At 41.0% G+C, this 72,089-nt stretch overlaps 1 protein-coding gene across 1 annotated transcript; it reads right to left on the bottom strand.

Moving 5' to 3' along the window:
• Positions 1-33,021: 33,021 nt before the first annotated feature.
• LOC142597174 (interleukin-5 receptor subunit alpha-like) lies at positions 33,022-52,974 on the bottom strand. The gene is made up of 10 exons (XM_075727849.1): positions 52,872-52,974; positions 52,428-52,582; positions 52,155-52,302; positions 51,468-51,576; positions 51,195-51,382; positions 46,387-46,523; positions 41,250-41,394; positions 37,175-37,262; positions 35,504-35,594; positions 33,022-33,144 (listed from the first exon to the last, which is right to left on the bottom strand). The coding sequence occupies exons 1-10, from the start codon at positions 52,972-52,974 to the stop codon at positions 33,022-33,024; spliced, it is 1,287 nt and encodes a 428-aa protein (XP_075583964.1).
• Positions 52,975-72,089: the final 19,115 nt, after the last annotated feature.

Here is a 72,089-nt window from a genome sequence, read left to right as displayed (position 1 = left end):
CTGAACAGTTCATTCTAGTTTTCATAACAGATTAAATCTCTCATGAACCAACTGAACTTGCTACTCCTGAAAACTCCCACATTCCACCATTGTTGCTGACACTGTCCTAAAAATATTCCAGGCTGCAATTATTATTTGAATGTATTTTAGTGCTCTCAAGTTTGAAGCTTGCACAAAATCTGGTAGCATCAAAGATATTTTGAACAGTTTTCCCTTGACCTTGAAGTCAGGTACTGAGTTAATTTAAATTAAGATTAAAATCAACAAAGAATTTAGGTCAGTTACAGGGCAGTGCAGGAATTGGAATACGAGCGCAGGGGACCGTGAAGGGGAAACATGGAGGGAACAGAATCTCCTTATGCTGATGTTGCTACCTGGAGTAAAATACATCTCAGTCACAGTGGTGGATTTGTACTTCTCACTGAGTCAAGGAAATACAAACAGATCCTTTCATGCAAATAGCGCCTGCACTGCACTAGTAGCATTTGCTACACATAGCAATAGTCCTTAATTTTCCAGGACTTTGAACACTAATGGGTTTTGCTAGAGTATAATCTTTAGGAAGAGGAATTGAACCATACTTAAACCAATTCTGTTATAAGCATCAGCTATTTTGAATGTACCCTCCAGAATAGACATATTTCCACTTTAACTTAACCTGCATTTAACGAAGGGTGATTTCGATCTGACTAACAAGTACTTTTCACACGAACCTGCTGTGATTCTTAAAACAACGAGGCACCCTAGCAAGTACCCAGCTCTCTGAAACATTGCTTGAGGCTGTCCAAGGAGGAGCAGAGACTCTTCTATAGGAGCAGGCTGGCGTGAGAGCTGTGATTGCAGGGATCAAGAGAAATCATGTCTTCCAAAGATAAGCAATAGCCAGGCAAGACTCCAGCATTGGCAAGCTAAATGGAAGCATGTTTGGACTCTGATAAGTCTCAAAAGGGTTTTAATAAATGAGAACTGAAAATTTGGTTCACAAGCCAGCCAGGTTTGCTCTAAACTAACTAAAATGTCAAGAGTAAGAGTTGCTAATTTTCACAAAAGAAACATGTAAATTAAACACTTTTTGTAACTTACCCCAAGAAATTGTGTCCCCCATATGTTAAAAATGGGACATTTTAAGGCATCCCAAACTGCACACAAATCATTCCACATTGTCAGGGACAGGGCAGTTTTTCAATTGCAAACACACAAAATAAAGTTATTTATGTCTTGCAGTAAGCACAAAATGAAGAACAAGTCGATGGTATTGTTTGGCTATGGTCTGTGTTCCTGCCCAGCCTGTTTCTTGAGTTTTCAGATTTGCTCTTCCACATGTGCCTGTCTCTCTGCAGTAATAAGCACCAGCAAAGATGGGTGCTAGATGACCTAAACATGTGAAAATAAGGGCAAGGTGCAAGAACTTAAACTTTCTTCTGGTTTTTCCACCTGATGTTCTTGACAGAACCAGAAAAGAAACTGCCAGAGTGTCAGCAGCAGCCAGAGAGCACTGCTGGCTTTTTCCTCCTGCACAGTGAAACCGCTCCACGTTTTGCCACTTTCCACATAAGCAGCTTCTTCTGGTTATGGGTCAGCATTTTGACCAGTGCTTCATTAGATTCGTGTTTAAGGAAAAAGAGCATGCACATGATCAGCAGCCCTAAAAACAACTGCACCACTTTTAATACTAGAATAATATATTCTGGACTCTGAGTCAGATTGTACCATCAGAATACCTGGGTGCCCAAATGGAGCCAAGTGAGAATCAGCTGGGATAAACAATAAATATTCTTTAAATGTATAAGGCATATTAAATGAAGAACTCTGGCTTTTGAACCTGAGATCAAAGAGCAGGAACTTGAGTTTCCATGACACTAAAGTAACAGATATGTAGTCTTGAATTTTTCAGCTAAAATGTTTTTGCTCAAAAGAATAATGGATGTGGTTAGAAAACTAGATAAAATTCAGTAAAAATAATTCAAAGGAGCTCCGTAATAGCAGTTAGAGCAGTAAGGAGAACATGCCTTTATATTTGGAAGTTTTCTCACTGCTTCTCCTTTTAAGTCTTATCTTTCTACATTATTCACATTTGTAAAGTAACTCTGTAATGCTATTGATATCATTCTCTCCATCTTTTTTATCTGCAGAGTAGATATATTTTCTTGTTTTCTCCCCATTTAGTTGCAGTCCCAAATTGCAGTGCTCCATTACTCACTTTGGAACTTACTCAACACAGGAGAAAATCAATCGTTAAAAACCATTTAATGACACGAAATGCAGCAATTTACACCCTGAAGGTGTCTCTAGACTGGGACAACAGCTGTTCAGTATGAGCATGCAGCTGCATCTGACTCCTCCAGCCATGCATAGCCCTGAAGATCATACAATGAACATGTGACTCCCATATTGGTAAATACATGTTCCACTGTTAACTTGGCTTTTCTGTTTGAGGTGATAGGAGAGCTCATGCTGAGGTTTTTAGCCAGCTTCCTAAAACCTGCCGCTAACTTGCTGTCATAATAAACTGGAAGACTCCCTAGTCTACACTTTAAGAATTGTAATCCATCCTGAACTCCTGTGTATGGCAATAGGAAGCTCCATTTTTGTGGGCAATGACCTGTTTGGTTCTGAACACCTTCAGCCCAGAGCAGTATGAAAGTCAGCTGCTGACAGAACAAATCACTCTCTAATAATGGATCACTGTGGGAAATAAAGTATGCCAAAGCTGCTACCCAGTAGTGGGAAGCTTCCATATCACGCTCTGCAGCTCTGTCACAGGCAAGGAGGAAAAAAGGTGCATTATGTATCACACTAACTGCAAAGACCTTTAATGCTCTCCTGGTGTTTTTATGCTCTTGAGCATGTGTGCATGTGTGTGTGCATGTGTGCGCACATGCATCTGTATGTATAGATTCTATATAAATACATACATAAATACATGCGTATTCATATTCCATAACAAATTATTGCTATACATACATATGAACTTATATGTACTCGTACATATTTTATTATTTTACCCTGGGGTGAATCAGACACTTGTATTTCTAGATCCAATGAAATCAGATTTTAAAAGCGACTTCAGTGCACCCCTCAAAACATTGCATAATCAATACCCTCTACTGTCCTGGAAGACTAACCTAGCAGTTAGTCTGCTTTCCTTGCTCACTCCCACTTGTCGGGGTTATTTTATATCATGTAAATTATACACAGACAGAAAATGAGAGAACTCACAGAGCAGGTGGAATTTCTGTCTACACAGAGGTGCCTTCAGATGATTGACTCCATACCTTAAGCATCACAGATTGAGCCCAGAACTGACATTTTTTTCCTTAGGTTTAACCAGACGGTTAGCGCTAGCTGGTAAGTTTCCTGACTTGCTGACTGAACCAGTCCCAGCCTCTTGGGGAGCTTCCAGGGAAGCATCGCTGTCCATCAGCACCAGCCTGTGCCCAGTGGTCCTCAGGTCCCCATCCAGTGTGGGTCCGGGAGCAGCTCTGGGAGGGTGAGAGCTCCAGCTCTGTGCTCAGGCTTCGAACAGCCTCTTCTGCAGCAGGACACAGCCATCTGAACACGCATCTTTGAGTGTGAGAATGGGGATGAACTCTGCGGGGATAAAGTCCTGCACAGACTTCTTAGGAGAAAATAGCATCTATTTAAGTTAATACTCTGCTGTCACTAGTTAAGATGTTGGACTAACGAGCAGCAGCTTCATGGATCTCAGGCAGGAATATTTCAGGGAATACAGGGAAATAAAATGGCTTTGCATGCCTGAGTAACTGAAAAGTTGAAAAGCAACTAAATCTTAAAACTGGACATTTAAGTTCATGCAGAGCTGAGCTGAGAAGTGTGATACAGCCAGGTGCAGGCATTGAAAAAGCTGAATCAGCTCCAGCTCTCGCATCCTGGACACTCCAGCAAGGCTACAGTTACCTGTGTTTCACCTTGTTAAATTATTCTGATGCTCTGCTTTCCCCTGTTATTACGCTCCACAATGAAAAATGCAGCACAGCTTCCTTTACCTTGTTCCATCAATAAGGGGTTGAGTCTTTTTTGTTTTTTTTAAAAAAAAAGTAATATATTTGTTCAATTAGAAAAAAACAGGAAAATTAAAAACATTATTTAAACATATATCTATTGAAATTATTAAAGTATTTAAATCACCAACTGTAAAGCTTTCAGAAGTGAAAATTGTAATTTCTCCAAAGTTCCAATTTCGTTAAATGAAAAATTAAATTATAGTTGCAATAACATATTTAAATGGTTTTTAATTAAAAAATAGCAATAAGAATGTTGATAAGTGGGAGGGCCAAATACATAGTCATCGATAATATCAACTATTTTTAGAGAAAACTTTCCTTTTCAGAAGGTAGCCATGCCTGGATGAAAACACCTCAGCTTTTGCTTATTGAAAATTTTAGGCCTCTTTGAACACACACGAAAGAACATAAGCACCATTTAGCTGACACAAGCAGACACAGGAGCCCTATCCCTCTCGTGAGACTAGTTGTTCACAATCTTCTACAGACCTGATTACAGGACAGTGACCTAAGGAAAGTAAAAATAAACAAACACACACAAGTAAATGCACAAAAATGAAAACAATCACTGTGGAAGTAAAATATCTTTAAAGGGAGAGGAAAAGATGATAGATTTAGAAACTTATGTTGTGTCTCTGTTTGGCATTTGGGTTTCAAATGTCTTCCAAAATACACTCGTGATTTCATGCATAATCAGTGTGACATGAAATTACAGTGACTGCTGATGCAAATGAGGTAATTGTGCATGCCAATTATGTGTTACATGCCTGTTGCATTGTTTGAATAAGCAATTACTGAATTTATAGAGACAAGCATGTTAACTAGGAATGCGTATTAGGCTCATATTTACCACCACTTAATTCAGAAAATCAGGCAAAATAGAATTTAGCTGGGGGAATGGTTATGAATCTTGGCATTTTTCCTAGGCATAAAATTCTAGTTTCATTATATGAATTTCTTGCATTTATACCAGCTTACCGCCCAAAGCGATTCAGAAAATTAAATAAGCTCAGTAAAATCAGACACGTGCCTATGTAAGCATATGAAAGGTCATTTTGATTACTTTGTCACTGCTCAAGTTTTGCGTGCAAATCTTGTGGGAGCAGAGTTATCTGCGGAGAGCTCTTAATTTTCTACTGAATTTTGGTTGCCCCACTGGCAGACTAAACAGTCCCACATACTGTAGGGCAGAGGCAGGAGTGAAGAGCCAACACACTGAAACCAAAAGTTCAGCCAGAGCGATGCCTGATGCTTTCTACCTTCAGATGCTTGGCAGCCTTAGATCGCTGGGTATTTTTATGCCCAATCTGAGAAGTGCTGTCAAGTGGTGCCACAACACCACCTGCACAGTGGTGATAACTGCTGGATCATTCAGAGTCTTTTGAAGTGCTTTGACCACTGGCTGGTCTGAATGGACTCGTCAGCAATTTGTAAGCCTCAAAATGGCATGCATATGTAAAATCTCAATTTTGTTATAGCATTTGCTGCAAATGAAGCCATAATATGCATTTGTCAACTTGAAAAGCAAAAGCTTGTATTTAATTGTTCCTGGTGGTGGCTTTGTCTGTAGTCCCAATGCTAATTAGGTATTGATAATTCTTAAACAGAAATGTCAATATAAAGAGAAGATCCAGACCAACTTATTTTATAACTTTATAACCTATATATGTAACATAGTTTATAAAATAGTTACTTTATAGTTATTTCAAATTATAAACTAGATATTTTATAAACATATATAGCTATTCCAAGTGATAAAATCAATAATTTAGTACTCTTTAAAGAACTCTCAAATGAAGGCCAACTAACTGGCAAGATATCTCTTCCAGACCGAATCTCACAAATTTGTTTTTTCCCAGTAAGGATAACCATTCATTTCAATTGAACTGCTTACATGTGTAAGGCTATATGTGCAAGTCATGAGGGTCAGTCATGTATTTAGGAAATTGCCTGGAGGTCCTGATTATAGCTGAATTATTTGGGCTATTAGAAGTCTATATTTTTCAATATTTAAAACCAAGAGAATATGTTGGCAAAAACTAACTCCCTGGAATATCTAACAGGGTGGAAGGATTTGGTATCAATCCTTTAGCTCCCATGGAAAGCTCAGCAGGGAGGCCTGAAGCATATTGCCTAAGTTGTCCTCCTTTCTGCCCCAGGTGTTGACAATATACACTCCAGCATTTCACCACTTGAGATTCATGTTGCATAATTATATTTGGAATGCTGGTGGGCTCCCAAAGTTGTGGAAACAATCTAGTTATCTTTTTAAAAGCAAAGCAAAGCAAAGCAAAGCAAAGCAAAGCAAAGCAAAGCAAAGCAAAGCAAAGCAAAGCAAAGACCCCCCAAACACTCCACCTTCCCCTCTTCTTTCCTCTTCTCTCCCCACCCCTATTGCCAAAGAAAAACACATTGGGTCTGATTAGCTCAAATCCTAATTTCAGCTGTATGTAAATTAAAGGAAACAACAAATCACTCTGGCTTACCATGGTTTCAGAAAAGAGTAGTCATCTATTTTGAGTTTCTTCAACAGTCAATCTGTTTTACTCATTCAAGTTCATATTTTACATCAGTTCCCTCTCTTTATGACAAGGTTTAAGACCTTATCACTTCCTCCTGTGGTACATCTCTTTTCACTACAACTTTCTGATGAACGTACTTACATTAAGCCCACAGCAATTGTTTGCAACCTCTGTGCAGCCTTAGGATTGCTGCGTCCACTTCAGACTTGTAAAAGGTTTGTGTGCTTAAAAGCTTCTTTGTGTTTTTTCCAGGTCTGTGAGTTGCTTTCATGAAAGACAATGTCTTTCTTGACAAACCTTGTGTCACTGCATATTCCTGCACAGACCTAATGAACTGTCTTTAATATTAAAATGTTCCTATTAAAAATTGGAGTATGACAGAAATAATTTTTTTCATGGGTAACTGCTATTTCTCTTACTTTTCTTGTAGAAAAAATGACAAATGAAATCTAAAAATATTTTTTTCTTTTTTGACAACATTTTGCAGTGGTGCGTTTTTTACAAAGACAATTGTTTTAAATGGGAAAGATCTCATTGCAGGTAAATCTTCTGAAAATTTGTAGAGTGCCACTTTGGTAAGTGTATATATACAGTATGTAGTTTTTGGTTTTGTCATTTGGCAGCTTTTCCAGACTAGGTTATGGTTAGAGAAGTTCAGGCATCTATGTTTACCCAGCAGTGCTGTCTTCATAAAAATATGTAAGGATTACACGTAAACATCTGTGTCTTGCTTGATTAAGATCTCTGGTTAGTGCTGTCTATTTATTTGTAGTCATATATTTTAACTAGTTCTAAATTGTTAAAAAGTACTATTTCAGGTAATAGAGAAAGCAGCAAAAATTGAAGTGCTTAATGAAACTTACTTTTTTCAGTTTCTTGAGGTTTCACAAAACCCAGACTTCTCTTTTACATACTACCGGTTGATGCAGAACTATGTTGATTCATGTCAGCCTTGTGGTGTTTTACAGCTTCTTTCATCTGTTCTCAAGTGAACCCATATATGTAAAAGTTTATGAATATAAAATTGCAAAGGAAAGTTAACTTTGCTCATTCAGTCTTTTTTTTCTGGTTTGAGTTTTGAACAAAAATACCCAACCAACTGTAACCTGAACTATTTGCCTGTTTGTTTCAGCCCAAGATAGTATAATTGAACTTTTTCAAAAGAAGAAAAATATGACGAAAATTTAACACCAGAATTTTTTCCTTACGTGCATTTTTTGTTTCCATTGTAATAAAAAGTGATAGTAATCCTACCTTTTTTTTTAAAGCCTACATTGGAATTAAATATTTGTATTTTATGCCTCATGTTTTAATTATTTCAATTATTTTTCCACATACTTTATTTAATAAGATTTTGTTTCTTTGCTTTCTTTCCCTTGTGGATTAGAGGTGAATTTCTAGTATAGTGGAAACTAACATCTAGCCACCATGATTTACTAAGAACTCCCACATCATGTTCATCCATCTGAAATTTTGGGGTGTCCCTAAGAGTGATGCTGTCTCAATACTCAACAGACAGTGCTGAACACCTTGTGAGAGATTTTTATCCTGCCTTCCATTAGCTTAGTCCAGTGTACCAGAATGGGCTATAATGGCCTGGGGAGAGCTTGGGCTCTTTGCAACTGTGGAAGACTTTGTAGTGGCAAAGAAGGCAGGGAGGTGAATGGACATTTAATGATACTCTCTTGCAATGACCAAATGGCTGCCCATCATACAACTGGCTAAAGATGTTTCTGCTCCTTCAGGCCCCAATTTACCTTTTATTTCTGAAAATTATATCAGAATCTCAAATTTCAGAAGGTAGTTGTTCTGTTTGTTATTTGTGCTTCAAGTAGTACTGAAGCTTTAAAGCAGGTCTTGAGGGAAGAGCTGCTCATGTGTGGAGGGGAGAGTTAAGAGACTTATTTATATTATTTATTTATATCTGTAGATGGTCTTCCTTCAGTAAAGGGGACAGAAATGCAGTTCTAGACTCTGGAGATCTGGTAATTCTCTGCCTTTAGGGAAGAGGATTTTGCATCGGGGAATGTGGTTCATGTTCATCTTTTGTTGAGCTATTAATAATAAAATGTTCTTGTGCCTTTTAATGACTAATTACAGTGAAGATTCCCTGTATCTAGAAGAGCAATCGTACAAAAAGAGGACCGTATGGTCAAAGCAGTGTGTTATCTTAGGTCGCTGTGTCTGGGTAGAGTTTTGACCTTTGTCTATTTTTTCACAAATACCAGTTATTTTTGGGCTGGGGGGACTCTTCAACCAGGACATCTTCTTGCTTTGTTACTGTATGATCCATCTGCAGTTACTGGAAGTGAGGTATGCACAAGATAATATTCTTAGATAGGTAAATCTGCTTAAAGAAAGAAGGGGAAAGCCAGCCTCTAGAGACAGTCTCTTGCACCAGCAGCAGCTTGTTTCTTTTCTTGCCAGTCCGCATTTTGTTTTCTCTGTGAATTGTTTTAAAAAGGAAGCAGGGGCCCTTCTCAGTATTGCAGTAAATGTAATTGAATTTCAAATGTTGTTTTCAAACAAACAAACCATAGAAAAGTTGAGGATGGGGAAATATAAGTAAAGTTTTCTAAAATGCCATTGTACAGGCAAACACATGTTTTGAGTTAAGTTCAGCTCATTTGTGGTAACAGTATTAACTTTGTGATGGCCATGACCAGCAGCCATATGGGGAATGGAGGGTGGCAGTTTTTATCAAATTAGATCTAAAGGGGAAGAACGTGTATTTAAGGTCTTTTTTTTCTTACTGTTTTTAGAAGGCAATCTGGAAAGGGCAAGTAGAAGCTGGGAGGGCTCATAGAAAGACCATATTATTTTGGGGCTGGAAAGGAGTACTCTGCTTTTTCAAGATGACCTTTTCTCTTTATTTCAGTGTAAATTCTGGTACTGTTACAGAAAATCATGCTGAAAAGTTATATCTGCTTTCCCTGAAAGTTTTCTCCTTTGACTTGGTGTTTGGGTATGATAGAGCCGCTGTGTATATGAACGTAAGCAAAGTAGTTTTTATGCTACATTGACATTTCATAGCTAGATAGTTATATTCCATGCTTTTATTTTCTGAAATCCACTCAGCTGCAGAGAATTTCAGCAATCCACGGATAATTGCAGTGAAATAATGTTTCAGCCAACCTCTTGCCCAATCTCAGCTACATCCTTACAATAGAAGGTGCTTCAGTGATATGGAGTAGTCATAAAAACTAGTCTTGGAGAGCCTAAGTAAAAAGGGCTTCCTGGGATCATGCACTCACAAGAGGTTGGTATTTCATATCTCTATCAATTTAGATTCCTGATGAAAAGCACTTCTAAAGGGAATAATTTCTCTTTCCTACCTCCACTCTTTCTCCTTTGCACTGCCCCTCTCCCATATAAACCCATTTATGTTGTTTTAACTGAGTAGCTCTCAGAGCAGAAGCTTTCTTGGTTCACTTATGTGACAAGAGGACTAAACTGGGACACCTTCATTCATAGGTGAGGAAGGGTCAGCCTGAATGCTCAGTGCCTTGTAATGCATGCATTAATTCACCACTTTTCTGCATGGGTGTAGAACAACACTAAAACAGAATGTCTCAGTTTTATCTTGCTTTTGCCTGGTGTAAATTGCTGCCTTCAGTGCAAGCCTGCAAAGTAGAATTTTTCAGTTTTTCCCCCCATGTATCAGTTTTCCACCATGAAACTATGAAAGACAAGATTTTCTTCACACTTTCACTAAAGAAAGCAGTCCACCTTATGCTGTAAGGAGAGCTGCAGGCTGGCAGCTGTGCCAGAGGAGCCAGCCCAGGCTGCTGCCCATCTCTGCCATCCCTCTCACCATGGGAAGTGGCTCACACTCTGTCCCAGTTCTGTGTTGAAATACAAACCTAAATGAGGGATGAATAAATTCAGATTAGTAGGGGTGACAAACTGGACAAATGGCGAAAGTGACTAATAATTTCTGCTGAAGTCAATGTCACATTAAGCAAGAGAAACAAAGTTTAGTGACACCTAACACACAGTACTTACAGGGAAAAAACAAACAGATCAAGATAGGCCTATTTTCTTTTTTCTCTTATCTCCAATTTCATTATCTCCTTTATCAAGCAGCAAAGCAGAGATAGCAGAACACACTGAGCAAGTTTAAATTTTTGTTTTGAACAAAACGGATTCTTTCTGCTCCACATCCATGCTCAAGCGCCATCTTTGGACATGCATTTTTCTTTCCAAGGAAGGAGGAAGAAGATGGAGGAGGAAGTAAAAACTTGAAATGTGTCCACGAGTTGTAGATTACACACTTCTGCATGGCATGTGCCCTCATGCAGAAATGAGAGCTGCCATAGCCAGTGCTCTGCCTACACCCACAACCCAGCGGCAAAGGCCCTGCAAGTATGGCATTAAAAAGGGCCCCCGGAAGGTCATGTGCCCCTGCCCAAAATCGTGGGTGGCTGTTCTGTAGGACTTTGTTACTCTGCCAGGTTATATTCTAACCTTTTTAGGAACTTTCTATAGCCTTTTACTGAACAGATTCCAGGAAGAAGATATGGGCCACACCTGCTGATACCTTTATCAAAAGTGATGAGCTTATCTACACTTCAAAGACTATATATTTTCTTCCCCTTGCCAAGAGGTGCACAAAAAAAGAAGAGGCAGGAGCTAAGCTCTAAAACTCCTCTTTATTCCCTCCCAGGGAGGGCATTGCTTGGTCTCCCAACAGCCCACTGTCCCCAGGCAGACAAGGCAGCCCATTAACCCCACCGTATCCAGTATGGAGGACTTCATGCCAAGGATGAGATCCCAGGGCAGGTGGGGAGGGCACCTGGCACTGCCAACCCAACTGCTCCTCCAGCTGGCATACCACGACAGGCCAAGGGAAGGATGTAAGAAGGGGACAAGTGTTGCATGCAGCCTCCCCCTGTCTGGCTGTCTGTAGCTCGGGGGCTTCCTGAGTCACAGAAGTGTGCTTAATAGTTCTTGATGAATCAAGTGTTACTGTATGAGATTTTTTTTAATCAACTTTTGAGCCCACATTGACCATCAGCATCCACAGCACTCCTTGGCAAAGATTTTTCCAGCTTAACAATGCATATTGTTGGAAGAGATGTATCTGACTCATTTAGTATATAGCAAGTTATTTAGTTTATAGTCAGTATAACTATCCTTCATCTTAACTACCTCTGTTTCAGGCTGAAGGATCCTAGACCACCTAGTTTCTTCTCAGGTGCAAGCAATTTCACACCTTTCACCACTGATGTTGTTCGCTTTCTAGATTTACTGTATTCTTTTTAGGTTGGAAAACCAGACCTGCATGAAGTTTTTGAGTCATTAATGCACCCTGAATTTTTACAATGTTGTTATATTTTCTGGTTTGGTCTTTATTATCTTATTATTAATTCCAAACATTCATGAAACCAATAAATAAATAGGTAAAAAGCACAGCCACACACTACATAGGAAAAAACTAGATAGACCATCAGTTTGTCTTGACAGGATGTTTGTGTTATGATCCAAAAGATCAAATTGCTGCTTTATATCAAGTATCATCTAGCTTTGGCAAAAAAATGAAACAAAACAGAAACAAAATAAACTCCAAGACAACAAACCCCTGCCAGCCAAACAAAACTAATATATTTCCATCTTGTCTCCTATGTGATTTTTGTAATATTGAAATAATATTTTTTTCAGGAACTTCAAATTTGTTATGAAATAGTACCTGCTTGTCCAATTATACTGTTTTTTTAAGCCAAGGAAAATATATCTTCATCCTGATGTGATACTCAGGTGGCATCTACCTCTCCCTCCTTCTATGGATGACACTGGATTCTGCAATCAGTCTCTACCTTGCTGTATTGAACAGATAGGCTTTTTGCAAGAATTGTGCGCACTTCCCAGTGTTTCAATGGAATAAAGAGATTCCATATACTCAGTGAGAACTTTGCTATTAATTTCTTTGGGAGCAAGATTGATATGCCCTCATGAAGTTTACATGATGGTTTGATTCGCATTCATAAGTGCAAAAATTGTATTTTAATGACAGAGACAGCTGAACACATCTTTAGGGTGTGTGCAACCACAATAATGACTTGTATACATTTTAAATCAGATATTTAATAAACCCATATTATTTCCGAACAACGCAGTGTTTATCTCACTTGGTTTCTTTGGCAAATAATATCATGCTTTTACATGCATTGTAAAACAACGGATTTTTTTCAGAAAGCCCTTTCACTCAGCTTCACTTAAGAAACGATCTTTTACAGAGGCAAAAAAACTTTCAACATTTTGAGTCTTTGAATTCTTTTACTCCTTATTGATTAGAAAAATAGAATTTAGTCTTCAAAGTTGTTATTATTAAGTATGAACCACACCAATCAGCTCATTTGCTGAAGTTTTCTAAGTATGTGTGAGACTAATTTAATTGAATTCAATAAATTTATCTAACCTCATTAAAGGTCAAATCTTATACATGGTGTATTAGTATTTTGATAATTTCACTTTTCAGAGTAGTAGTCTGTCTTCAAGAACTTTGAGCCTGCTTGATTAGGTAAATGAGGTTGGACCGATCACGCTGCGTGTGTATATGGACCTATGTCTCTCAGTCACCTCTTCTTTTTTCCTTTTAATCCTGCTAGCCAGCTTTAGCCAGAGTTTGAATGAAGGTAGAAGACTGATAAATATTCAGTGTTCACAAACATTAAAGAAGTAGTCATCAAGGGAAAGGGCAGAGTCTGTGTCAGGCCAATTCATTCAACCTTCATAGGCATGAAAGGATGCCCACAGGCGAAGGACATAGAGTTCTTTTGTTACAGTGCTCTTTTGTTTTACTTCAACAGTAAACCACCAAATTCAGCTTCATATAGCCAGTTTGGAACAAAAGGCCCACATGATAATTTGGAAGGATATAATTTTTTGCTTATGGCTGTATCTCACAGATCAAATCAGCTTAGTATCACATGCTTCATGTTCTGAGCTCTGGTTCTGAGTGAGGCAAAGACAGGACTCATGACACCAGGTCAGTCTTAGGCTTCAAGCAGACAATGAGTCCAAAATTCATCCCACTTTTCTGAACTGACTTTAGAAGGAGTCATAAATGGCTATTTCAAGCAATCAGGGTGAGATTTTTGGTGATGGTTATCAGTCTTGCATCTGCTGAAAAGAAGAATTATGAAAATGGCAGAACTTTCAAATTAGCAGGTATATGTGGTGAAGACAGGGCACCTTCTGATGACAGGTCTGAGGACACAGGGCACCTGAGAGCCATTTTCTTATTCACCACTAAACCGCTTTCCCCCATCTTTCTATTTTCTACCTTTTAACTGCATTTTCTATTTGTGCTGCTACATCTTTGATATAGGTGATGTTTTTCCCTTATTTCTTTTCGACTAACTCTATGTGCTGAACTAGAGCTCTTGCAGAAAGAGGGAGTGTGAGAGGGAGCTCTTACAATTCCAGGGAGAAAAGTAGAAGCAAATAGACATCCTCAGGTGGAATGAACCATCCTTTGGAGGTGTCTGTTTTTCTCTATGGGCTACAGAGAAGTTCTGGTTTTCTAAAAGAGGCACCTCACTTAAGTCGGATGAATCTGGGTATAGGTGTTTGCATATTGCTCCACACAAGGCTGCCTTTGTCTTGGTAGAAGGCTTGCTGTACAAATATGTCTATTTTTTATTGATTTGAGGGTCTGTCATGGCCATCATGATGATGTGCAGTTGTAAAACTATGCTGAATTAAAGGGAACAAGAAAGGATGGCCAAGTGATCACAGCAGGAAGACAGGTACATAGATGAGGAACTAATTCACTGCTGTTTCTTCCCATCACCAGGAAAAAAAAAGTACTAAAGCCCTGATGTGAGATCAAACAAACTAAATAATATAAAAAAGACCCAAACACAGTGATCGTCTAGACATCAAAGGGACTGGTTCTCCAGTCCCCTCGCCTTCTGCAGTGACCTATGCTCAGGCAGGATGAGTGAAGAGTGGGTGGAAATGCAACTGCTCTCACGGGGTAGCCCTGCACATGGCTGTATTCTGCTTCACAAAGTACAGAGCGGTGAAAAATCCAGGTCTGTTCTTTTAGCATGAAATCTATTACCTGCCTCTTCTGACAACATGTTCTGGGTGGTCTTTTATCCTGTGGACTGACACATGGAGATTGCTGCACTAACCCAACCTCTGGTACCCCAGGATCAGATAGTTGAGAGCAGCATAAGCATCCTGGGATCTCACAGGATGGCTGAAAAAAAAGTGTATGCTGTGGTGTCAACATGTCATAAAAGACATTTCTCCTCAGAGTCTCACAGCAGAGATGCAGTAATTTTAAATATATGTGTAAAAAAGTAGAGATCAGAATTGTAAAATACATTTCTTCATACACTCTAGAGTAAGTTTCCCTTTTGAGCTACACAGTGGCACCGTCTTAAAAGTAGTTGAGTGTTTGAAATGATACACATGTATGGTTCCAGGAAAGAATGACAGTCTGAACGTGTTTCAAGAACAGGTACAGATTTTTGGAGGATTATTGAGATTTCTGAATCAAAATGCAGCTGAAGAGAGTAATAAAGAGCTCTGGATCTACAAAGCCAAATCTCAGACACTGGTTAGATGACCCAGAGGATGTATGTGCCCTGACACCTAGTGGAGCTGTGAGCATTTGAGACAGGTCCATGATGCAATCCAAAGCGAAAGCTGAGTGCCCAAGTCACAAGGCAGAGAGGCAGCAGGATGCCATCCTACATATCCACGCTGGGAGCTCAGTGAGGGCATATGATTTTGGGTCCTGAGGCATCATGTCTGTAGTCATGCAGCAGCGCTTAAGCAAACAGCTCCTCTTGTATATCGTTATTCTATGGAGACAGCTCAGGTAGCTGTACCTCTTGTGGCACCAGATCACTAAAAGCCAGATCCACAAAACTGAAGACCCTCAGTGCAGAGCTGCCTGAGAGGCCTGACTTGTGAAGTCTGGCAGCTCTCGCTGCAGTTCACCACCAGGCAATTGGCCTTTTTGCTGGAAAACTGGCAAAAGGAGCAATACTCAAACTCTATTGTCAACACAAGCGTTTTGCTTAAACAGCCTTCAGTTGCCAGAACAGCTTGGTTGCAGGCATAAGTTTCTCTATGGCAATGATGCCCTGTGGGGGGCAACCCCCACAGGTCAGAAAGAGGGGCCCATAACTTCTTGAAGTGCGGTCACATGACCCCTTGCCAGTGTCCTAACTTAGCTAGGAGGAAATGAAGAAGTGAAGAGTGCTGCTTGAACTCCTGTTTTTCAACCTAGATGATGGGTGTCCTTTCTTTTGAAACAGCAGTTTTTGCAAATGCTCCAGAAGCTGGAGTAGCATGGGTGGTTTACCAGAGGAATTTACTAGTCACCTGTAGCATTAGACAAGAGATTACCAAGGATTTTACAAAGACAGTGTGAATACTCACCACAGCGTGTGCAAGAATCTTTCTGCAAAAGGGTTTTCTCCATACTCCTTGGCTCTGGGATCTCTGTGGCTGCTAAACAGCCCTGTGGAATAATTGCTGCAGCTGGCTTTGGCATTACTGCACTTACTATTTAATGTGTACATTATTGTACATGCTCCCTTTACAAGTTTTTGCTGCCAAAGACAAATCTGCTATGGCTTGAGAGTTTGCTTTTGCAAGGTGACTGACTGACACCTAGTGTTTAAAATCTATTCACATGAAAAAAATGTACATAAAAACAACAAAAAAGGGCTTTTTTTTAGTGAGAAGAGCTCCCAGTTGTTTCAAAGTACCACCCCATCAACAATGCTCCAAGTCAAGGTCTGAGGTGCCCTAGAAAAGTAGCATTTACAGAGATCATGGGATATACTGGGTTACTAAATGAATAATCACCATGACCTGATAATCACATTTTCAGTAACTTAACTGTCTGAAGTGTGTAATCACCACATTTTCACTAACTTAATCGTCTGAAGTGTGCTGCCTCTACCCCAAATCTTCCTGTGCCGTTATGACTAACCTGTGGCTCTAGAGCTGGGAGGGAAGTGACCTGTCACTCACCAGTGGGGTGGCCCTCGTACCTCTGTGCTCCCACAAAGCCCAGCAGTGTCTCTGTTTCCACTGCTGGGAAAGTGGTTCCTCACCATGTTTAGTACAAGTCCATATGCTAGGAATATGGCACGAGGTGAACAACATAAATTCACCAAACAGGTTGCTTTTGAAGTCTCTTAATTTCAGATTACCAGGACTAACAACTGCTCACCAGGCACAGGAGAGCCTTTCCCTTTAACATACACTCTCTTCTTTCTAAAGGAATCCAAAATATATGCTATATATGAGACAAGTATTCTGTTATTTTATTCTTTATTGGTTTTCATGAAGAAATAAATTCAGAGATGTAAGGATGCAAATAATTTACAGTTTTTGTATAAACCTGAATACCTCTTACTTCACAGACTCTTCAGTCATGTAGTGCAGGTTTACAATGCATCAAAGCTGACTACATTCACAATATAATGAATATATGTTAATATAAATTCTCCTCAGTCTGCTGAAAGTGGGCACAATTTTGCTTGTGTCCATCTCTTTCTATTGTTGCCAGATGTTGGAACAGTCTATTTTTATATGCATCACTATTTCTTTTTATTAAATGTCCAAAAGGGGTCAGGGTAAAGCTTTCCCGTCCTGTGTATTTTAAATAAAATATTTTGTTCTCTTAAAAAAACCACCCTGTGATTCAAGATGCTACTGAAATTATGTAAGTGGCTAAATCCCTCTCCATACTATCACTGGAAGTCCAGGCTGATAAAGTTTCCCCACATTAACACAGTGAAGATGAACTGGGTGACTTTATGAAGCCACCCAGTTCTGAGGTATTCTGGGTTTAGATGTTAGCTGAGCAGCACATCTTGCTGTTCTGAAGACAGAGGTCATACACTTGGTTTCAATGTTAGCAGTGAACTGTTAGTCCCTCAACTGAGAAACACATACAGTGCCTCAAAGGTTCCTTCAGCTGCTCTAAAAGTATGGCTGTAGTTGATCATTTGAAAGGTTGACCTAGACCAGTGGTCCATTTTCTCTCCAATAGTGCCAGTAGCATGTGCTTAGGGGAGAAAATAAGAAGAGGGCAGATGCATTCTCCCCATGTCTTGTAATTTATGAGTGGAGGACCACATGAGACAGAAGAGTTGACTTTGTATCTAGCAAGTCTTTGATAGATATTTTTTTCATGGTTTTGTCCAGTTTCTTTATGAACCGATGTACATTTTCAAGATCCTGTGGCAAGCAGCTCTATAGTTTAAAAACTGGAAAAAGGTCTCTCCACATAGTAGCCTTTTGCACAAAATCAAGGATGAAATGAGTATCTGTTAGCTATCGTGGTCTAGAATATTTACATAATCACCACATTTCTCTCTTTCTCCATTGGTCAAAAAAACAAATGACAGCCAGAAGCCAAAACAAGCTTTAAAATAAAATTATTTTTCATCTGTATGAATGCAAAGTGGCAGCTTGTTGGATCCAAACTAATTTTGTGAGGTAATGAAAACATAATAATATTGTTGTATGGTCTGGAATACTAATTCTTTCATTCTTTCCCTCCACTTCCATCTCTTCTTTCCTTCTTTGTTAATGTCTTGCTTTGCCTAGGTATTATACCTGGGTTTCTTATGCTTACATGTTTTGGATTTACTGCAGCTAGCTAAGTATGACTGTATTTTTTTAGAAGCTTTTACAAAATTAGAGGATGATAGTAGGAAAACTGAGTAAAGCTATGATAGTTTTGACTCAAAGGTGTTGACTGCTTCGCTGGGTCTATGTCACTCCAAATGTTTTCCTGAACTAAATACAAAAATTATATTCTTTAACTATTTGTCCAATAGTTAGCGGTCTGATCACCTGCCAGGTTTCAGGAGAACCAGAAGCATGGTAACATATACATCTAGCATTCAAAGCTGTGACCTGGATTTTTTCTGAGATTACTGAAAATATACTGACATGAGTATATTCTGATGCAATGCAGTAATACAACTCTTAGTGCAACCCAGTGCTGCACCAGCCACCAACGCATTTTTATCTTCTCAATGTCATCTTTATGTTTAGAGTTATTTTGTAGGAGCCATCTGTGTCCTTTAGATATAAGTAGACCAAGTTGTACCAGTCAGCTAGCATTGGCTATTCAAATGCCAGCAGATAATCTATACAGCTGTAATGGAGAAATACAGGCAGTATGCTAAGAACACAACATGCTCTGTATACTTGGCTTTTTTCCATACAGACAGAATTTCCTTGACCATGTTCCTTCCACATCCATACACATACACCACACTTGCACGTTCTTTCTTTATCTGTTTGATACATTTCACTTTGATGAAACTTATAACAGTATACAACTATGCGTAAGTTAGATGCTTGTGTCCTCCAGCCTCTCAACTTGATAGTGAGAAGAAGAAAATTGTGAACTCAGACTTCAGCCTAAATACTATGGCCTGAGATTCTCTGCCCTTGCTCTTGATCAAGGCTGTTTCTGATCAAAACTTCTGTTGCTGGTCTAATAATGTTGGTCTGAAACTTGATGAGATATGAACTGTGACTTCTTTAACTGTGCTGGAAAAACTCCCAGAGGCAAAGACTACACCTGCCAAGCTGTTCTTTGGCCAAAGTATCTCCTTTCACCTGGGTAGGGAGAGCCAGAATAACTAGGTCAAGAAAAGTATATTTTGCCAATGTAGCATGTAATCTGAGTCTGATCATTTAGGGTCTAACAAGAAAGAGATGGGCATCTCCAGAGGGGAGAGTCATCCTGCCTTGGACACCTGTTTTAGGTTGGAATAAAGTGTTCACTGGAGGTCTTCTCTGAGTATCCCAGTGCTCTGCCCAGTTGTGTTTGATTAGGCACCCAACTTTGAGAACACTAAAATTATGGGAGAGGGATCCTGTCCCTAATGAAGGCCAGGTCTTCAAGATAGAGAAGAAGGTGCACTGCTTCAATTATATCAGTGCACTTAAAGCAGCAGACCTGCCCTGGGCTAAACCAGTTCAAAAACTTGAGGAATATTTCTCATTAAAAGCAGGTTGTTTGTACAGTAGGTGGCAGCAATGGACAACCTGGCTAGCCTTCGTGCAGAGTCCCAAGTCTGGGGGTTGCTTTGCTGATTCCTTTCATCCTCTTGCAATTATCCCCCTTTGAAAACAAAGGGAAGGGGTTGTTGTGCCTTCAGAAGCTACAGTTAAGGTATGCATGATATCTACATAGTCACTAATGTTCAGGAAGAAACACAAATGTTGGATAATACTCCTAGCCCTAAGTCCCTGTGTGCTATAGGTACTTGGCAGAAGTGGGGACTTAGAGCTGAAAGCGTAAAAATAGCTAGTCATGATATATCACCAGGCTTTATAACCCAGACCAAGGGATTTTGACTCCAGAGCCCTCTGCACATGCGAAAGTGGAGAGGAACAGCAATCTCTATGTGAAATGCAGTGCCCAGTGTCTCATTGGGGTGTGCCACTTGAATACCAAAAGGTGAAATCTTCTCCACAGGAGCTTCATTCGCAGGTAAGGTGAAGGCAAGCACTTCATTCACAGGAGCAAGCCAGCTGAGCTGAGTAAGATTTTTGTATATACTTAAGTGTTTATTGCCATACTGATGACGGTACAGTTTTGCTTTCAGATAGTTATATTTCTTCAAGTATATATTGCACATTAACCTACTATTGGAGAACAGGTCTAGGATAGGTTTAGAATAATATTCTTATTTTAAGGAAAATTATACCATTTTGTAAACAAATTGGTCAAGTGTTTCTTAGAGGGGCCAGGTACTGTTTTTTTTACTAAAAAAATTGCATTTTAGGATTAGTTTTCCATACAACTGATATTATAATATTTCATTTTATGTGGTATGTCTCTGGAGGTTGCCATGTGCAAGTGCATGAACAGTGTGTATTGACCAAAACTGAGGCTTCTTGTAAGCAAAGCAATTTTAGTCTAAAAGAATTATTCTTTTTTTCAGCTAAAATAGTAAAATTACTTTAATCTATAGGTTCTCTGTCTTGTTTTAAATCCTGGCACTGGTTGTGGGCTTCAAGCACTGCAAGCCAAAAATATATAAAATATACATATATAAAATATATTTTAAGGAAAGAGATATAATATTCACTGTGGACTGATTTCACCATATGCAGTCTGGATTCCAGATGTGTTTGCCAGTGTGTGGTACTTCTCTATCCCACTTAGCTCACATATGTTCTGATTCTTTCATTATATTAGTTCTATATACTCACCAAGAAAGGAATCTATAAGTTCATGACGCTTGTTTTCTAAATGTCTCCTGTAACGATTTTTAACTGTAGTAATTCTTCCCCCCCTTCCTGAAAAAATATGTCTGGACCATGGCTGCTGGGATAAACTACTTTGTCTACCCACAGAGATGGTGTCTACCATCCAAGAGAAAAATGAGTGTGTTGATTGCTGGTATTCTTATCTGCGCCCAAGACAGAGAAGGAGACATCACAGGAGTTGTGACTACTGAAACTTGGGTCAGAACCTGATATCTACCATTCATCTTCTCCCTGAGGATTTGCGTAGGTATCAGGCTAACAGGTACAAGGTCCAAATGTAAGGCCACCCTTACCTTCTGTAAAAAATACAATGCAACAGGAAAAGTAGCACTACCTAGTAAAGTTGATTGTTACTTCCTGCGGTCATAAATTTGATTTATGGCAAACAAAGTCAATGATAGTCCTTTTGTTGTTCAGGCATTTCCAGCTTGGGCTCTTGAGATGTTACCAGCCATTCTCACTATCAAAGGAGAAAAAGTGCAATATTCTCCACTGTGGTGAACACGACATTTTACCAAAAAAAGGATATTCAGGTGATTCAAAATTCTGCACAGAAGTGTATCTTGTAAAGTGAATGTTTAAAAAAAACACAAACAAAAGTTTTATATTCTCCCCTACAATAATACAAAAGGTGTTATTTCAAGCATAATCAAATATTTCCTTCAGCCAATATTATTTTGAACAAGGAGAAATTTTGCCAGAAATGAAAGCAAGAATCTTTTAGGTAGCTTCCAAGCCTTCCACAAAATTAGGTCCATCATTTATTTGTATTTCCTGCCTACCAAAAAAGTCCACAGAAAAGCCTTACTTGCAAAATCAAGACCTCATATTCCTTCCTTTGTAGTCAAATAAATATTACTTCTGGTTTAGCCCCTGTAAGCAACCAAGCACAGCACAGCCACTTGCTCACCCTCCCTGCCCTGGTGGGATGGGGGAGAGAATCAGAAGGACAAAAGTAAGAAAACTTGTGTGTTGAGATAAGAACAGTTTAATAATTGAAATGTAATAATAATAATAACAATAATAGTAACAAAAATTGTAATGAATATGGGAACAACGAGAGAGAGAAACAAAACCCAGGGAAAAAAAACCAAGTGATGCAACTGCTCACCACTCACCAAAAAACACTCAGCCATTTCCCGAGCAGCGATCACTGCCCCCCGGCCAACTCCCCCCAGTTTATATGATGAGCATAACATCATATGGTATGGAATAGCCCTTTGGCCAGTTTGGGTCAGCTGTCCTGGCTGTGCCCCCTCCCAGTTTCTTGTGCACCTGGCAGAGCATGGGGAGCTGAAAAGTCCTTGACTAGCGTAAGCACTACTTAGCAATGACTAAAACATCAGTGTGTTATCAGCATCATTCTTATACAAAATCTAAAACACAGCACTATGTCAGCTACTAGGAAGAAAATTAACTCCATCCCAGCCAAAACCAGGACAGTATCCACCCCTTATACTATACAATCTATGTCATGCCCAGGTTCTACCCTTTCCAATGCATTCCAATTAATCCACTTTCCCTCTCTTGATGTATATACACAGATATCATTCCCCTTATCTATGGGCCATCCCTCTAAAATGTCCATTGAGTTCATTTAGTCCATGACTTTGGGTTCCACCTGTCATCACAGTCTTTTCAAAGCAGGAGAGATGGTGTGCGGTGTTGAACTGTTGCATGCTGAAGCCAGTTCTGGTTCCAACACTACTGCACTTTGCTCGGTTTCATCAAAGTTCATTCTTCATTAATCTGGGTAATTCTTACTGTAATACCATTGATGTGACATATAGCAACCATCAAAGAGATGACATACAGTATTATATAGCAATTAACATCATACCATTCAGTTCATTGGCTATTTTCACCCAAAACCAAATCCCCTTGAGGTACACATCGGACTTCCCCATCCTTTCGCATTACCCACCAAATGCACCCAGGTCCTTGAGCAAAAGCAATCCCACGAATGGGTTTGCCTTTGCCAGAGGGGGAAGTAACCCAGACTGTCTTCCCCAGCATATTTTTTATGTGCACTTCTGGGACTTTATCTCCCTCTACAGTATGTAAAAATTTTGATTGAGCAGGGCCAGCTCGATTGGCAGATCCCCTGGTGTTTGCTAACCAGGTGGCTTTTGCTAAAAGTGCATCCCAATGTTTGAATGTCCCAGCACCCATTGCTCTCAGGGTAGTCTTTAACACTCCATTGTATCATTCAATTTTCCCAGAGGCTGGTGCATGATAAGGGATGTGATGTACCCAGTCAATGCCATGCTCTTTGGCACAGGTGTCTATGAGGTTACTTTGGAAATGAGTCCCATTGTCTGACTCCATTCTTTCTGCGGTGCCATGTCACCACAGGACTTGCTTTTCAAGGACTAGGATGGTGTTCCAGGTGGTGGCATGGGGCACGGGATATGTTTCCAACCATCCAGTGGTTGCTTCCACCATGGTGAGCACATAGCGCTTGCCTTGGCGGGTTTGTGGGAGTGTGATATAATCAATCTGACGGGCCTCCCCATATCTGTATTTCAGCCATCGCCCACCATACCAGAGAGGCTTGAACTGCTTGGCTTGCTTGATTGCAGCACATGTTTCACATTCATGGATAACCTGTGCAATACTGTCCATGGTTAAAGTCCATCCCTCGATCACAAACCCATCTATGTGTTGCATGTCTTCCTTGATGGCCTGAGGTGTCATGGGCCCACTGATCTGTAAATAATTCACCCTTATGTTGTCAGTCCAGATCCACCTGAGCCACTTCAATCTTAGCAGCCTGATCCACCTGCTGGTTGTTTTGATGTTCTTCAGTGGCCCAACTCTTGGGTACGTGAGCATCTACGTGATGTACTTTTACAACCAGGTTCTCTACCCAGGCAGCAATATCTTGCCACAATGCGGCAGCCCAGATGGGTTTGCCTCTGCGCTGCCAGTTGCTCTGCTTCCATTGCTGCAGCCACCCCCACAGGGCATTTGCCACCATCCATGAGTCAGTACAGAGATAAAGGACTGGCCACTTTTCTCTTTCAGCAATATCTAAAGCCAGCTGGATGGCTTTCACCTCTGCAAGCTGACTCGACTCCCCTTCTCCTTCAGCAGTTTCTGCGACTTGTTGTATAGGACTCCATACAGCAGCTTTCCACCTCTGATGCTTTCCCACAAGACGACAGGACCCATCAGTGAACAGGGCATATTGCTTCTCATTTTCTGGCAGTTTATTATACAGTGGGGCCTCCTCAGCACACATCACCTCCTCCTCTGGTGATATTCTGAAGTTTTTTCCTTCTGGCCAGTCCATGATCACTTCCAAGATTCCTGGGTGACTGGGGTTTCCTGTTCGAGCCCATTGTGTGATTAGTGCAACCCACTTGCTCCATGTAGCATCAGTTGCACGATGTGTAGAGGGGACCCTCCCTTTGAACATCCAGCCCAGCACTGGCAGTCGGGGTGCCAGCAGGAGCTCTGCTTCACAACCAACCACTTCCGAAGCAGCTCGAACCCCTTCATATGCTGCCAATATCTCTTTCTCAGTTGGAGTATAGCGGGCTTCAGTTCCTCTGTATCCCTGGACTCCAAAACCCCAGGGGTCAATCCTCGTGTCTCTCCTGGTGCTTTCTGCCAGAGGCTCCAGGTAGGGCCATTCTCCCCGGCTGCGGTGTAGAGCACATTTTTAATATCTTGCCCTGCCCGGACTGGCCCAAGGGCTACTGCATGAACTATCTCCTGTTTAATTTTTTCAAAGGCTTGTTGTTGCTCAGGGCCCCATTTGAAATCGTTCTTCTTCCAGGTCACCTGGTAAAGAAGGCTTATGATCAGACTGTAATTTGGAATATGCATTCTCCAAAAAACCCCAACGCCTAAGAAAGCTTGTGTTTCCTTTTTGCTAGTTGATGGGGACGTAGCTGTTATTTTGTTGATCACATCCATTGGGATCTGACGACGTCCATCTTGCCATTTTATTCCTAAGAACTGGATCTCCTGTGCAGGTCCCTGGACCTTACTTTGTTTTATGGCAAAACCAGCCTTCAGAAGGATTTGGACAGTTTTCTTCTGTTTCTCAAAAACTTCTTCTGCTGTATTGTGCCCCACATGATGATGCCATCAATATACTGCAGGGGTTCTGGAGCTTCACCCTGTTCCAGTGCCGTCTGGACCAGTCCATGGCAAATGGTGGGGCTGTGTTTCTACCCCTGGGGCAGTCAGTTCTAGGTGTACTGAACACCCCTCCAAGTGAAAGCAAACTGTGGCCTGCACTCTGCTGCCAGAGGGATGGAAAAAAATGCATTAGCAATATGAATTGTGGCATACCACTTGGCTGCTTTTGACTCCAGTTCATATTGAAGTTCTAGCATGTCTGGCACGGCAGCACTCAGTGGCAGTGTAACTTCGTTCAGGCCACGATAGTCCACAGTTAGTCTCCACTCCCCATTAGACTTTTGCACTGGCTATATGGGACGGTTAAAGGGTGAGCAAATCTTGCTGATCACTCCCTGGCTCTCCAGTCAATGAATCAGTTTATGGATGGGAATCAGGGAGTCTCGGTTGGTGCGATATTGCTGCTGGTGCACCATTGTGGTAGCGATTGGCACGTGTTGATCTTCAACCCTCAGCAACCCCACAACAGAAGGGTCCTCTGAGAGACCAGGCAACGTGGATAGCTGTTTAATTTCCTCCGTCTCTAAGGCAACTATACCAAAAGCCCACCAGTACTCTTTTGGCTCCTTGAAATACCCTCTCCTGAGGCAGTCTATGCCAAGGATGCCCAACACCACCATGTGCACTAAACCATGTGTCAAAGTGCCACGTCTACCTGTTTTTTGAACACCTCCAGGGATGATGACACCACCACCTCCCTGGCCAGGCTGGTCCAATGCTTGACTACTCTTTCTGTGAAGAAATTATTCCTAATATCTAATCTAGACCTCCCCTGATGCAACTTGAGGCCATTTGCTCATGTCTGATTGCTAACTACTTGGGAGAAGAGACAAACACTCACCTCACTACAACCTCCTTCCAGGTAGTTGTAGAGAGCGGTCAGTATTTCCAGAGTTGTCCAGCCAATTCATCTACCATTGGTTCCTTTCCATCTTTCCATGTCATTACTGGCAATGATTTTGCATGTGATGGTGGTGCACTCCATACCACTTTCCACCATGTGGGTCGTGTGCACTGGACTTCATCTGGATCTTCAGATAACTGCCCATTGTCCAGGTCACCATAAATCACCTCCAGCACAGCTAATTCTCTCAGGTACTGGATACCTCTCTCCATGGTGGTCCAATTTCCTGGGTGACATATAACATCTTCCTTGAAGGGATACCTTTCCTTCACGCTTCACAGAAGTCGCCTCCAGAGGCTGAGGTTTTGTGCCCCTTTTCCAATCGTTTCGTCAATGCCCCCTTCCCTAGAAAGGGATCCCAGCTGCTTGACTTCCCTACATTCTAAATCCAGGTTACTGGCCCCGTTATCCCAGCACTGGAGCAGCCAGGTGACAATGTGCTCATCTGGACGACAACTGAAATCTTTTCACATAGCTCGCAGCTCACTCAGGGATAGGGATCATAGAATCATCATAGAATCATAGAATGCTTTGGGTTGGAAGGGACCTTTAGAGATCATCTAGCCCAACCCCCCTGCTGTGAGCAGGGACAGCTTTAACCAGATCAGGTTGCTCAGAGCCCCGTCCAATCTGACCTTGAATGTTTCTAGGAATGGGGCCTCCACTACCTCTCTGGGCAACCTGTTCCAGTGCTTCACCACCCTCATTGTAAAAAATTTCTTTCTTATGTCTCGTCTAAATCTATTCTTCTTCAAGTTAAATCAATTATTCTTTGTCCTGTCACAACAGGCCTTGCTAAAAAGAGTGCCCTCATCCTTCCCATAGGCCCCCTTTAAGTACTGGAAGGCTGCAATAAGGTCTCCTTGGAGCCTTCTCTTCTCCAGGCTGAACAACCCCAACTCTCTCAGCTTGCCCTCGCAGGAGAGGTGCTCCAGGCCTCAGATCATTTTGGTGGGCCTCCTCTGGACCCGCTCCAGCAGGTCCATGTCCTTCTTGTGCTGAGGGCCCCAGAGCTGGACGCAGTGCTCCAGGCAAGCTCTCACCAGAGCAGAGCAGAGGGGCAGAATCACCTCCCTCGACCTGCTGGCCACGCTGCTTTTGATGCAGCCCAGGATACGGTTGGCTTTCTGGGCTGCAAGCGCACATTGCCGGCTCATGTCCAGCTTTTCATCCACCAGTACCCCCAAGTCCTTCTCTGCAGGACTGCTCTCAATCCCTTCATCCCCCAGCCTGTATTGATATTGGGGGTTGCCCCGTCCCAGGTGCAGGACCTTGCACTTGGCCTTGTTGAACCTTGTGAGGTTTACACAGGCCCACCTCTCTAGCTTGTCCAGGTCCCTTTGGACGACATCTTGTCCTTCTGGTGTGTCAACCGCACCACTCAGCTTGGTGTCGTCCGCAAACTTGCTGAGGGTGCATTCGATCCCATTGTCTATGTCATTGAGGAAGATGTTAAATAACACCGGTCCCAGTATGGACCCCTGAGGGACTCCACTTGTCACAGGTCTCCATGTGGACATCAAGCCATTGACCATGACCCTCTGGATGTGACCATCCAGCCAATTCCTTATCCATTGAACAGTCCACCCATCAAACCCATATCTCTCCAATTTAGAGAGCAGGATGTTGTAAGGGACTGTGTCGAAGGCTTTACAGAAGTCCAAGTAGATGACATCCATTGCTTTTCCCTTGTCCACTGATGCACTCACTCCTTCATAGAAAGCCATTAGGTTGGTCAGGCAGGACTTGCCCTTGGTGAAGCCGTGCTGGCTGTCTCGAATCACCTCCCTGTCCTCCATGTGCTTGAGCATATCTTCTAGGAGGATCTGCTCCATGATCTTCCCAAGCACAGAGGTGAAGCTGACAGGGCGGTAGTTCCCAGGGTCCTCCTTTCTTCCCTTTTTAAAAATGGGCACAACATTCCCCTTTTTCCAGTCAGCAGGGACTTCACCTGACTGCCATGACTTTTCAAATATCATGGAGAGTGGCCTGGCAACTACATCAGCCAATTCCCTCAGTACTCTGGGATGGATCTCATCGGGTCCCATAGACTTGTGTACACTGAGGTTCTTTAGGTGGTCTCGAACGTGATCTTCCCTTACAGTGGGAGGCGCTTTAATGCCCTGGTCCCCATCTTTTGGTCCATCTACTCAGGAGGGGTGAGGACAGAGGTTGCAGGATGAAGACTGAGGCAAAAATGTTGTTGAGTACCTCAGCCTTCTCCTCGTCTGTTGATATAAGGTCACCATTCTTGTTCATCGGGGGGGGTTACACTTTCTTTAACCTTCCTTTTCTGGTTGACATACGTGTAAAGGTTACCATCTCATTTATGGGTTCTGCCTCTTCCTCCTCCTGTTCCTGATGAAGGCCCTGGTTCATCTTCATCCCTTACTAAACGAGCTGATTTTCTTGTGTAGTTTTTCTTGTGTATAGGGGCAACTGATACTAGCACGGGTTGGTTCTCTGGTTTAGCCACAGTGCCTGTCACCGGGATTGGAGTGGCTGAAGTGCCATTTGCAGGGTTCGGAGTGGCCACAGTGCCTTTTGCCGAGGTTGGAGTAGCTGCAGTGCCTGTCATTTTGTCATCAGATCCAGAGACCTTCTCTTCCCCTTGAAGGTTCTGAATAGTGTTGAACAGGGCTCTATAGGTGTGGGCCAGCCCCCAGCACATTGCAGTGATTTGTGTCTCTCTGGAGTTGCCAGGGTGACAGCATACTTTTTCCAAATACTTTACTAGTTCTTCAGGATTCTACACGTGTTCAGGGGTGAACCAAAACACTGGAGGTGCCCACTGTCCTAGGTACTTGCCCATACTATCCCACACACCCTGCCACTCATAACTATCCAGCCTTGGGGTAGATCTCTGGATGATATTCTCAAATTGCTTTTTAACTTCAGTCAAAACCGAAACAATATTCCCAAGAAATACCAATAGATATGTCTTAACTACCCAAGGATGTTCAAGATACTGAAAAGTTATTGTAATGAAGGAGGAAACATTATAGAAGAAGGTAGCAAATGTGCCATTCTGTATTTCCTCCACAACAAACCTCTCAGAGGAAGAGGTCTAATTGATAATTCTTTCCATGAGGTGGTACCCAAGTACAGTAATGGTACAGTACAAACCCCAGATACCAAACAATGCTCAAGGTCAGTGTTTTAATAACAAGTCTCCCAGGCAAAACATCACTAATCAAAGCAGAGCACAGAAGACTGAAAAAAACACCACCAATCTTTAACATGTACAGGAAAAATGGAGCATGGTGCAGACCAGACAAACTAATATTGAGAAAAGATGGATCAATGTTCTGACAAGCAACTGTTAACAGATTCCTTAATATACTCTGGTTAAACTCTTATTATCTGAAATCCTTCAAGCCCCACGTTGGGTGCCAAAAAGGACTGCTGTGGTTTAACCCCAGCCAGCAACTAAGAACCACACAGCTGCCTGCTCACTCCCATTGCCCCAGTGGGATTGGGGAGAGAATTGGAAGAGTAAAAGTGAAAAAACTCCTGGGCTGAGATAAGAACAGTTTAAGAATTGAAATAAAATAAAGTAAAACAGTAGTAGTAATCACAACAATATAATAATACTAGTAATAATAGTATACAAAGCAAGTGATACACAATGCAATTGCTCACCACCCACCAACTGATGTCCAGCCAGCTCCGGAGCAGCAACCACTGCTCCCTGGCCAACTCCCTGCAGCTTATATACTAAGCATGACGTCACACGGTATGGAATAGCCCTTTGGTCAATTTGGGTCAGCTGTCCTGGCTGTGCCCCCTCCCAGTTTCTTGTGCACCTGGCAGAGCATGGGAAGCTGAAAAGTCCTTGACTAGCATAAGCAGTACTTAGCAACAACTAAACCATCAGCCTGTTATCAGCATTCTTCTCATACTAAATCCAAAACACAGCACTATGCCTGCTACTAGGAAGAAAATTAACTCTATCCCAGCCAAAACCAGGACATTTAATTACATGACTCTGTGCTCACTTCAGACTCTGTGAAGAGCAATGGATACTTGTGGGGTGAAAATGAACAGGGTGAGGGGAATGTTGTGTTGTCAGAGTGTTTTTCTTTTCATTGGCAATAATGATAGCTGAGCCTGATTTGTGCAGATATAAGTATCTCCACTGAAAAGACATTTCTTCATTTCAGAACTCCTTTGCCTTTTAAGTTGCAATGACAATCATCTGATTATGCCCAGAAAGGTGATTTGCATCAGTCTGAAATTGTGGCTCTACAGCAGTAATGTAAGTACTTTCATTTCTTTCCCATGCACTCACTATTATACTCTGACTCACAGAGAATTGTGCTCAGGTTCTTCAGTCATTTCCAGTTCAGGCTATGCTGAGTATTGTGTGAAAAAATATTAAGGAAGTAAACCACTTGTGTCTTCCTTTTCCTTTTGGTATTTCTTAGTAAACTTGGGCTTATCATGTTCCAATTGTTACTTCTAGTGGGGTTTTGCATGAGAGCAGTTTTCTTCTTAGAATTGCCTCATTCTTTGATCTCTTGTTCACATTTGTGAGATATACTATCCAGGCTAGTTCTGCTTTTCTTTTTTTCTTTCAATTCTTTTTAACAACTATTTGCTTCAAACTCTGACAATCCCCTCTTACCACACAGCCTTTGTTTTAGTGATAATGCTTATTTAGTCCAAATCACATGCAAAGACCAACTGAAAAGGCCTTGATAGTCTTTGTCACACTCAGACACCCTGAAAGCTTCTGGCAGCAGTCTCTGCAGGAGGTGTGTCTGAATATAATACCTGTACAGCAAAGTTGAAAGGGTGAGCAATGACCAAAGTGACATGGCAAATGAAGACAACAAGTCTCCAAAGATTAGGCTACAACCTCACAACAGTAATGTGTTCCGCATTATAATTACTAAATCCATAAGGCCTCCCACAGCATTAAACGTTCCCGGACCATTTTTGAATAGAAAAGATCCCAGGCCTGGCTGCACTCCATCTTCATCATCCTGACAAGTCTTGCTCAGATTTAGCAACCTTCTCTACTGACCTCTTGATCACAATGTTGTCTTGGTTTAGCTAATCTTCTTTCTGTGCAAACAGGACATATCAAAAACCCAGCCACGTGGTCATAGGTCTGATCTAAGAGGAGATGATCAATGTTAGTCTTCCACCCAGCACAAGGGCCATGTTTGGAAGAAAAGCACCTCTTCAGCACCCTTTCTCCTGCAGGCATAGGTTAGTCTAGGTGAGATAAGGTAAAAGTATGTACACCAGCTGCAAGTGTCATCTGCTTCTGTAGCACTATATGGTCTAAACCAGGTAAAAGTTATATTTTGGTGCAATACTGTGGTGGGTTAGCTTTGGCTAAGAGGCAAACTCCCACCCAGTTGCTTGCTCACTCCCCCTCCTTAGTGGGACAGTGGGAGAAAACAGAAAAAAATCAGGAATGAGAGCTCATGGGTTGAGATAAGGACAGGGAGATTTCTTACCAGTTACCACTGTGGGCAAAACAGACTTGACTTGACTCGGGGAAAATTAACTTTAAATTTAACTTTAAAATTAACCCCAGTATGCCCCGTGGTGTGTATCCTCTATATCTTCTCTGTAGAGCAGAAGAACACTGACTCATAATGGCTGAGATATTGGTCCATATAGATGGAGTGTAGGACCTATTCTCTTTGAGTTGCTGTACCTCCCAGGACAGTTTCTCCACAGCTGATACAAGGGAAGAAGAGACACTTTCTTCATATTCCTGGAATCATCTAGCCACTTCATCCACTGTTGGTGTCTCTTCACCTTTCTGGACAGTATTGCCAACAAGTTGGCATACAACGCTGGCACACTCTGTACCAACTTCTGCCATGCGGGTCATGTGCAGTGGACTTCATCTGGATCTTTGGGTAACTGGTCATTGTTCAGGTCACTCTAAATCACCTCCAGCACAGCTAATTCACTCAAGTACTGGATACTTTCTCTGTGGCGGTCCACTTGCCTGGGCAATATATAACATCTTCCTTGAAGGTATATCTTTCCATCATACCTTACAGGAGTCACCTCCAGAGGCTGAGGGCTTGTGCTCCTTTTCCAATTGCTTTGTCTTCCCTAGACAGGGATCACAGCTGTTTGGCTTCCTTACCCTCTAATTCCAGGCTACTGGCCCCATTATCTCAGCATTGGAGCAGCCAGGTGACAATGTGCTCACCTGCACAACAATTGAAATATTTTCATATAGCTCACAGCTCACTCAGGGATAGGGATCAGGTGGTTTCTGTGTCATTTACGAGTTCCTCCTCCTCCTCCTCCACCTCTCCTTGTGATGGCCCTGGTTTTTCATCATCTCTTTCTAAATGAGTTGACTTTCACTTCCAAGATTCCTGATTGTGTACCTCAAAATGAACTGGCATGGCTCACCACCTCATGGAAATGGAAAGAAAGATTTCTTTAAAAGGACAGGAAAAAATAAATAGCAATAGTTGGTCAGTTCTGCACTTTAACTTCCCTGAGTTATACTTATTTAAATGATCACAATACAGCTGAAAACTTTGTTTTCTTTACCTTGTCTAAAGTTTTCTCCTTTTACTAACTGCAAAAGAATAAGTCCATCACATGAAAAGACCTTATGTCTTCACATATGACTCTTCTTTCTGGTTGATGCCTGCTTACACAATGCAGGGCCTCAGAAAGTGATTTTTTTTTTTGAGCTTTAGAGAACCTTGTGAGCTTCTGCTGTGGTTTCCAGAAACATTAATTTCTTCCACCATTTCTCATGACCAATCAGATGTTGAATAGCTACTATGAGATTTGTATGAACAGCCAGTCTTTGAAGGTATTGATCTATCAGACAGTACTTGGAAGCAATTGCAGCATTATGCAACACTAACTCTAATTCCATTCTAACCCAAGTGGACCTTGATATTAGATCATATTGTCTGAGGTGCTGTAATTTTACTGGGCTGAAGATCAGTAGTAGTTAGAGACAAACTACAATGTACTGCTTTGCCTTTGTGATCCAAAGCTCATTTTAAGATTTGCACAATGTCAGTGCTCCAAATACTTCACTTTATTGGGCTCAGACAAACTCCAATATCAGCTGTTCCTAGATCTGTCAGAATATTGTCCAAGGGTTGTCTTGCATGCAGATAAAAAAAGCGTATTTTCCCTACAGGTCTTCTAGTCCAGATTCTGTCAAACATTTCTGTTGTTGAACGTTCTTATCTCTGTTCTCTTCTGGTAATCCTATAGTAACTTCTGAGTGCGTCTCCATTTGCATTGATATTTGTTTCTGTTGGATAAAAACTAGATTATGCACAACATCTGCATTCAATGGTATTACAGATTCTGAATATTGTTACAAGCATGCTACTTATTTGGGATTAGAACAGATTATTTACTCTGTCATACAACTGGAATACACAGATCATATGAGTTACTTTCTCAATCTGAAAGTTGTTCACAGGCAAATTTGCTTAGTTCTTCTGAGCCCTAATTTTGCTGCTTGTCACCCTCCAGGATGATATGACTATGTACCTAAGGTTTATGTCAAAGTCACAGTCTAGCTTTCAGAGGTTATATTTATTTGTTGAATAAAACAGATTACCTCAGCACCATTCTCCACAGTCTTCTTAACTCTTACAGTATGTCCAAAGACAATGTCTTTGCTATTTCAGGTGTCAGCAACATTTGAGATACTGATATGTTCCATATGTTTTATTCAATTTATCTTTCATGGAAGTGCCATCAACAGTCATCTCAACCACTTGAAATCATCTAGACAGTAATTACACAGCTATGCTGAAGTCTTCCTGTCAAAGGTATATTCAGTGTTTGTAACAGTTTGGGGACAATGTTCTCTTCTTTTTCTGTTAGCGATATTAAATATATATTTTTTTTTTTTGGTGATCATTGGTTGCTGTGATTTTTTATTTATATATTGAATACAAAGACCCCTAAATAGCAGTGTATGCAGTTCTAGGGTGGAGGGAGAAAGAGAATATAAGTTAGATGGTGATGATTTTTTTTTTTATTCTGCCAGTCCATATGTGATGGCCATAAGGGGTATTATTAGTTAATTTGCTCACGATTACTAGTGAAAAGGGCACGAAAGGATTTTTGCACAGAAAAGGCAGTAAATGTGACACTTTTGGGGTCAAATTTGGTCAAATAATTTTGGCCAGAAGTGTCATAGAAATGACTTTGAATCTTGAGAATAAGAGACTTGGCTTCAGTCCAGTTCTGGAGCTCTTGGACTATTCTTTTCTGAGAAGATGACTTAAAGAAAAAGAGGAACACAAACTGCTCTTGGGAGCCAGCCCAAGGCTTGTGGAATGAACTCCAGGTGCAAGTTTAAAACACTTCAATCTTGTAATTTGTAATATGATTATATAGCATATGTACATCAGTTTTACCATACAATTGTCTTTGAGAAGGTAAAATAAGACAAAACAAAACAACCAACACCTCTTGCCTCACAATTTAAATTGTGATTCATGAATTAAGGTGGTCCATAGCTTCTGTCAGAGTTTTCAATCATGTAGGTATATTTATACAAAAAACCAGAATACACTATTGGAAGGCATACATTTTTCCCATGGGAGAAAAGATGGCATAACAGCTCACATTGGCAATTGTTAGTTACATTGCTGAATGCACTACTAGAGGATATTTCCATATTGCAGTGTAAGTAAAATAATAAAGTAGGACAAAGTAAAATTATTAGAAATCCTGCAGAGGCTCTGAACAAGTGTTTTGAGTACAGAGGATAGAGAAAATCCTCATTACATTTTTCTGTTTCAATTACGTTTCACCCTAAAAAACACAGTCTGGGCAGAGCTGCACCTTCTTCTCATGCAATCTTACCATGCTTCCTAGAGTACAGTTCACTCTGTAGCTTCACCGGAGTTACAAGGATCTAGACCACTGCCTGACTAGTACATTTTTACCTCTAACTTATACAATGACAGACAGTGATAAGAAGCATTGAATGGGCCAGCCACAGAGCTCATTTAATGATAGCCACACAAATATTGCAAATATTTGTTTTCTATTTTGCCCAGTTGACTAAAGACTTGTAATTTTCCATGAGATAAGCTATCACCTGAATTTACAGCACATCAGCGGTTCCAAAGTAAACACCTCTGTACATGGTTTTATCCTGCAGCAGGTGCACAGCTGGGGAAGGTTATGTTGCGTGCATTGTGGAGCTTCCTCTTATTTGCCATAAGAATGTGCATTTACTACAGCATAGCCAATGACTTGCAGATCTCCATAAAACTTTTCCCTTTGATAACTTGCCCACAGGCTTATACATGTAATATCCCATAATGGACTATTCTGCAGGGAGTCAGGGTGCTCACTCCTTACAATGTTGGCCCATTGAGTGTGGATACGCTGAAACACTTCGAGGCACACTTGAGATAATAGTACCCTGAGGATTTTCTCCATCCTGTCTACTGAGATCATTGTCCTGTAACCTCCACAAGCTTTCTGTTCTCTTCTGGCTTCACTAAAAACATTGTGCATACCTTTTCCCCAGCTTTTCTTAAAAATGACCTGCTGCTCTAAAGGTAATTTTGTACCATTCCAATTGCAAGTAATATCATACAGGTCAATGTAGTGAGAGAAAAAAGACACACACACTCTACCTGGTGGTGAGTCTCATCTGCAGCTAACCAAGTTTTGATATGATCTGAAGGATATGGAACAGGCATGGTTAGAACTTCCAGGCATCTATACCTACAAGACAGTGACACAGACATGCGACTCAAATGCCTGCAGGAGCAGAACAGTCAATAATGCTTTGTAATAGATATGCCAATTAGACAGCCATCTACTGTTTCTAAAGCCATTCTACCCTTTCTTGTTTCACTGAAGACATTTTTCTCAACATTTTTCCCAGCTCTTCTTCAGCCTGACTCTTTTTTAGGCTGCTAGAGATTTTTAGCCTGCTAGAGATTTAAGGCCTGTATAGATATGCACAAACATATGATTTCGAAGCAAAGCGAGAGCTTGTGGCATGCTACTATGTCTACAGCTAAAAAATTACTCCTACATTTTCTTTTCATAATTAAAAATATTACCTATAAAGTACAATAATCAAAGAAAGAAACATCAGATGTCAGGGAGCAGGCATAGCATCAGAAACATCTTTTAACTCATTTGCTGGGGTCTAGAAGAATTTGGGTTTGAGAGTGAGTGGTGTCTGCACAGAACCATGAAAACATTTTGTTTCATCACAAAGGATTATCTGTTGGCTTTGAGTACTATGTAAATTTTCCACCAAAAAGATCTGCCAGCTGAATTGCTCTCTTGAGGCCAGAGTCACTCCTCATTATTTGACCAGAATATTCTTTCATGTTTAGATGCAGATGGCTTTCAATTACATGTTTTGTTTGCCTCAGGGGATACTTTTTATTATGTATTTTTATATTAGCTCTTTCATATTTATAGTTCCTTCAGTCTTTGTTTACTGAAAGATAGAGAACATGATAACTTCTTTTATCCTAATCAGGAATAATATTTAATCATTAATTAAATAATCAATTTACTTTTAACAGAGGTTCCTTTTACATACTGCACGTTCCAAATATTAAGGCATCTTGAGTTACCATCCTATCCGGAAAAAGTTTATTTTTCACTTCAAGAAAGCCTTCTCTGCCATGTCAACAGGAAAGCCATGTAGTCAGACAGAAAAGCAGTGGCTTGGAGCCAGCTGGCTGCACTACATGTTGGTGGGTGTAGGACCACTACTATTACTTTGCTGTACCAATAGTACAGCAAAGTAAATTCCTTCTGTCAGCCTGACTTCCCTTTTTTATTTATTTCTTTCAAACTGTCCATCTTAGAGTAAAAGACTGCTTTAGAAATACCCATGGATTATGAAATGAAAGTGGGCAACGTGGCAAATGCTGTTCATCTTTGGCATGATTAATGTTGGTGGCCCTGAATGCAGAAGTTGCAAAAGCATGGGGCAAAGTCACACTGAGGGTAGAGGGCAGCAGTCAGAGTAAGATGAAAAAATTACATTTATAGTGGCAGAAAGACATCTGAGACTAGGGTGTGAGACTGGAGCTCCAGGGACTGTGACAGGAGCTGTGAGATGACAGTGATAGGGCTCACTATCTTACACCAGGTCTTAACACCTAGCACTCCTTTGTTAGAACAACAGTCTGAAATGCACAATTAACTGCTTCTTGTAAACATAATTTGTCTGAGAAGATCTGTGTTTGACTTTAATCCATTGTATGGTTTGTTTACCCTCACCCTGACCTCTCTTCCACCAGAAATGCATACTACTTTCCAGAAACGTACATTACCTTCTACATGCACATATCAGCAAACCTCCAAGGAAAATCAGGAGACAAAACAACACGAGGCTTAGCAGCATGACATCCACTCTCTTTTCTTAAAAAACAAGAGGGAAAGGTAATGTTAATAATGTGGAAAAGGGTAGTTCATAAATGGATGAATTATATATTGACTCATAAATATTGCACGATTCCTGAACTGCCACAGATTTAAAGAAATATTTCCCAGAGTTTTTTTAGGGGAAACAGGCACTTCTGACTTCAGTGCTGTTCCTTCCTCCTCCTTTGAGCTCTCAGCCTTGCTGCTGCCTCAATTCAGCACTTTTGCTAGTTTCCTCTGCTCCAGTAGACTCCATCCTCTCCTTTTCCTGGATTTCTGCTCTTACATGCTGGGCATGACCTGTCCTGCCACTGGATACTTCCATCCAGCCTTGACTCCTCTGGATATCAAGCCCTCTGTCCATCTGCTATTGACACTCCTGCTGCTGGCCCAGCTGTTTCTGGATTCCTGCTATTGCCACCTCCCATCTCCACGCACCACGAGCCCCCTGCCGCTCCTGCCTCACCCCTTCACAGCTGTAACTGGTTTAAGGCAAAATGAAAATAAAAGCTTTTTGTCAAACAAAATATTCACTTTGACTTAAGAAGCAACATTTGGTTTTCATTATATTTTGCTTTTTTAAGCCTGCTAGGCATAGTCCTAAAGAAATGCCAGCAATACCTATTAATACTGTTCAACAAATACTACTGCTGTGTACCTTGCATTCCTTCCTCCAAAATACCCTAAATACCAAAAAGCAATGTCTTTCATTGACTCAAAAACATATTTTTGGCAAATTTTATTTTTTGTTTAATACCTAGCTTTAAAACCAGAACTAGTGTGGACTGCTTTGAACTTAAGTACTTTGAAGAAAAACAGACAGGAACAGCTCTTAAAACATTAATAGTACGAGGCCAGTTTTACACAATGATTTTAGGATCAAACTAGATCAAATTTAAAGAACAAAATAATTGTACAAAAGTTCCTAGTTTGAACCCATCTGTAGTTTAAAACCAAGGATATTATGAATTTCCACAAATTTGGTATGAAACCAAGGAAAAACTCAAAAACCTCTGGGCAGAATGGTGTATAAGAATAATCTTTATGTACTACTAAAATACAAAACTATTCTTTATTCACTTTAAGATGAAAAGGGAGTTTTTTCCCTTCTTGTATTTTGAGATGAAGGCTCAGAAAATATATTTTGAACAATCTCTGGACTGTGTAGTAGAAGTTATTTTGTTTGAGGTAATTGTTCTGCATCATTCTGCTAATGCCGTATCACGTACACACCCAAGAGAAGAGGAAGCAGTGGTCTTTACATCAGCCAAACCACAGAGATTTGGTTCTCTTACTTTCTTACCTCATGCATTTTGGAAAGGAGGAAGAAAAAGAAGCACATTTTTTTTTAAGTAGACCATTTTATGGTGGGTTTTTTTCAGATGCAAATGCTTAAACCTAGTCTCAGACAACAGTACTTTGAAAGCAAAACAAGTGGCTTGGTTTGCAAAAATGCAGAACACCTCTGAATTACTATTAACTTCAAAGCGATCTATGAATGCTCAGCAGCTCTAAAAATTAGACCAATTATTTCAAGTTTCTATATATGAATAAAGCTGATCAAACATTTTTTTTTTAGCAGAAAGTTTCTATACTGAACAGCCCAGTTCAGTTTAAATTGTGGGTTTTTTTCAAGGGCATATGCTAATTCCAATGGAAGATGAATGTGTTTCCCATGAGAAAATTAACAAATTCTTTTCATGTCAAAGGAACATTTCAGAACAAATATTTTAGTTATGTTTTGAATTATGTTATTTCATTTTGATGTTTCAGCTTTTTTAAATGGAGGCTGAAATGCCTCTTAAAAATGCATTCTTAAAGAAATGTAGCACATTTCCTAGATGAAACATTGGAATGTCATGTAGAAGCAAACAAAAAGCAGGTCATTGCATGGTCCTTCAAGGCTTTCAGCAGAAAAATTGACATATTCCAAAATAAAAATACTGAATGGATGTTTTTTCCTTTCACGTTACTCCATAGAAAGATTCAATTTTTTCAATTCACTGTGTCTATGAAATTAGGTATGTGACTTTCATGGAGTTACCATGAATGATACTAATAATACCAGGGGTTTTTTTAAACTAGGCAGTATTAAAATGCATTTCATAATGTGCACTTATACATGTTCCCAATTAGAAGCAGACAAAATAATTTCAATGCAATACAAAATAAAATGGATGGAAAACTTTCTCTAGGCATCAAAGGAGATATTTAAAGAGGTTTGCCTGAGCATTGACCCCTCAATGTAATATACTCATAGTTTCATTTTACAAAAGCCACTGACCCTCTCCAAGTACGAGAAGGAAGAAGGGAAATTGCTGTATCATGGTGAACTTGTGTGTATGTGCAGTATGCTCCAGGGGTAAATCAACACGCTGCACTGAACACATACAGATATTACAGCTTATATGTAATGGCAGTCTTGTCCACCATAAACTTTTCTGAAGTGGAGGAAACATGCTGTGATTATTCAGCCTCAACAACAGCTGTAGCGGGAGCTGGGAAAACAGCGATGTTGAAAACAGTTGAAGGAGAGTTGCAGCTGCTGGGAGTGAGGCTTGGTGGGCTGGAACCAGGATGGGTGACTGTTCAACTCCATTTCCTTCTTCTGGTGAGAGGCTGGCAGGAAGCAAGTAAATCTACATCCCCCCCCCAGGAAAAACCCTTCAAATTTCCCCTCCCCCCACTGTTTACACATCAGATGTGTCCGGCCTGACCCCTCCACTGGCCATGCTATGGTCCTAGGCTCTCTCTGTCTTCAGTGAGAAGAAAGCAGCATCTCCAAAAGGCAATTCAAGTCTCTGATGGCCTGAAACATGTTCTCTCCTTCACCACAGTAAGCGTGTGGAGCAACTAGGTTTCTCTCTCCAAGCATTTCACAAGTGAAATGCTTTTGAAATTAAATGAATGAATCTGGGCCAAAAAAGATGGCAGCTGAGAGATGCCAGCAGACCAGTGTGATGTGGTGAGGTATCTGATAGAGTAGGCAGGCAACATCCTATAAATCCCACAACTGAATTTGCATTCAATCCATTGCAAAAATAATGTCTGGCCTTGTATTTCCTGTGTCTTCAGAAAAATACGTACTTGAAGCTCAATAGATCAAAAAGACTTACTCCAAAATATGCAGTCTGTTGCATTAAATAAAGATATTTATCTTGTTTTGTTTTACTGCCAATAGTTTTGTAATTTGTTTTTTTTGCATGTCAGCGTACAGAGACAAGTCTATGCACCAGTTTCTCTCCATAAATATAGTGTCACTGCATTATACTACTTCCCCTTTACCTAACCTGACATCAGGAAGCTGCTGCATGAGGAGGCATTTTTCTCATCATGGAAAGCACAAGTTTTCCTTGTTAGCACATGAATGCTAAAATCTAGTCATAGGAGGTGAAGGAATAGTATTACAAAGTTCTTGTTTAATTTGTGCTGAAGTGAGATGTAGGGGCCAGAACACATACATTTAAATGAGAACTAAACCTTTTCCTACCTCTGTCAGATAAGAAATTATTCCCCTGATATAGTAAAAGAAATGTTAGACTTAGTCCTTAAGGACTATGTGATTTGATGCATGTTATGACTTTTGTGGGTTTCTTGGCTTACTAACTCCAGTTGAAAGCATTTATGCAGATGCTTGGGCTGTCCATTGCAGGGCAGTCAGAGGGGGTGTTGTGAGCTTTTCAGCTGCTGACCATTATTATTTTCTAAAGGCTGTCAAAAGTCAGATGTAATTTACCTCAGGAGAACAGCCCTGTGCTAGACTGCCTAAGGACCAAGGAAGTACAACTCATTAGACCAAGGACTGCCTTTCCCTACAGTGCCTAGAGCTGTGTGAGCCTGGTGTGTGCTATCAACTTCGAGGTACTGTTATGCTACAATAATACAGCAAAGAGAAGAACAGATGCAATAATGAAGTACATATGTTGAATGGTTATAACATATCTAATGATAAGGGTTATGAATAGTAAATACATGATAACTTACCATCATGAATAAACACTGGTTCACTCCATTCACTCCAAATCTTGTTTCTTATGCATATCTCTTTCTTTACCCTCACTTGTGCTGCAAATTTGTTTGATGGCTTACGAAATGGGTACTCATATTTCTCTGCAGTGACATCTACAATCTACCAAGATAGGGTTAGGGGGTTATTTTAGGTGATTTCACATTGCAGTCCAAACTGATGTAAATGTAGGGATGTCAAATACTATCATTTACATCTCAAACCTCATAGGAAGATACTTTCAGAATCAGTGTTTATGTCCAGACACAATCTAATTCTTACCTGGCATGTGTTAGAACTCAGGACTGAAAAAGAAAGAGAGTCTGGAACTGATAAGATGGAAGGAGGTATCTGCTATAGTAGACCAGTAAGAATTTGAAATACTGATTCCCCTTTCATTTTTTATCACATCAAGTGTAGGACGACTACAGTAACTATGAAACTGCAAGTTTCAAGGTTTTGGTGTGGGTAGTGTGCTGTACTTGGTTGTCTGTTAGAATAAAAGTTTGCATTTTTCAGCTGCCTGATGGTGCGGGATGCCCACTATTTTAGTCACCATCTTGAAATATCTTTAATTGTGCTTATAAAAGAAAGCACATCACTTCCAAAGATCAAGCCCACGCAAGGAGTGTCAGAGTTCAAAACAGAGGGATCTCTAAATTATTCATCACTTTTGAAAACTGAAGCCAACTGCTGTAAATAAACAATGCTAAGAATTTAAGAAGGAACAAAAAAGAAACCAGGAGAGGAAACTCCTGCTTATAAAAATTAACAATAGCACTACAAGGCCAACTTTAAGAAAAGGTGTTTTCCTCATACTGGTGCAGTATGGATTTGACCCTGTGTACAATGCCATTTCCTTCTCTTCCTTCACACTCTTTAACATCTTTCCAGTTCTGATGCCAAAAATAGGTCCAAAAGGTCACATGCTAAGTTCTTCAAAAGCAAGTAAATATGTGGGAAAGTCCTTGGGTTTTCAAAAGCAAACTGCAAGTGACTATGAAGATTAAGTGCTAACCAAATGCTGTGCCTGAAAATTTCTTCCTAAGAAGCCAATAATAAGCTCCTGTCATCATAGGAAATTACCAAAATGCAGGACTGAAAGACTTCTTATAAAATTACGTAGGCCACCTTCTGGCAGTCATGATGTGCAGCAACTTTCAGTCACATCTACCCAGAGCATTCGTGGAGGATGTTTGTCTAATCCATTGTTAGTAACTTTGTATAGAGCCATCCCCAAGCAGCCTGAGAAGCCTGTTCCTGTGCTAGACTTTTCTTGGAATTAGGACACTTTTCCTAAATTTTAGCCTATGTTTTCCTTGCTTCAAATTTAGCCAGTCATTTTTCATCTTACTCACAAGTTGGCGTGGGTAAGTATGATCCCTATGCTCTTTTATTTACCAGAAGACTGTTAACACAAGTTACAGTCCTTTACTCTAGACCATGTCCCTCAGTCTTCCACTCCTACAGTGCATTTTCAAAGCTTATGCTCATTTTGATAACTCTCACTGATGTCCTCTGAACTTTTTTTCAGCATATTTATATTTTGTGGTGGTGCCCAGTGCACAGTTTGAAATTACAGATGAAACTCAGTAGTTAGAAGGGGGAATTAGTCACAACCTACATCTTACATGTGACATGCCTGTCATATATACTTGAATAACATTTGACCTTTATGTAATAACATGGAATGATTGACTCAGTTTGTGGTTCAATGTAATCCACAGAGTCTTTTTCTTCTGCATTGCTGCCTACACATTAATTCCTTATTTTGTGTTGCCACATTTGACCTGTACTTCCTAATCACAGAATTTTCCTTATTACTGAATTTTGGCTTGTTGATTTCAGACTTACCCAACATTTCAAATTCTAATCTTGTTTCCCATAGTATATGCCAGCCCTTCCTATCTTCCCATCACCTGCAGACTCAAATCCTTATTTTCAAGCTTTATCAATCTGTATCACAGTATTATTATTTGTGTGCATAAGTATTCAGCAAGTGACCTCTTCAGGTATTCAGAATAAATAAATATAGACTTGTATATTTTAATCATTATATTCTTACCTGTTCTTCAACAAATATCTACAAGCCTGCTTAGGAGTACCTTAACACCTCAAATCATTAAGTCTCTGTGACAGCAGTTGAGACCTTGCTTTGACCATGAAACACAATCTCAGGCTTGCTCCATTCTTCTCCCTCCTGTGTCTCCTCTAATACTGTTGCAGTTTTCTTCCTTAACTTTGCACACACACACCCCCACACACACTTTTTTTGCTCCTTGTCTAGGTAATCACCATTTTAGCCATTACTAACTTTGATACCGATTCTCCTCAAATCTATCTAAAAGCCCCCTCATTTATTTTGTTGCCCTCATATGTCTTTTCTTGCTTTTTCTGCAGCTACCTCTCTCCTGTATTCCCAAGCTATCCCATCTGTGGGGAAAAAAAAACCCAAACCATGATTTTCCACTGCTGTAGGTGTTTATTTACTTTCATGCCCAAATGATTTTTCTTTGCTTTCCTCTCCTATGTTTATATCCTACAGATGTTTACAAAGCAGAGGAGCAGCTATTTAAGTCAAAGAAAATAAAATAGATTTATTCCCTTTAAGTAAGGATGCTGGACTATTTTACGTATTTGACATTTCCTTTCAGAGAGTGGAAGGTGTTAGGAAGCTGGAAACAGGGGCTGCAGTGGCCACATGAACACTGTGGATTGCAGGATCCCCCTGTTCACCTTGGGAACATCCCAGCCCTGCAGTGGGAAGAGACCCCTTACTCCCGGTCCTTCCTGCTTCGACCTCTGTGCTCTGAGTCTTGAAACAGGAAGGAAATCTGCATGGACGGGTAGGAAAGGATCAGAAGGGCCCCAGCCTGTGTCTGAACAGGATACAGTAAGTTTGCAGATGACACCAAATTGGGGGGGAGTGTCGATTTGCTGGAGGGTAGGATGGCCATGCAGAGGCATCTGGACAGGCTGGATCGATGGGCCGAGGCCAATTTTATGAGGTTTAACAAGGCCAAGTGCCGGGTCCTGCACTTGGGTCACAACAACCCCATGCAACGCTACAGGCTTGGGGAAGAGTGGCTGGAAAGCTGCCTGGCCAAAAAGGACCTGGGGGTGTTGGTTGACAGCCAGCTGAACATGAGCCAACAGTGTGCCCAGGTGGCCAAGAAGGCCAACAGCATCCTGGCTTGTATCAGGAATGCTGTGGCCAGCAGGAGCAGGGAGGTGATTGTCCCCCTGTACTCAGCACTGGTGAGACCGCACCTGTAATACTGTGTCCAGTTTTGGGCCCCTCACTACAAGAAAGACATTGAGGTGCTGGAGCGTGTTCAGAGAAGGGCAACGAAGCTGGTGAAGGGCCTGGAGCACAGGCCTTATGAGGAGCGGCTGAGGGAACTGGGATTGTTTAGCCTGGAGAAGAGGAGGCTGAGGGGAGACCTTATCGCTCTGTACAACTACCTGAAAGGAGGTTGTAGTGAGGTGGGTGTTGGGCTCTTCTCCCAAGTAGCTAGCAATAGGATGAGAGGAAATGGGCTCAAGCTGCGCCAGGGGAGGTTTAGGCTGGAAATTAGGAAAAATTTCTTCACGGAAAGGGTAGTCAAGCATTGTAACAGGCTTCCCAGAGAGGTGGTGGAGTCACCATCCCTGGAAGTGTTCAAAAAACGGGTAGACGTGGCACTTCGGGACATGGTTTAGTCTAGTCTACCCTTGATTGGTTTAATGTGGATTTGGTTGTGTAGGTTAATGGTTGGACTGGATGATCTTAAAGGTCTTTTCCAACCGAAACAATTCTATGATTCTATGATTCTATGATACCAAGGATCCAGCACGAACCTCCCTTGCTCCCTCTGCTTGCAGACTTTGGTGATTAGGAGCTTTGGGAATGGACAGGGACAAGCCCCCGGATGTCTCTGGCAGGGGTTTTGAAGTATTTGACTTGGGAATGGTTAAGGGGATTATAACTATTTGCAGAGGCGACTAGAAGGAGGCTACCTGTCTTTCTTCTGGAAAAACCCAAAGAGGACTAGGAAGCTTTAACATGTCCACATACAGACCTGACCTCCCTTTCCACATGCTGCAATGAGGGAATGTGGGAAGATGCAGCTGTGTTCTGGAAGCTGCCTAGCAGAATTAGCACTGCACCAGCATTAATAAACCCTGCTGTAATTTATGAAGGTAACATTATGTGATCAATAATATGTCTACCTCATTGCACATCTCCTTTCTACTGTGTGTAACAAAGAGTGTATGCATATCAATTTATTCATATGTTCTTCCAGGCTTTAATTGTCCCTTAAATGTTTGTAGCCAGCTTAGATAAGCCTTTTATTGTTACTGTGCACTGACTGAGGTGTGTGTTTGCTAAGTTTTAGGTTCTTAAACAAAAACACAGCTTCAAAGACAGCTTGCATGAAAGCACCAAAGATTCAGAAAATTCACATTCCAATACACATCTGAACTTCATACCCATAGTATTCTGAGTTAAGTGCTTGTTTGGGAGTTAAAATAAGAATCTGCATGAAAACTTTTCAGCTCTTATTTCCAGGTAATTTAAACATGCCACGTGGTAATGCCAGGTGACATTTAGTCACCATATGGTATAACCTAAACTATAACACTGTTCTATTTCTTACTGGTAAGACTAAGAGAAGCTGCTGGTACACCATGAAAGATTTTTAAATATATATAATGTATGCAAACAACAAGGGGCGATTCTTTTAGTGATGTATGTAGAAATAACAACAATAATATGTAATATTTTTTCTTAAAAATATTATCAAAGTAGATGCTAAATTTTGGTTTTTATCAGTACTCCCTTTTCTATAACAAAAAAGTCAATAATCTATGGGATGCTAATGTACAATTCAAATTCAAGATGAAATGAAAAAAACAACCAGTCCACCCCAATGCAAGCATGACTCTGAAAGACTTCATGAAATGTGTTGATTTTCCGTTTTTGACCAGAAAGGCAAGAAAAGTTGGATTCTTTGTGAAAGAACTTGGGATTTCTTTAGAGTTTGTATTTTAATTCCATTAAATTCAAGGGATACCTAGTGTTTATTTAAGTTATGCTATACAGATTAAGTGTATTACCAAAAAACTGATTACCTTATGACCTGTTAATTTCACTTGATACAAAAAACACTTGTTACTTGCAGAACCAATAGTAGGCGGGGGTTTCCAGTGAATTTTAATACTTCTGTTTTCAAGCGAAACTGAGACGTTGATCGGCGGGTTCAGTTTCTCTGGAAAAAAGAGCACAGAGAGACATTCTGTACCTCATGCTCTTTCTCATATTTATGCAAAACAAATGCAGTGCGTTAGTCCCTAAAATACACAGATGACTATTTTGGAGTTTATCACACACAAAGATGGTGTTCAGTGAGTGACACATTTTCTTCAAAAGTGCTGCTCACTAAGTGGCATCCATTTCTGTCTCAAAATAAAGAAAGGGAGTCTCTTTTTCCACTTATCTTTCCAGGGAAGGTAGAGAGGGTGGGCAGGAGGAGTGGGCCCTTTGAATTCACCCTCCAGAGTCTGGGTGGGTGTCGAGGGGACCTCCAAGCTGCTACAGGCTCCCTGCCATGTCAGATTATTTCCACTGTGTCTTGTGGGATACTCCAACTCTGCCCATGAGCCTAGTAGTGTAAATTCTCTTTTGTAAATGAGCCAGCAAGCACTCAATATGGAGGAAGCAAGATGTGCTCAGGAGATGTAAACAAACAAACAAAAAATACCCCTTGTGCCACTGTGGTCCAGTCACAAAGTGCAAGGAATGTGATGGCAGGTTTTTTTTCAGGGAGGAATGGGGTACAAGGTTGGAAGCAAGGGACATTTGGGTAACCAGGATTTTAGCCTTTGGTTTAAATAAGCAAGTCTACAGTCGCTGTATAGCATGATGAGTGTTAGCATGATGATCCTAGGTGTGTGCTGGAGTGCTCAAGCAGCCTGAGCCCTCTCCAGCTGCTGTTGCATTGCTGTGAAGGGAGGAACTGCAGCTGGAGTTTTCAAAAAAAGCCCTCCCGGCAGAGGCAGAAGTGCATGGGAAGTCTCCGTGGACAGGGACGAGGTCTGGGGCTGACATGGCTGCAATGTGGTGCCAGAGAGAAAAGACAGAAAGAGAGGCAGAGAGGGTGAGTGGCAGTACTAGTAGTCCATGAAGCCATTGTGCTTGCTCTGGCAGCTGTGGCTGCATAGAATCATAGAATCGTTGAGATTGGAAAAGACCTTTAAGATCATCCAGTTCAACCATTAACCTAACATTACCAAGTCCACACTAAACCAATCAAGGGTAGACTAGACTAAACCATGTCCCAGAGTGCCACATCTACCCGTTTTTTGAACACTTCCAGGGATGGTGACTCCACCACCTCTCTGGGAAGCCTGTTACAATGCTTGACCACCCTTTCCGTAAAGAAATTTTTCCTAATTTCCAGCCTAAACCTCCCCTGGCGCAGCTTGAGCCCATTTCCTCTTGTCCTATCGCTACCTACTTGGGAGAAGAGCCCAATACCCACCTCACTACAACCTCCTTTCAGGGAGTTGTAGAGAGCAATAAGGCCTCCCCTCAGCCTCCTCTTCTCCAGGCTAAACAACCCCAGTTCCCTCAGCCGCTCCTCATAAGGCCTGTGCTCCAGACCCTTCACCAGCCTTGTTGCCCTTCTCTGGACACACTCCAGCACCTCAATGTCTTTCTTGTAGTGAGGGGCCCAAAACTGGACACAGTATTCCAGGTGCGGCCTCACCAGTGCCGAGTACAGGGGAACAATCACCTCCCTGCTCCTGCTGGCCACAGCATTCCTGATACAAGCCAGGATGCTGTTGGCCCTCTTGGCCACCTGGGCACACTGCTGGTTCATGTTCAGCTGGCTGTCTACCAGCACCCCCAGGTCCTTTTCGGCCAGGCAGCTTTCCATCCACTCCTCCCCAAGCCTGCAGCGTTGCATGGGGTTGTTGTGACCCAAGTGCAGGACCTGGCACTTGGCCTTGTTAAACCTTGCATGATCCTGTGTTTCTCCATGGGCATGCATGTCACACTGGGGTTTCCTTTTTGGCTTTTCCTTTTCCTTCCCCTCCTTGATAAGTCTCCTCTCTTTGAGTAACAATCCCATAAAGTTAACAAAAACATTTCTCCCAGGGCTACCTCGGGCTTGTGAAATTGTTTGCTTCTGTCTGTCCACAAAGTTGCTGGCAGTGACCAATACCTGTCTTTGAGGGTGGATGTACACCATGAGCCATGAAAAGTGAGGACAGTAAGGAGCAGCTTTTTTTTGTTAAGTCTCTGTAGTAGGAAAGACATATTTTTCACCTCTGAAATACTATTCCCAGAGCATCTCGCCCTTCTTTGAGTATACCAAGAGTAAGAAACATTTTTTTTCACCCTTTTGTCACCCATCATCTGCAAATTTCTTCAGCCCCGCCCCCCTGCCCCCTGCTCCCCCCCCCCAGCCAGGACTGAGTTATTTTTGGGCTGCCTGCAGCACAGGGCTTGCATGAGTCCTGTTTTGCCAGACTGTACATCATGTTACTAGAGGGAGGCTTGGATTACAGGGTGTCATGGTTTAGCCCCTGTTGGCAACCAAGCACAGCACAGCCGCTTGCTCACCCTCCCCTCCACCAGTGGGATGAGGGAGAGAATCAGAAGGGCAAAAGTAAGAAAACTCGTGGGTTGAGATAAGAATAGTTTGATAATTGAAATAAAATAATAACAATAATAGTAATAAAAATTGTAATGAAAAGGGGAACAAAGAGAGAGAGAAACAAAACCCAGGGAAAAAATCCAAGTGATGCAACTGCTCTCCACCCGCCAACCGATACCCAGACAGCCCCCGAGCAGCGACCGCTGCTCCCCCGGCCAACATCCCCCACCCCCACCCCCCCCTCAGTTTATATACTGAGCATGATGTCAATATGGTATGGAATAGCCCTTTGGTCAGTTTGGGTCAGCTGTCCTGGCTGTGCCCCCTCCCAGTTTCTTGTGCCCCTGGCAGAGCATGGGAAGCTGAAAAGTCCTTGCCTAGCATAAGCCCTACTTAGCAACAACTAAACATCAGTGTGTTATCAGCATCATTCTCATAGTAACTCCAAAACACAGCACTATGCCTGCTGCTAGGAAGAAAATTAACTCTATCCCAGCTGAAACCAGGACACAAGGGCTAGTAACTCGCAGCAGAACAGTGGACCTCCAGGACTATGCAAGGGTTAGGCTGGCGAAAGCCCAGCTGAAGGCTTTCCTTTTTAAGAAGGGGACCCTGGATTCGAACAAGCCTTTTTGATGCCTCTTAACCACAAAGGTACAACTGCCTTCTCAGGAGGGAGAAGACAGCCCTGGTAATGTTGGAGCCTTGCAAGAGTAATTCCACTACTTATAATGTGAACAATGTCCCCTGCAAGCTCACTTAGATTTTGCTGTGCCCTGCCAAGGCTTGGCAATGGGTTTTAGAGGCAAGGAGAGCTAACAGGGTTTGTGCCTGCCACTGAGACAGGAGGGGAAGCTGTTGGCTGAGTAGGCTGTGACTGGTGTGCACCTTGCCAATGGCTAAAAATGGCAAAGACGGGAAGGAAAGAAGGGAGGGGAGGAAACACTGGAAGTCTGGCCTCTGCAAAGAGGAGGTGGTGGCTGCTCTGATCAGGAAGAAGGAGATTGAGTGGATGACAAGAGAAGCAGGGAAGGGACAGCCTGCTCCCTCCTACTTATCCCCCTGCTCGCTCCTGCCCACCCCAGCCCTGTGGTCCCCAGGGAGGCCCTGTGTGGCAAGGTTGCCCGAGGAGTAGCAAAGGGGTGGGATAAGGTGTGAAACTGCCAAGGTGAGGCTGGGTGTGCCCTCAGGAGGTTGTCAGGCAAATTAGAGTAGTTCAGACATCACTTCTGAACATTAAGTGAAATCTTTTGTTGCTGTGTGAAGCATTTGATGTTAAGACTGGATGTACTATGGCAGCTCTCTGCTCTGGAGGCTGTGGGTGGGATCAGACCCAGGCAGCCAGTCTGCAGTGAGCATCTTCCCAGTCAGCTATGAAAACACCTAATAGTCTTCCTGCAGATTATTCCCCCCCCCCCCCCCCTTTTTTTTTTGTCTTTTCAGGAAAATCTGATTTTCTTGAAGATGTTTTATTTTGCTAAAACAGAACATCTTGCTCATAGCTGGCTCTTATTGCAGTGTAAATCTTTGCATAAAGCTAGTAATTCTAATATATTAGAACAGAATAAATGAGGTCTAACTCAGAATAAATTTTGATAGTTTTTAATGACTTTTTTGCTATCCCTTGAGTTATGACTGATTCCCATGTTACAAGTCTGGAATATGATCAAGATGTTCATAATTTTAGTTATTTGAATCTGCAGGCTGTGCTAAAACTCAGGTGAATTTCTTACCCATGAGATTAACTCAAAATTCTCCGAGAAGTAAGGCAAAATAATTTTATATGATCATTTAAAACTGTTGATAATTAAAAATAACCATCAAAGTATTTTTAACTTAAAAATATCATCATAAAAAAATAGAAATGATACTAATGTTTGAGAACATTCATATTCTTAAATTCAGTTATGAATGAGACTTGTGTCTATGTTCCTTTTTTTATCACATTTTTGTCAACACCGTAAAGAAAAAGGAAAGGATAAGAAAGAGAAAAACTGGAGAAAAGAAGGGTATCATGCTTTTCAAATTGCATTTTCTCACACTAGCCTATCAATTTTTTAAAAAGTCAGTTACAGATAAACAATGACATTACATCAGAGAAAAAGAAAACCTTTGAGCAATAATCCATTTTGTTTAAACATTGCATAAAATTCCAAGCAAGATGAATGCATAAAAAGTTAGAATTAATATTCTGACTTTGTCACACTTCCCTCTTTCCACCAATGAAATAATCAATAAATGAACTTTTCATAATAGGTAATAATAAACAATACTTACCTATTGTCTGAGGTGTAAAAGCTTTGTAATAAGACAGTCTTCTTGAATTATTTTGCACATCTCTTACAGTTATATTTAAACTGATTTTTCTTGATGGTTGGAAATATATTTCTTTCATATGGCATCCAGTATTTTTTTTCCTTGCATTTTTTATATATTGCTGGCATTCAAAATCTTTTCCTACGTGTCTGTGAGAAGGAAATACGAGTCTTGTAAATCAAGGACTTAGGTACAAAAACATGGTTTCATACTTACTTTGCACAAGACCCTTACCTGTATGAAAAAAAGATCTGGATATCTTCAGGAGCTTCTGCTTTAATACGCCAGGTGCAATTGAAAAAAGAAATGTTATATATGATGCATGAAAGATTCTGAATATATACTGCAACAAAGAAAGGGGAGAAAAGAAAAAGTGATGTTTATTTTACATGGATTTTCTAACAACAATATGATGGTTGCCTTAACAAACCCATTATGTAGTCTTATTTCAAGAAGCATGAATAAGTGGTAAGTGAGAACAAATGGGTCTTTCAGCTTTTTGGACAATGACAACTGAGAGGCACATCTGCTGCTACCACTAAAAGCCTTACTAACCTACTTAGAGGAAAAAAATGTCCAGATCAGTGGTTGAAAGTCTCTGCTTTTTTTAAGATTTCCTGAAACCGGGTGATACAGAAGGCAATCTTCGAGAAACATGAGTTGCTAGAGAAAATGGGAAGAGTGGTTGGGTGATTCTGACATCTTGTTCAGCAGAGTTGGAGTTTTCTGAATCTGAACAAGTCTAATGAGGGAAACAATTCTGCAATATTCCAAGGTGTTATGTGCCATCTTCTTAACAGATCCGTACCAAAAAAGTAGCATGAGATAATAATGACCTTTCATAAACTATATGTCTCCAGGTAAGACAAAATATTTTCAAGAATGCTTGGATGTCTTAAGAACATGTAGGAACTAGCTGACCTGGAGGTGCCTTGTAAGTAAATTCTGTCCAGCCACTTTCCTTAATTACATCTTCTGTTTCTTTTGCAAAAAGTTGTGTTTTAACTTTAGCATTAAAACCAGAATGTAACTGAAGACGTATTATCTTTTTCTTCTCCTGCAGTCTTTCCTAAGAGGAGGAAGAAGGAATTGCATGAAGGTAGATGGTACTGAGTATTGAAAGGGAAATTCATCTACTGAATGAAGTAATACAGGATTTCACTTTAAACTGTGTGTAAACATTGAACAACTTACTTTCCTTTCATGAGTGGTATTGAAGAATTTATAACTCAAAATGTACTTCACAGTGTACTTCTCAGTTTCTTCTTTTGTCAGGTTATTGTTCCAGGACAGAATAACTCTTGAGTCATGCTTGGTAATCTGCAGAACGTTGTGTAGCCCAAGAGCATCTGCAATTACAATGAAATTACATAGAGGAAGAGAGGGTCCACCACTGTGTACCAGTAAGGCTTGCATACCCAGTAGCTCCCCCAGGAGCTTGTTCTTACATGGAGCAGGTGGTGGCTGAGCTCTGTTGAAAATGACTGACTTTAGCAGTGAGACTCATATTTACCTGTCTGCAGCTCCCAAAATGTTAGGTGATTCACTTTTACCTCTCCCAGCACAGGTCTCTGTTTGTCTCTGTGGGCTGTAGAAAGTGCCTTGACAACAAGAACTGTTACTTAATGTTTTACTTACCCACTACATCTGGTTGTCCACTTGCCAGGCTAGTGGAAAATAGTGTCTTACACTGGAAAAAACTTAATATCAACGTGACAGGAACAACTGTAACACGTGCCATGGCAAACGCTTTGGGCCACAGGTCTGCAGAAACTGAGACTCTTTAGTTCCAAGTTTGGTTGAACTTCATAGCACTTAGAACATGACGTTTTCATTTTGCATCTGTGAAATAATATGAAACAGTCACTTAACCGCTTAAGTGATGTCTGATGTATAAGAAGTAAATATGAAATGACATATGTTTAATGGGTCTTGTTGATCAGTGCCTTCTATTCCCAGGATGCTTGTATTTAAGAGCACTCTTTAACTCAGTGCCAGGGCCAAAGAGGTCAGGTGTGCCATGCTGAGCTGGTTTTGAATGGCAGTACTGTTTAGATTTCAAGGCAAGACCACAGACATGACACTACTGATACTGAAAGAAAGACCATAGAAATGACACTACTGATACTGAAAGCAGACAGTTTCGGTAGGAGCCACCTGACTTAACTTTGGCTAGGTACAAAACCAGCAGCTGTAACTGCATGAGTTAGTGGCAGTAGAGCAACTGTCACTTCTAGGTTGTGATTTGTGTTACCTGGTTTACGTATCTGCTTTAGGAAGATATGAACTGTAACTATCTGAGGAGAGATGAATCTTGCCATTTGCAAAAGTGACTATCAGCAAGAGTATATCAGGTGTTTGCTAAATTTGGGATACAGTGAGAAAACAGATTCTGCACTGGTCAAAGTTGGTTTTAGAAAGATATAATTGCTGTTTGATGGCTGAGTATTCATTCAAAGGTTTCTTTAGTGTAAAACAACCTCTGAGACCTTACCAGTTGTCCACAGAATTAATACACCTCTGTGTTTGGGGTCTTTCACTCCCAAACTAACTGATTTATCTTGTCTCTGACTGTTTTCAATACTAAAATCTCACCTACATTCTATGTGTGTTATCCAGGGATCAGCAAAAGGACCCCTGGAGCCATATCGAGATGTTCAAAATACATTGACTAACAAGAGGCATTGGTCATGTAGAGGATGTTCTGCACATCCAAAAAATATGCAGTGAGGTTACCTGGGGAAAAAAAATGCACATACATTTCGATTTATAATGCTATTTTGGTACAATGCAGTGAACAAGAGGTCATGTAATGAATACTGTCTTTGTTTATGAAGTGCAATGAAAAATCATAACAAAATGCTTTAAGACAGAGAGTCCCCCCCCTGGTTCATTCTGCTACTGATCTCAGCTCTAGCAGCAGCAGCAGCTGTAGTATGTGTGTCACACCAAGCACATGGCAAACAAAAAAAATGAGTAAATTCTGCTTGGTGTGCCTGGGAAAGAAGTCTATTCTAATTGCCTGGAGAGGGAAGCAGTGAGTTGTTCTTACCCTCACTTCCCATTAATGATGCCCCTGGAATGGTAGGGTGTGTGGCAAAAGTCAGGGAAAATATGAAATGAAAACAAGGAGCTTTCAAGGGTTTATAATTCAACATGCAGTGGCTGTAAAGGGCTCATCCATTCCCCTAAAATGGAGCAATCAAAAATAGCCCTAGGAACATGTATATCCTTTATTTAAATTTGGAGAAAGGGGAAAAATGAGGATGGAAAACACTAAGCAACATAAATATTTGTGGCTGTTAGTAACATGGCTACTTTTGTGGAAAACATGAGTCAAAAGGGGACCTGAAACAGGAAAAAGAACAAAATGAATCTTAAAGTAGCAACAACTTTTGGTGCTAGAAACAAAAATAGCAATAATCTGTGAGGTAATATAAATGCACTCAGTTGAAGAAAGGAAACACAGAGGCAGAGAAGGAAGATTTTTAAAATAAGTCTGAATAAACTTAGAAAAAAACAAACAACCTGAGTCAAAGAAAGGCATTTCAGGAGAGTTCATTGCTGTTTCCTGGAGGTGACATCTTCCTAGGAGTACCTTTCGTACAGCACTGAGAGACACTTCTCTACTCAGTGTGCAACGAACTCCTGCACCTTGCTCCCACAGGCTCTGTGATGGCAGATGGTATCAGTAGGTTGAGAATAGGACTAGACAAATTCATGGAAAGCAGGTCTATGAAAAGCTACTATAAAGTGTTAGAGATTGATGTACCCGCTAACAACCCTAACTCAACAGCTGTAGATGCTGGGGGAATACTTGGAGAACGGGTTGCAAGAGGTGGCCAAAGTTGTGGATTATATCTAAGTAGCACCTCCTATTGCCACTGCTGCAGACAGAATAGCAGATGGACCGTTGGGCTGACCCTGTAGGGTATTATGTTTCTATGCAATTAATTGGTCCACAGAACAGCAAAGCGAAAGCACTGCAACTTAAGGACACGCAAGGTGATCAGGAGGAACAGAAAGCTGTCCGTATGTAAAAGGTTTTTGAGCCATGAGTTGTCAAAGAATGCATATTTCCATTTATGACAGTTTAGCTGAGCAGAAAGACAGAACGTTTCTTCTCAAGCATATACAAACAGGACTGTGTGTTTCTAATCCCGGGCTACAAAGAGCTTTTTGTTAGCATATGGTGCTGAAATTCAGTCTATGAGGTGCAAAATAAAATTCACTGCTGGACAAATTTTTTTAAAAAGGCCCTCTAGTCCTTTTGTCTCTGGAGAAATGCACACTAACCAAATATACTTACAGCCAGTCCAGTTAATGTAATGGGATAGAAATTCTCTCAATAATCTAAATAATAATAATAAAAAACCATAAAGAAAAAAAAATCTTGTTTTCCAAACAGTGCACTACCAAAAAATACTTACTTTTTTGGTTTTTTTTGTTTTTGTAGGAAAGTATTCTTAATATTTAAAAACAGTACTGCACTTATATTTTACTTTGTTGATGGTATTTCATTTATCCCCTTGCTTTCATTGCTGAGCTTCAACTACAGTCCATGCCTGTTGGTTGCAGCCCAGCGATGTCTGGTTTTACAATGGTGGGTTGGTGGAGTAAGAGAAAGGGGAGGTAACATAAGGGGAGCTGCCAGCCCATACACCACAGCAGCTGCAGAGATTGTAAGAGCTTGTGCAAAATCCACCTGGTGAATCTGGGAAGTAGACACTCAGGGCAAGAAAAATGAAAGTAGTGAAACCAATCTTCACAAAACTTAGAGCAGTTACTTTGAGTGTAGGGTAAATGAACAATTTCATCTTAAAAATTCAGGAGACCTGAAAGTTTCCTGAAGTGCAGATCTGTTCACTGTCCATGTGTCTGAATAAAATAATTTTGGAAAAGTTTGTGGGGTTGATTATTATATCTTCCTAAATACAAAAGTTGACCTTTCAAGAAACAGCATTTTTTAATATTTTATTTGAAAAAAATAGTAAAATTGTCCAAAAAGACAATTTTAAGTGCTCTTGAAAAATATGTTTTGCCTGATTTAGAGCGTAGATTCAGTCACTAAGCAATGAAATCTTTCATTTGTAGCTCTAATGCAAAGTCTTACCTAATGGGAATCACTAGGACTCTTTGTCTGATTAAGACTACCTAAAACTTATACTTTATTTAAGGCTGTTGATTCATATTTTTCAAAGCCACCGTATCTGATAGTAGACAATGTTGAAATTGATTAAGGAATAATGAAATAAACAATAGAGGTCAAATACTTTTTAAAGGTCTGGGTAGCTGAAAAGTCAAAACAACAGTACAATTTACCTTCTTTTTTCAAAACTTACCTTCATTTTAATGCATGTTAATTCCTGGATATCTATGCATCATTTGGGCTGAGAAGCAGGAGTGGTCAGCACTGGAGAATGTCTTCATTTAAGACTATAATGAGAAATTGATTCAAGAGACTTCCCTTTTCGCAAGACACCACCTCAGAAAAGCCTGTTTCCACTGCTACTTCCTGCTATGGGGCCAAAACACACCTCCGAATACACAAACACTGGAACCTTAGCCAAGTTCTTAAAAATATCTTGAAAAAGGCACACTTCTGGATGACTAACTCAGTGGTCAGAGCTGTTACTATTTTTTCTCTCTTTTCATACAAAAAGAGAAAGATTTCAAAACATTTTACATATTGTAATAAGCTCTTATCTTTTAAGGAAAAGACAGTTCATAGGAGAAGTTAAATCATGTAGTGCAAGTGGTGGCTATGAAATTAAACTCTTGGAAAGATCATACTCTACCTGCCATTGTTCTCCTGTTTTTTGGTGGCTAATAAGCATCTTTCACTGCACACCTAATTAAAAAAAAATAAATAAAAACAACCAACCAAACACAAACTAGGCAGGTAACCAAAAGTCCTAGAATTAATGGAGGAAAAAGAACAAATACATTTTCAACAGGTATCACTGTCTGTTTTACCCTCCATATCTGAAGCTTTGCCCAGCCTAGCCTCTGAAATTGTCCTACTTTTACGTTGTTTACTTTGTAAATGGGGTTAGTTTGCAGTTATCACATATGCAATTGCAAGCCATACTGGCATGTTATGAGAGGCATTCTGGGGTGGTTGACTTCCTTGATAATAAGTAGGTTTAAAATCAATTTATCACTTTATTGATACAAGCTGAAATTTTGCATCCCAGCTTTCCACCTTAAACTGAATTTGGAGGGGGAATAATGGATAAAATTATTCTTTTTTTTTTCTGGGAATGTGGTTTGGAACAGATATGCCTCTTCATTCATGTTAAAAAGTATATTCTCTGAGAATCTGACCCCAGGTTTTGGTGCAAAAATGAGCCTAAGGTGTCAAGAATGCATTATTTACTGCCTTTTTAGAAAATTCCCAAATTTGGACAAGCTGTTATCCTCTTAAAAGTCTCATTTCATAAGCACTGCAACAAACAGCTGAAGACATCAACGAATATATTTTCTTTCATTTACTAACTGGTGCACTCTCCTCCAAAGCATAGAAACTGGCTCTTCTGCTTTGCTTTTCTCCATCTTTAGCTACTGGGCACACAGCAGAGAAATGCTGACAAAGAATGGATCCCACCTCCCCACCTTGCTTTGATGGCTTGTTAGGTGAAGTGGTAGAGACCTAAAGGTCTTCACCCTCGTCCCAGGCAGAGGTTGTTACACTTAAGTATAGAAACATGTTTATTCTTTCAACATGTATGTTAAAAATACATGTTAAAAACCCCAACCAACCAACGAAAAAAAAAACCCAAACAAAACCCAACCAAACAGATGTCATACAAAAGCCCAATGGAATGTTTCAACTTCCTATTATTAAAGCCTTAAAACCTGCTGCTTTGGATCTTGGGTATACACCATGTGATTCTTTCTTTTAATAATCTGGTTTTTGCTGTGATTCCTGTGACAGCTTTATATCCAGATTTCCCTTATACATAGATTCAGTAAGTTAATCCTGTTTTTAGATTAGAAAAGAATATATTTACGTCCATGTGTTATTTTATTGTTAGCACTAGATAATGCAATTATACAACTTAAGGCCAAACCAACAGCCTTTACCTCTATTTTGAAGTTTATCAGACATGATCTTAAGGTGGGTGTGTACAAAACCCCCATACTTTTCTAACAACGGACTAGATGAAGGGAGGTAAATGATTCTTGAGAAGATTGACCATATTTAGAAGTACATTGTATTTAAGTGAGAAGAGTGTGACTTAGAACCTCAAATCCAATGGTAATCATAGTAAACCTGACCACAGGCCCAGTACTTCATTTTTAAAATGTAGAAAACTTATTTTCCTATTGTGTCTTCTGCTTATTAGCAAAACATGTAAATTTTATCTGGTTTAACTGTGGTTTGTACATTGAATTAGTGGTAGCACATTAGTAATTACAGCATGTTTGTTCCGGTTCTCTTACATCAAGAAAATACTACCATTGCTGACTTCAAAGAAAAGCCATTCATTACCTGGTGGTATGTTTTCTGGAGTTTTCTCATAATTGAAAATAATTAAAGATCAAAAGGAAGAAAGCTACACCTCAGGGATGTTTTTTCTTAAATTTTCACACATTGTTAATTTATTCAGAAGAGCAAGAATGGTAGGAATTCAACACTTTTTCCCATCCTTAGTAGAGTCTCACACTGAACTGAATAATGGTTCCAGTTCATTGAAGTGCCGTGTTGGAACAACATATGGATTTGGGCTGATCAAAATGGCATGTTGTATAATTAAAAATATCCATAAAGCCAATGCACTGTGCAGTACTTCACCCAGGGTTTAGTTGCCTGTAAAAAGAAATGACTGCTAACAATCCATAAAGCCAGAACTCTATGCAAAGCTCAGTACTTAGCAGCTATTTCTTTCATAGTCATCTGAACCTTGTGTTGAGCTAGTTCCAGTGAAGTTCCATGCATGTGACTAAAGGACATGGGTTTTCCCTTCTCACCTTCCCTCGAAGTCTAGTTTTTTGTGTTAGCACAACTAGTGTTCGTAATTAAGTGCTGGGGACATTTGGGGTGCTCTTTAGTTCCACTTTTGTTTCTATCGAGAGGAAGAGAGGACAATCTCATGTTTTGCTTCGCACAGATGTGAAAATGAAGTTTCAGAGATTTTGTCTTTTGAAAATGAAATGTTTCCCTTCAAAGGGGTAGTGAGGCAGGCTTCAAGCATATCAGTAAGGTAAAAGGAGCGTCCTGAAAGTGATATGTGCTTGTTAGCAGAAGGGAATTTTGACATCATAGTTTTCTACTGCAATGACTAAATTACCACCATTTGGGTCTCTTAATCCTGATTTGAGGCTGATCTCATGTTTCTGTTTTACGTAACAGGGATGGCAGCTGTTCATGTGGCCTTCTACTCTGCATTTGCAGTCTCAAAATGTAATGTTTCTTTTGCTGTGGATTACTTTTTTGACACTTTTCAAACTAGATAGATGCATATGTACATATTTCAACACAAGGCTTGCCAGAGAAAGTAATTTCTTGGAGGAAATGCCTCTTTACTTTCCAAAAATTATCAGCTACAGCAAATAGCCATCTGTTGACAGTGAAAGTAAACTTCAGATACAATGCCTTTCTTCTAGTTTCTCTGTTTTTCTACATCTGTAGAGGTTAATATCAATTGCAGTCAAATCCTACATGCAGAAATTTATGAGATGGCAATGTGCATGTTTGGGGTACACTGTAGGGTACGCTGACTTTGCATCAGGGGTGGGAATGAGCCCTATAAAGGAGTGCAATACTATATAGACATGTTTGTTCTTAGCTAATCAGGAGGAACCAGTGAAAGGTTTGAATTAAAAAGGTAGTGTTGATAGTATTGTAATTACAAATCCACTAGACTAAATCAGACCCATTTAAGACCTACCGTATGATATGCACTACTTTTAATGGAGGGGAGAAAAAGATGGGAGAAAAACAGAGCCCTAATCTTTTCAGAGTGAGGAACTGAGGCATGCAGAGATTATACAAGTTTTCCAAATCACACTAGAAATAGCTGAAATAGCTAGGAATTGTTACTATCCTGAAATTTTCATTTTAAATTTGTGAACTACATAGAAAAATTCAGAACACTGATCAGGAGCTGATATCTCATTATGCATACAAATTCCTCTGGGGTGATGGTGAGATCAGTGATGAATCACAGTAATTGTGATGACAAGCATACTAAGAGACGGCTTGAAATAACAGCATCTTTTAGCGTGAAAACAATAGATATGCATCCTGAATGTTTCTAGGAAGAGAGCCTGCTGTATTATAAAAGATAAGCTATATTTCATAACCATTACCCTTCTTTCAAGGGAACAGTATATTTCATAACCATTACCCTTCTTTCAAGGGAACAGCCTTTCAAGGAAACAGCCTAACAGAGAAAAAATTCCTAGACACTTAAGACTATATATATTGGAACCTGATTGCTAATTTATGCAAATTTTCCTGATCAGATATTCAAGCACTGACAACAGAATAATTAATACATATACTTTATCAGTTACAAACTTGTGGAATCAAATAAGAGATTAACAATGCATGCCATGTTAGCCTTTATTTATGCTTAGCTCTTAGAATCATAGAATCACAGTATCATTTAGGTTAGAAAAGACCTCTAAGATCATCCAGTCCAACCACTAACCTAACACTACCATGTCCACCACTAAACCAGTTAAGGGTAGAGTAACAATTTCATGTTTCCTGACTTGGTGCCGGATTATTTTTTAATGAAAGTAAAAACTAGGAATCATTAAGGTTGGAAAGGATCTCGAAGATCATCAGTCCAACCGTCAACCCAACACCACCGTGCCTATTAAACCACGTCCCAAAGTACCATGTCTACATGTTTTTTGAACACTTCCAGGGATGGTGACTCCACCACCTCTCTGGGAAGCCTGTTACAATGCTTGACCACTCTTTCAGTAAAAAAAACTTTCCTAATATCCAACCTAAACCTCCCCTGACGCAGCTTGAGGCCATTTCCTCTCGTCCTATTGCTAACTACATGGAAGAAGAGCCCGACACCCACCTCACTACAACCTCCTTTCAGGGAGTTGTAGAGAGCGATAAGGTCTTCCCTCAGCCTCCTCTTCTCTAGGCCAAACAATCCCAGTTCCCTCAGCCGCTCCTCATAAGGCCTGTGCTCTACATCCTTCACCAGCTTTGCTGCTCTTCTCTGAACACGCTCCAGCACCTCAATGTCCTTCTTGCATTGAAGGAACCAAAACTGGACACAGTATTCCAGGTGCGGCCTCACCAGCGCTGAGTAAAGCTCCTGCTGGCCACAGCATTCCTGATACAAGCCAGGATGCTGTTGGCCTTCTTGGCCACCTGGGCACACTGATGGCTCATGTTCAGCCGGCTGTCAACCAACACCCCCAGATCCTTTTCGGCCAGGCAGCTTTCTATCCACTCTTCCCCAAGCCTGCAGCGTTGCATGGGGTTGTTGTGACCCAAGTGCAGGACCCAGCACTTGGCTTTGTTGAACCCCATACAATTGGCCTCAGCCCATCAATTCAGCCTGTCCAGATCCCTCTGCAGGGCCATCCTACCCTCCAGCAAATCGACACTCCCACCCAGTTTGGTGTCATCTGCAAACTTACTGAGAGTGCACTCAATCCTTTCATCCAGATGGGTGATAAAGATATTAAACAAGACTGGCCCCAAAACAGCCCTGGGGAATACAACTTGTGACAGGTCGCCACCTGGATTTAACTCCATTCATCACAACTCTCTGGGGTCTGCCATCCAGACAGTTTTTTAACCAGCAAAGAGTACGCCCGTCCAAGCCATGACCCTCCAGCTTCCTTAGGAGAATGCTATGGGAGATGGTGTCAAAAGCTTTACTGAAGTCCAGGTAGATGATATCCACAACCTTTCCCTCATCCACTAGGCTGGTCACCAGGTCATAGAAGGAGATGATGTTGGTCAAGCAGGACCTGCCTTTCATGAACCCATGCTGGCTGGGCCTGATCCCCTGGTTGACTTGTTCATGCCTTTCAAGCATAATCAAGATGAACCACTCCATAATCTTTCCCGGCACTGAGGTCAGGCTGACAGGTCTGTAGTTCCCCAGAGCCTCTTTCCAGCCCTTCTTGCAGATGGGCGTCACATTGGCAAGCCTCCAGTCATCAGGGACCTCCCCTGTTAACCAGGACTGCTGACAGATGATGGAGAGTGGCTTGGTAAGCTCCTCCGCCAACTCCCTCAGTACTCTCAGGTGGATCCCATCTGGCCCCATAGACTTGTGAGTGTCCAGGTGGTGTAGCAGGTCATTAACTGCTTCCTCCTGGATTATGGAGGCTTCATTCTGCTCTCTGTCCCTGTCTTCCAGCTCAGGGGGCTGAATACCCTGGGGATAACTGGTCTGTTTTAGAGTCAGTTTGAATCATTTGATGGCTGTTGTGCCTCAAACAGCAACTCACATGTGTTTGATGTGCATGTTTCTGTATTGCAACTACTACAAACTGTGTATACCATTGTATATCTCAAGGAGGCAGAGACCTCAATGCCTCCTTCTTTGTTTCTTTTTACCATTCGGCATTCCCAGTTAACAGAATGAAACCGAGCTACTAACCCACCACATCAGTCTAGAGTATTTTCCTGCTAGACCCATACTCCATTCCCACAGGACTTTAGCAGCTACCTGGAGTGCATAGTGTATGGACAGAGAAAGAATGAGGGAAGAGACCCTGCTGGAAGGAGGGAGGTAGCGAAGGCCTTAAGATACATGCTCAGTTTTTTCTGTCAAAAGTCAGGGGATAGGATTAATCTTCAGTTTGGGTTTCTGCAGTTTAGGACTAGGATTCAGACACCTGCAAACTGGCATCTACAAGGAGATAGCTGTCCAAGTTTCTATTACAACTAATGGAGATCTAGCTAAAGCAATGAGTGAACTACAGAGAGAGAGAAGGGGGCTATTGGGGAGAAGACTCATCTCGCCTTCAGGTAGATCCATACGGTAAATCTGATAAATCAACCTGTGAGCTGCATTGTTTAGGTCTCTGCTCATTACAAATTAATTTCAGACCCCTAATATTGTTACAAATGCAATCACTGATCCCCTTGTTTGGACAAAACCTTTAAAAATAGGCAGAATGAAAAAAGTAATGGACTAGCTTTAAGTCCATTGCTTTGCACTAAATAAATAAAAAACATTTTTTTCTTTCCATTCCTTTAATGGAGCACTGTTAATTTCTCTATACTTCCTCTATACAATTCATTTAAGAATGTCGTTCAGAATGGTTCATTCTATTTTCCTTCCCAGTTGGTATGCAGAAAACTTTTCAGGTGCTCAAAACCAATCCTTGTCCTTATAACATCTTTAAACTTCAAGTCTTAATTTTAATTCTTCCATCATTAAGAGCTAGGACTGGCTCTAGCAAAGATTCTATTGATTCACAAATCATTATTAAAAGATTCCTGCTTCCTACTTAGATTACTGGACATTTTGTAAAGTGCTGCTTTCTGCATCATCCATCTGATTCTTTCAACCCACAAACCAGTATTTGATAAGGAGTCTTCTAGTGCTACCATGGGTCACTCTTTGCCTAGCCAAGAAAGACAACATATATATGCAGATGACATGCTCAGTGAAGACAAGCATATCCATGTCCTTTACACAGCTGAATCTGGAAGGGAAAAATGTCTATCCACCTGCTACAGCCATCATTTTTGGAAGAACTTTCTCACGCTTATGACACTCCTCCCCTACCAAACTCTAGTTGCTCAGGATCACAATAGTGAAGAGCAGCATTTACCACTCAGTTGAAAGAAAATTGACTCATTGCCAAACTGTCTGATGATATAAAATTCACTAGAGACAGGCAGAGGGAAAATGTCTATCCATCTGCCAAGCACAAGTAAATAAATGACTTATGAAATAGCTTTTGCTAATCTCAGTTCCAGAACATGTCAACCTCTTTACAATTGAACTAACAAAATCATTGTCATTGGCCACTTCACCTACAGAGATTCTCAAAAATTCATTCTGTATTAGAGAAAGATTAGGTGCTCTGCTCAGGATTCTCACATATTGGTCAACCTTGTGCTTGTTCAGACTTCTATCTCCTTCTTAGTAATCTGGAGCTCATCAACAAAAATTCTTCCACTGCGTTTTTGTGGTCTCTCAGTCTCCTATCAATGGGAATAGACTGAGCAAGAAATCACACTGAAAGAGAGTGAGCTGTGTCCCGTTGTCACGACACTTCTGAAGCATTGCCATAGCTCAGCTTGGAGCAACCATTACATGTGCTCTTTGAAGCAACTCTATTCTCACCCAAAAGACTGACTTATCTACAGGCACTGTTATTTGTCATCAGTAAAAAAAAAAAATAAGGAAATATAGGGAAATATTTTTATAAAATCTTAAAATGTTAGTTATTAAATGTGATTTATTCTAAATTTTAGGAAGTTTTGTAAGAAGAACCTTCTGAAATCTACAGGTTTGTCTGAAAATAAATTGAGAGTTCAAGGGGGTTTTTTTTCAGTTTCCCAGTGGAGGGTGCTTGATTTTTGCCTAAACAATACATTCTTCGCTTGAGGATTACTGGATAAAAAACAAAGGAGGTGGAGGAGAAGCTGGGTTAAAATCTGTCAGTCAGAGAAGGGTTACTATAGCACAGCCCTGACTTCCTCAAAAGAGGAGGAGGTGAGGGTTTCTGCCTCTGGGAAGAATTTGAGAGAAGAAAATGAACCTTGCATGAAGTTTAAAAAAAGAATGATGTTAGGACCTACCTTTGGCAGAGCTGTTGCTGTCCATCCGTGATCCACTCCTTCAGTCCCACAAGGGCACACACTTTTCTAATGGAGAAGATGAGAGGATGCAGCCCTCTATGGTGTTATTTCCAATTGCGAAGCTTAGGTGATTCCCCATCTAGCATGCTGGAGAGTCCCAATGAGACATGTTTCTCATTCTGAGGTGATTTCTCAAAGCTGTAGCTTCCACTATGGATCAAGCTTACCTAACATTTTCAAATCCTGTCCTGCACTCAGTCCAACATTACTTGTCCTTTTTCCACAGGTCAGCTTACTCTCCTCCCTGTGTGCAACCAGATCAGCTGACTAGTAAATCAGTCAGATCCCTGTTCAGTCCCAGGAGCTACTTCCTTTTCCAACCCTTACTAGTGCACTTGATCATGCAAGCAGTACCAGCTCTCTTGATGTAAGAGGACTCACAGTTTGTCCAGCTGAGTCAAGGTTGTTATCACTCTTAAACTGCTCCCTGCGTTAGGCTGAGTGACGTTAATTTCACCACTTCCATTTAATTTTATCTGACAAGTGTATGTGGCTAAATGTTTTTCTTCCTGTTAAGCAGTTGATCCTTAGTTTAACAAAGGTTTATTTCTGAAGAATCACTGTAAGTGTTCCAATAGCTGGAAAAACCTAGGGGGAAGATAAACACTGTGCAAACATGATAGAGCTAACTAATTTGTAGTAGGTAACCTCACCACTGAAAGTACCAGTACTGATATCAGAGGAGGAGCCGTCTGTGGCACTGTACAAAGATTTATCTCTACATCAGGAGGATAAGATTCATCTGCCATTACTTAGGTATCTGTCAAATATCGTTAAGTTTGGGCTTATAACTTTGGGTTGCCCTCACAGAGAATAAAGTTTAGTGAACATGTCATGAGTTCGGTGCCTGTTACAAGTTTAATCTCATCCCATAAGGCAGAGCAAATGAATTATCCACCAGATAATTCAGAGTCTCGCCCTCCTGGGTGAGACTCTGCATCAGACTCAGATATAATTTCTAGATGGTTAACATTAGAGATTAATCCCACCCTATGGGTTTGGAATGACTTTTCTAGTAACAACTGACCTGTAGATATCTATTAGGATCTCAGCTTTGGGAAAATAACCCCATACTTAAAACAAAGCGTCTTTTGTGTACATCACATGAAGATTATTCAACACATCATCTTCTCCTGAAATTGCTAGTAACCTGTCTTGACTGGGTCATTATTTCTGATAAGCATAGTATTTAAGGAGCAAGAAATGTCCCTGCATATTCTGACCTGTAACTATTTTGCTGGTGAGGATGACAGTACACATCCCAGGGAAAGTGCTGTTGAGCTCTAGCTCAGTTTTAATTCAATCTTCTGTTTATTTTAGGAAGAAAAAGCAAAGCACTAGAAATTTATTTTAACATGCATTGGGTGTAGGTGGCCAGAGGTGAGGATAAGTGTGGCCAGGACTGCAGGGGTGGCCCCTGTGAGAAGACACCAGGGGCTGTCCTGTATCCAGCCAGCTCCAACAGAACCACAGCAGAACACAGCTGAGCCCAGCAGCCAAGGTGGTGGTACTTCTGGGAAAACATATTTAAGAAAGGGGAAAAAAATGCATGATAGAGACAGGAGGAGGGAGAAAAAAGAGTGAGAAAAAGCAGAGGGAACACAAGGTTGGAGGAGAAGGAGGAGTTGGAGATGCTCCATCATGGAGCAGAGATTCACCGCAGCCTGTGGAGGACCCATGCTGGAGTAGAGAATAAACATGAGGAAGAAGGAGCACTGGAGATGAACCATTCATGTATTGATCATAACCCTCCAGTCCCCATGCCCCCTGCACCACTCAGGGAGGTAGAGGAGTGTAAAGTGAAGGAGTGAGATGGAGCCTAGGCAGGGGTGGGGGGAGCAGGTGTGGTTTTTAATGTTTGTCTCTATTTTAATTTGCAATAAATGAAAGTTAATTTTCCCCGAGTCAAGTCAAGTCTGTTTTGCCCACAGTGGTAACTGGTAAGAAATCTCCCTGTCCTTATCTCAACCCATGAGCTCTCATTCCTGATTTTTTTCTGTTTTCTCCCACTGTCCCACTAAGGAGGGGGAGTGAGCAAGCAACTGGGTGGGAGTTTGCCTCTTAGCCAAAGCTAACCCACCACAGTATTGCACCAAAATATAACTTTTACCTGGTTTAGACCATATAGTGCTACAGAAGCAGATGACACTTGCAGCTGGTGTACTTACTTTTACCTTATCTCACCTAGACTAACCTATGCCTGCAGGAGAAAGGGTGCTGAAGAGGTGCTTTTCTTCCAAACATGGCCCTTGTGCTGGGTGGAAGACTAACATTGATCATCTCCTCTTAGATCAGACCTATGACCACGTGGCTGGGTTTTTGATATGTCCTGTTTGCACAGAAAGAAGATTAGCTAAACCAAGACAACATTGTGATCAAGAGGTCAGTAGAGAAGGTTGCTAAATCTGAGCAAGACTTGTCAGGATGATGAAGATGGAGTGCAGCCAGGCCTGGGATCTTTTCTATTCAAAAATGGTCCGGGAACGTTTAATGCTGTGGGAGGCCTTATGGATTTAGTAATTATAATGCGGAACACATTACTGTTGTGAGGTTGTAGCCTAATCTTTGGAGACTTGTTGTCTTCATTTGCCATGTCACTTTGGTCATTGCTCACCCTTTCAACTTTGCTGTACAGGTATTATATTCAGACACACCTCCTGCAGAGACTGCTGCCAGAAGCTTTCAGGGTGTCTGGGTGTGACAAAGACTATCAAGGCCTTTTCAGTTGGTCTTTGCATGTGATTTGGACTAAATAAGCATTATCACTAAAACAAAGGCTGTGTGGTAAGAGGGGATTGTCAGAGTTTGAAGCAAATAGTTGTTAAAAAGAATTGAAAGAAAAAAAGAAAAGCAGAACTAGCCTGGATAGTATATCTCACAAATGTGAACAAGAGATCAAAGAATGAGGCAATTCTAAGAAGAAAACTGCTCTCATGCAAAACCCCACTAGAAGTAACAATTGGAACATGATAAGCCCAAGTTTACTAAGAAATACCAAAAGGAAAAGGAAGACACAAGTGGTTTACTTCCTTAATATTTTTTCACACAATACTCAGCATAGCCTGAACTGGAAATGACTGAAGAACCTGAGCACAATTCTCTGTGAGTCAGAGTATAATAGTGAGTGCATGGGAAAGAAATGAAAGTACTTACATTACTGCTGTAGAGCCACAATTTCAGACTGATGCAAATCACCTTTCTGGGCATAATCAGATGATTGTCATTGCAACTTAAAAGGCAAAGGAGTTCTGAAATGAAGAAATGTCTTTTCAGTGGAGATACTTATATCTGCACAAATCAGGCTCAGCTATCATTATTGCCAATGAAAAGAAAAACACTCTGACAACACAACATTCCCCTCACCCTGTTCATTTTCACCCCACAAGTATCCATTGCTCTTCACAGAGTCTGAAGTGAGCACAGAGTCATGTAATTAAATGTCCTGGTTTTGGCTGGGATAGAGTTAATTTTCTTCCTAGTAGCAGGCATAGTGCTGTGTTTTGGATTTAGTATGAGAACAATGCTGATAACACACTGGTGTTTTAGTTGTTGCTAAGTAGTGCTTACACTTAGTCAAGGACTTTGCAGCTTCCCATGCTCTGCCAGGTGCACAAGAAGCTGGGAAGGGGCACAGCCAGGACAGCTGACCCAAATTGACCAAATGGCTATTCCATACCGTGTGACGTCATGCTTAGTACATAAGCTGCAGGGAGTTGGCCAGGGAGCAGTGGTTGCTGCTCCGGAGCTGGCTGGACATCAGTTGGTGGGTGGTGAGCAATTGCATTGTGTATCACTTGCTTTGTATACTATTATTACTAGTATTATTATATTGTTGTGATTACTACTACTGTTTTACTTTATTTTATTTCAATTCTTAAACTGTTCTTATCTCAGCCCAGGAGTTTTTTCACTTTCACTCTTCCAATTCTTTCCCCGACCCCACCAGGGCACAGGGAGCAAGCGAGCAGCTATGTGGTGTTTAGTTGCTGGCTAGGTTTAAATCACGACACTAAAGTATAGATGACTGCAATATGTAGGTTTTAATCTACACTTCAGAAATTAATCCCACCATTGAAATCTTGTTTAACATTCACTGTATGAAGCTAAAATGTATAAAATGACTGTAAACAAAATTTAGCCTGGTCAGTTTGCCTGCCTGCAAATTCAGCACTGATCTGCTCATTGTCAGTACATAAACTCTGTTAACAGTACTTATGTTTTGGTAAAAAGGTTTAAGAGCTTTAATTCTGGTAAAAATAAAATAAAATACACTACAATAAAAGGAGTTAACAATTTCTGTAGCTAAAAACCTTTGTCTAAGTTTTCTCCATTTTTCCACTTTTTAAAAAATTTGTTGTACGTGGAGAAAAAAGGTAAGATGAAATGTTAACACCACAATAAACATTCCATTTGGTTGGAGACTGGATTTAGATTTCAAACTGTAATAGACTCCAACATAGATTATTTCCTGACGAAGGACTCCAACAAAGAATCCAGGTCCATTCTGCAATGAATGTATTAAGTACGTAGTTTCTTTTTAAATACTATTTCTATTACTGTATGAACAAAAATTAGTCCCGTACAAGAGCCTTTATTTGGTACAAAGTTTTGCTCCACATTATAGGCTTGTGTTTGACATGGAGATCTCTATTCCTACCCTGACAGCTGCAAATCTATAGCATCAGATGTTTCTGTATTTCTCTGCTTTGATTCGCAGTCTGAAATAACAGCTCAGAAGCATTTTATAGAATCACAGAATCACAGGATGGTTTGGATTGGAAGGGACCTTTAAAGATCATTCCTGGGCTGCATCAAAAGCAGCGTGCGCAGCAGGTCTAGGGAGGCGATTCTGCCCCTCTACTCTGCTCTGGTGAGACCTCACCTGGAGTGCTGCGTCCAGCTCTGGAGCCCTCAGCACAAGAAGGACATGGACCTGCTGGAGCGGCTCCAGAGGACGGCCACAAAAATGATCTGAGGGCTGGAGCACCTCTCCTGCAAGGCCAGGCTGAGAGAGTTGGGGTTGTTCAGCTTGGAGAAGAGAAGGCTGCGAGGAGACCTTATTGCGGCCTTTCAGTATTTAAAGGGGGCCTACAGAAAGGATGGGGAGAATCTTTTTAACAAGGCCTGTTGTGACAGGACAAGGAATAGTGGATTTAAACTACAGAAGAATAGATTTAGACTAGTCATAAGAAAGAAATTTTTTACAATTAAGGTGATCAAGCACTGAACAGGTTGCCCAGAGAGGTGGTAGAGGCCCCATCCCTGGCAACATTCAAGGCCAGGTTGGACGGGGCTCTGAGCAACTTGATCTAATTAAAGCTGTCCCTGCGCACTGCAGGGGGGTTGGGCTAGATGAGCTCTAAAGGTCATTTCCAACCCAAAGCATTATATGATTCTATGATCATCTAGTCTAACCCCTCTGCCATGAGCAGAGACATCTTTTGCTATATCAGGTTGCTCAAAGCCCTGTCCAACCTCACCTTCAACACGTCCAGTGACGAGGCATCCTCAAATTCTCTGGCAACCTGTTCAAGTCTCTCACCACCCTCACATAAACAATTTCTTCCTTATGTCCAATATAAATCTACCCTCTGTCAGTTTAAAACCATTGCCCCTTGTGTTGTCACTACAGGCCCTGGTAAAAAGTCTCTCTCCATCTTTCTTATAAGCCCCCTTTATGTATTGAAAGGCCACAATAAAGTCTCCACAGAGCCTGCTCTTGTGCAGGCTGAACAGCGTAACTCCCTTGGCCTTTCTTCAGAGGAGAGGTGTTCCAGCCCTCTGATCATTCTTGTGGTCCTCCTCTGGACCCATTCCAGCAGGTCCATCTGTTACTTGTGCTGGGAACCCCAGAGTTGGAATGCAGTACTCCAGGTGGGGTCTCATGAGAGTGGAGTGGAGGGAAAGAATCTCCTCTCTCGACCTGCTGGCCATGCTTCTTTTGATGCAGCCCAGGATGTGATTGCCTTTCTGGGCTGCAAGCGCACACTGCTAGCTCATGTCCAATTTTTCATCCACCAATATCCTCAAGTCCTTCTCTGCGGGGCTGCTTTCAATCTGTTCATCCCCGAGTCTGTGTTGATACTGGGGATTACCCTGACCCAGGTGCAGGTCCTTGCACTTGGCCTTATTGAACTTCACAAGGTTCACATGGGCCCACTGCTCAAGCCTGTCAAGGTCCTTCTGGATGGCATCCCTGATTCTCCAGTGAATCAGCTGCCTTACTCAGCTTGGTGTCATCTGCGAACTTTTTGAGGGTACACTCAATTCCACTATCTATGCTTTGATGAAGATATAAAATAGCACTGGTTCCAATATGGACCCTTGAGGGACACCACTCATTACCGGTTCCACTTGGATGTTGAGCCATTGACTGTAAGTCTTTGGATGCATCCATCCATCCAGTTCCATAGCCGTTCAATAGTCCATCTGTCAAACTGATATGCCTCCAATCTAGAGGCAAGAATGTTGTGGGGGACTGTATCAAAGGCCGTACAGAAGGGATTTACACAGGGAAGTTTTGAAATTCTGAGTTTGGAATGTGTGGGTAGAAATGCCCAGCATAGATAAACCTGTATCTTAGAATTTAATGTATGGAGTGGCCCAATGCTGCTACTTACCGAAAAATTGGCACTTTTCCTCCTGAAATTATGGTATGTTTTGTCAGTATTTGGGGGGAAGAATTGAAGCAGAACAAAACAGACACAAACCAAAGGGCAAAGTGTCTAAGGGATGACTGAGTGCAATCAAGAAGCAAAATTTAGCCCTCTGAAAGCTACATGGGTCCATCCTCTTGTACACAGGAAAGTACCTTGCTGCTTTCCAGGCCGAGTAATCAGTCTTTGTTTCTGTTACTCGGGAAAATTCTCAAAGTGGCCACATGATGGTAGCCTAGGATCAGAGATAAGCAAGCTAAATCATGAAAGTAAAGGGGAGAGAGTGAAAAATTAGTTCTAGTTGTAAACTGAAATCAAAACAAACATTGGGACCAGTCACCACCACACACTGAGGAGCTGAGATATATATTTCAACTTCCAAGTAGT

Source organism: Pelecanus crispus, chromosome 1 (genome assembly GCF_030463565.1).
Source record: "Pelecanus crispus isolate bPelCri1 chromosome 1, bPelCri1.pri, whole genome shotgun sequence".
In the NCBI taxonomy this organism is placed as follows: domain Eukaryota; kingdom Metazoa; phylum Chordata; class Aves; order Pelecaniformes; family Pelecanidae; genus Pelecanus; species Pelecanus crispus.
Note: the sequence above shows the minus strand (reverse complement) of the source record. Positions and strands in the feature narration are given on the sequence as shown.

What these genes read in the sequence shown, in the direction of transcription:
- LOC142597174 (XM_075727849.1), bottom strand. Translation starts at nt 52,974, where the DNA reads ATGGCACGTGTTACAGTTGTTCCTGTCACGTTGATATTAAGTTTTTTC. An exon ending in ACCAGTGTTTATTCATGATG is followed by an intron (nt 37,263 to 41,249) that starts GTAAGTTATCAT and finishes TTGTTTTTTAAG; the next exon opens with AAAAGAGAGTGGATGTCATG. An exon ending in CTGATATGTGCATGTAGAAG is followed by an intron (nt 35,595 to 37,174) that starts GTAATGTACGTT and finishes ACTGTCTTGTAG; the next exon opens with GTATAGATGCCTGGAAGTTC.